At 44.8% G+C, this 60,948-nt stretch overlaps 2 protein-coding genes across 3 annotated transcripts in view; both read left to right on the top strand.

The window, feature by feature from the left end:
• The first annotated feature begins 18,029 nt into the window (after positions 1-18,029).
• Positions 18,030-28,659, top strand: LOC140720555 (uncharacterized). 2 transcript variants are annotated; one of them, XR_012097217.1, is made up of 2 exons: positions 18,030-19,810; positions 22,247-28,659. XR_012097217.1 is itself a non-coding variant. In XM_073035392.1 (2 exons), exon 1 carries the CDS (start codon positions 18,417-18,419, stop codon positions 19,689-19,691), a length of 1,275 nt encoding a protein of 424 aa, XP_072891493.1. In that variant the 5' UTR covers positions 18,030-18,416; the 3' UTR covers positions 19,692-19,715; positions 22,247-28,659. The 2 variants fall into 2 exon arrangements, 1 of the variants encoding a protein (XP_072891493.1); XM_073035392.1 differs by having other exon boundaries at positions 18,030-19,715.
• A 31,623-nt stretch (positions 28,660-60,282) lies between these two features.
• Positions 60,283-60,948, top strand: part of LOC140720579 (uncharacterized) — a gene marked incomplete at its 5' end in the record, with an annotated part of 1,593 nt that continues 927 nt past the window's right edge. The window contains one exon of the mRNA XM_073035414.1: positions 60,283-60,948. This exon is cut by the window's right edge and continues 927 nt beyond it. Coding sequence (XP_072891515.1) covers positions 60,283-60,948 — 666 coding nt within the window.

Genomic DNA, 60,948 nt, shown 5'->3' with positions numbered 1-60,948 from the left:
GGAGTTGTGGGGTGAGGCGGGGGTTGGGGGTATTGCGATTTCCACGCACTGCTCCCGATCATTGTGTCGAACTGTAAATCCGTCAGATCATGCCCTCCCATCCGTGTACTTAACCAAGTTTCTGTATGTACACCAAGTGAGTGTATATTGGACAGCGAAGGAGGCCATCATATCTTGCAGAGGGATTTGGATCAGCTGGATAAATAGCAAATGGACCTTCGGTAGGAACCAGGAGGCTAGGGTTTACAGATTAAAAGTAGGACACTGATGAGTGTGTACAACAATGGGTTCGGAGAATACAAGGTCACAATGCGTTGGAAATGGCGTCCTATGTGGAGAGGGTCGTAAGGAAATGTTTTGACGCATTGGACTTCATGTACTGGGTGCAGGAGATGGGATGTTATGTTGAAGTTGATGAGGCCTAATGTAGAGTATTGTCTGCAGTTTTGATCACTTAACTGCATGAAATATGTAAATAGGTTTGTAAGAATACTTTGAAAATTTACAAGGTTGATGCCGCGATTGGAGGACCTACGTTATAAGGAAAGATTGAATAGGTTAGGACTTTATTCCTTGGAATGTAGATTTCCGGGACATTTGATAGATATTATACAAATTATGAGGCTTACAGGTAGGGTTAATGGAGCGGAGGGATGGGAAGAGAGGGATAGACCGGGGGAAAGGGGAATGAAGGACAAAGGATGTGCAGAGGAGAGTATAGTGGTGGTTAGAGGGGTGCTGACGGAGCGGTGCAGAACTAGAGGCGAGAGTGTGGGCGGAGAGCGAGGGGGTTGAGAGAGTGCAGAGTGAGTGGAAAGACTGGTGGAGAGAGGGACAGAAATGTGAAGGGTAAGTGGAGATGGAGGACACAGGGGTGATGATGGTTTCACACATCTTTCCTCCTCTTCTCCACTTCGCTTTCCCCACTCTCTTCCCATCCGCTCTCCCGCTCTCCATGTCCCCTGTAGAAGATGGTCTTGATTGACGCTAACCAACTCGCACCTTTAAACCTCGCCTCCAGTTGGCACAGAAATCCATTGAAGACACCTTCCCCGGTCCACAGCCTGGAGAGGTCAGTGCATTTCATCACAGGTGGCCATTTTCAATCCGCGGCTCACTCCTTCGCTGATTGTCAATCAGGTCGTCATACCCTCCCTTCGGGCATTTTAACACAGGTGAAAATTTTCAGTGAATGCATCTCTCCCTCCCAGACAACATTCTGACAACAATTTTTTACTGAAGTTCTTCCCTCACTCCCTCCATGGTTCCCATTTTGGATCAGCCCATCACTCTTTCCCGTGTTAAATCATTTGGCCCTTTGGAATAAGCGACATTCCAAGAGGACATCGAAAGTTTCTTTCGAAACGTACAGTCGGAAGCAAAATGTGAGACCAGGTGTCGGACGCTGGGGAAAGACGCTGGAGAGATAGTAATGGGTGAAGGAAATGGCGGACGAACTGATTGAGTATTTTGCATCAGTCTTCACTGTGGACGACACGAGCAATATGGTGGGATTTCCCGGTGTCATGGTTCATGAAGTGTGTGAAGTTACCATCATTAGAGAGAAGGTTGTTGGGGAACTAAAAGGTCTGAAGGAAGATAAGTCACCTGGACCAGATGGTGAGATCCCAGGATTCTGAAAGAGGTGTCTGAAGAGATTGTGGAAGCATTAGTAATGATCATTCAAGAAGCACTAGGTTCTGGAAAGGTTCCGGAACACTGGAAGTTTGCATGTGTCACTCCACTCTTCCAGAATGGAAAGAGTCAGAAGAAAGGAAATTGTAGGCCAGTTAGGCTGACCTCGGGTTGGAAAGGTGTTGGAGTCTATTATTAAGTAGCTCTGAGGGTACTTGGAATCACGTGATAAGATAAGCCGTCGTCAGCATGGTTTCCTCAAAGGACAATCTCGACTGATAAATCTGTTGGAATTATCTGAAGACATAACAAGCAGGAGAGGCAAAGGTGAATCGATCGAAACTGTGTACTCGGATTTTCAGATGGCTTTTGACAAGATTCCATACATAAAACATAGAATAGTACAGCACATTACAGGCCTTTCGGCCCAGAATGTTGTGCTGACCCTCAAACCCTGCCTCCCATATAACCCCCACCTTAAATTCCTCCATATACCTGTCTAGTAGTCTCTTAAACTTCACTAGTGGATCTGCCTCCACCACTTACTCAGGCAGTGCATTCCACGCAGCAACCACTCTCTGAGTGAAAAACCTTCCTCTAATATCCCCCTTGAACTTCCCTCCCATTACCTTAAAGCCATGTCCTCTTGTACTGAGCAGTGGTGCCCAGGGGGAGAGGCGCTGGCTATCCACTCTATCTATTCCTCTTAATATCTTGTACACCTCTATCATGTCTCCTCTCATCCTCCTTCTCTCCAAAGAGTAAAGCCCTAGCTCCCTTAATCTCTGATCATCATCCATACTCTCTGAAACAGGCAGCATCCTGATAAATCTCCTCTGTACTCTTTCGAATGCTTCCACATCCTTCCTATAGTGAGGCTGCTTAACAAGTTACGAACTCGTGGTATTACAGGAAAGATTCTGGCATAGATAAATCAGTGGCAGATTGGTAGGCGGCAAAGAGCGGGAATAAATCGAGCCTATTCTGGTTAGCTGGCGATGGCCAGTGGTGTTCCACAGGGACAGGTGTTGGGACTGCTTTTTGCGTTGTATGCCAGAATTTGGATGATGTAACTGATTACCTTGTTGAAAAGTTTCAGGTGATATGAAGAAGGGTGGAGGGACAGGTAGTTTTGAGGAAGTTGAGGAGGTACGGGGGGACGGACAGCCAGATTAGGAGAGTGGACAAAAAATGGTAGTTGGAACACGGTGTCTGCAAATGTACTGTCAGGCACTTTGGTTGAAGAAGTGGAAAGATTGGGTATTTTCGAAATGGAGGGAAATTACGAAAAAACACGAGGGCGCCAATGCACTTGGGAGTCCTTGTGTAGGATTCCCTAAAGGTGAGTTTCCGGGTGAGTCCGTTGTGAGGAAGGCAGGTGCAATATTAGCATTCATTTCAAGAGGAATAGAATATAAAAGCAAAGATGTCCTGTTGAGACTTTGTAAAGCACTGGTGAGGCCACACTGTCAGCAGTTCAGGCCATTACCTTAGAAAAAGTGCTGTGAACCTGGAAGGAGTTCAGACGAAGTGGACGAAAACGATTCTGCGATTGAACGGCTTGTCATATGAAAAGTGTTTGACTCTGGGCCTGTATTCACTGGATTTCAGAAGGATAAGAGGTGACGTCATTGAAGCCTGACCGAAGAGTTTGACGGAGTGGATGTGGAGAGGATGTTTCCTCTGGTGGGAGAGTCTGAGACCAGAGGGCACAACCTCACAATGGAGAGGCGTCCTTCTGGAAGGCATTTATTTTGTCAGGAAGCGGTGAATGTGTAGAATTCTTTGTTACAGGCTACTGTGGAGGCCAAATCTTTATGTATATTTAAGGAAGAGTTTGATCGACTCTTGATTGGTCAGGGCATGAATGGATGCACGGAGAAGGCAGGAGACTGGGGCTCAGACGGAAACGGAATCAGTCATGATGAAATGGCGGCGCAGACTCGATGGATCTGATGGGCTGATGCTGCACCGATGTCTTATGGTCATTTTGTCTTATGGACTTTCAGGGAGACAAATTCCACAAATGATTCCGGTTGGATGGGGGCAACAACCCCTGCTTGTGAAATGAAACCCGCTGTTTACCGTGGAGGGGGTTTCTTGCGACAGCAGTTGTCCGGATGGTATGGCTATAATATGGCTTAATGTTTGTGTTAAATAATGAACGTGAATAGACTCCTTTAGTTCTAGAATCACTGAGAAAATAATTGACAACATTTGTTCCTGTTGAGCGGGAGTAAATTGTCGAATGTGTTTTCTCTAATTTCAGCAGAGATTCTAACTCCCAATCTTCCCGATTTATTAATCTAATACCAAATACACATGGACGGGAGGGATATGAAGGACTCTCCATATTCCAGTTCTAGCTCCAGAGGACCATAAGATCAGAAGACGAAATGTCAGAATTGGGCCATTCAGCCCATCGAGACTGCTCCGCCAGTTCATGGCTGATCCCGGATTCCACACAACCCCATACACCTGTATTCACACTATATCCTTTGATGCCCTGACCGTTCAGGAAACGATAGACTTGCGCTTGAGATGTAAGCAAGACTTGTCCTCCACCGCAGACTGTAGCAGAGCGTTCCACAGACTCTCATGCTCCATGATAGGTAATTGTAGTATGGCAAGCGGCTGCGGATTGTAACATTAACTCCGTGGTCACACTGGCGCTGCTCAGAATTCTGCATTCTGAGAGACATAACTACCTCTCAAAACTTCAGGAGCTTCACCGCACAGTCGGCGGTGACGTCACATGAAGCGGCTGCTGTGCAGAACGACTTTGAGGAACCTGCTTACAATCATGGGCACAGTATATCCCTCGGTGACTGACATAGGTAAACAGACAGGGCTCTCCATTACTTTAACTTCAGTAACACCTGCTCTCTATGCTCCGGCAAACATGGAACATTATTCACTGCATTACTAAAATGAATATTTTAAATATCTGGCAAATTGACTTATAAATAAATAACTTCAGACCGTCGTTATATCTGTTTCTGTGCTCCATATTCACTGTCCCTGACGACACTGAAACATTCTTTAATCTCACCGAAGAGCGCATCGCGGAAATTGCGAAACTTCGACGTTGAAGCGGTCGATTGAAGTGGAATATGGACAGAAACTTCACAGAAAGGCCCTGTCCTGTGTTCACATAATCTGTCGCATTGCGCTGTCTATAGTCAGCACTTAGAATTGATTGGGCAGAAATAGTTTCTGATTGAAACAATATCTGGCACCAATAGAATCTGCTGCTGAAACTAGGTTTTGTCTGAAATCGAGATGGTATGTTGTTTCTGTAATCGGTACTATTGAATGGAAACTAATGCAATGAGCTACCTGCACAATCACAGTTAATTTGCAGGTAGATCCCTGCGCTGTCGCGGTTGTAGCCATTGCTCACGGTCCATTTATATTTTTCCTGTCATTTTTCTACAGATGTACATCTACAACCTGGCCTCGGTTCCGTCACCCAGCTTACAGCATCGCGTCCTCTCTCCCTCATCCCCTCGGGCCGACTCCACAAAAGCCCGCCAAATCTAGCTTACAGATCCAGAAGAGAGAATAACATTAATCCCAATTGGTTAACAAATGAATGCAATTCTCGCTATCAGTAAATTTTAACCCAAACAAGCTTCCAGATAAAAGTCATGTCCTCATGACTTCTAAATAACTCCCCAACCATTCCTGCCAATACACATCCTAACCCAGGCACAAACAGTGACATTGCTCCCCAAACAGTAGACCTCACGCCCTGTTCCTCAGGCGCTATATAGGTCAACTTATCTGGGAGTTCCTTAACCCTCCGAGACCTCGTAACCCCTCCCCGAAACCATCCAGGCTCGGACACAACCGGGGATACCTCGGGTTCGCTTGCCAACTCCTCTCTCAATCTCTCACTCATGCCCCCACTGCAACTCTGAGCCCCCTGCTGTCCACGGCTAACCCTCCCCACTACACCTGACTCAGTGGTAGAAGGGCTAACGTTATCTTCCTCAATCGAGGAGAAGTTAGCAAAAGGCAGAATGTACCACACATCCAGAGCATCATCCTTCGAATCTGTATTCTTCCTCACTTCTGCGATCGGTAGCTGCTGTTTGATCTTCTCCAAACGGAAGCACGTGGCCTGCACTGCTCCCCCAGCCTCTTCAGCCTCCCGCAATCGAGACATCAGCTTCCTCTCTGGCTCCTCCAACTCCCGCCACAGTCTCAACAATTCTGTATTCACTGCACTTATCTCCAGCTTTTCCTTCCTGATGACTTCTTCAAGGTCAACCTTCAGGGTTTCCACTTCATTTGGACTGTCGATGGTCATCTTCAGGTTCCCTTCAAGCTTCCGCTTCCCTCTTCCAAGATCTGTCCGCAATTGCTTCACCTCCTCAAACTCCCCTCTCCGGGCTCTCGGTTTGCTGTTACTCTGAATCAGATAACTTTCTTGGTCTTCCAACTGATTCCGGATCACTTTCTCCGGTTTCTGCTGAGAATACGGCCTCTCCATCTCCACATCAAACTTGATTCCGTAGAGACAGTCACTCACGAGCTGCGACCTTCGCCAGACCTGACACGTGTCCAGAGAAAGCTTTAGCTCTTTAGTTCTCAGTCGCTCCTGCAACAGTCTCGCTTCAGATTCTCCCGAGGCAAATCCAAATACCAGGAGAACATCCACATACGCCAAAACTCCAAACACCTCCACATCCCCCATGGTATTCCACATGCCCCGCGGGAAGTTTGCAAGGGCTCCGGATATGCCCTCTGGCATCTTTCCGGACGGGAAGAATCCTAGGGGACCTATAAAGGCCGTCTTCTCCTTGTCGGCCTCACTAATCTGGATCTGGCAACATCCACTCCTCAGATCCAGCACCTTAAACCACTTCGCACCACTCAGACAGGCTATCGCCTCTTCGACCCTCAGGGCCCTATTCTGGTCACTATACTCCACACACACGCTGCCTACGTCTCCCACGGCTTCAGGGCCCAGTCGCCGCAACTGAGGACACTGAGGTGTCTTCAGCGGTCAACTCCCCTCCCTCGTGGTTTTTCGCAGCGTCCACTAAGAGGGTCTCACCCTGAGATACTTGCCCCAGGCCGTACCACCACCGGCTCTCGTTTGAATTCGGTACCGGCCCGTGGCTATTACACAAGTCCTCCCAAGCAGCTCGAAACTCTGGGTGCATCGACAATGCCTCCAAACAGCCCTCACCCCCCTCCTCCGGGCAGGCCCCCAGGCGCATCCACACCAGCAGGGTGTTGGTCCCCTCCAGAATCGAAACGCTGCCCGTCTCAACAATGTCCGGATACATCAGCATTAACGATTCACGAACCTCAGTCACCCCGCATTGGCCTCTAAGAACTCCATTTTCACTGACCAATAATCGTCGTTGGATAATCACCGGCACTGGTACCCCAAATCTCCAGTGCCCTCATCGTCGTCAAGGGTAAATGCTTCCAATACCGGTTGTAAAACGAACTGTAGAGCAACTTGACCTGCGCCCCGGTGTCGAGGATGGCTTTAACTTGGCTTCCATCCATCCGTAACGACACCTGAGTGCGTGGTCCCTCTAAGCCTTCAGGAATAGGGTCTGTTCCTTTCGGGAGTTCCTTGGTACATTGCTGGGAACGTGCTCCCCCAGAGACCCCAAGCCGTTCCCCCACTGGGCCTCTAAGTTTCTCGACAATCTAGGATCAACTGAACAATTGAGGGAGGAGCTGATCCCCTTGACAGATCCCCCTGGCACCGCAAGCAATTTATCTGCCCCCCCCCCCCCAGCCAAAGAAGGTACTCTGGAAACTTTCCACCAATCTCCCGCCACAGATATGGTAAGCCCCCCAGCTGTGGCATTTGAATTCTAGTCGAACCAAACGCATATCCCCCCGCTTTCCCATAACTGGCAGCTGTCACCTCCAGGTAATTGGAACAGACAGTTCTAACAACGTCACAAGCCCGCCTACTCAAAGTCTCAACCAATCCCTGTCGCTTTCCCTCAGCCAAGCACTGCCATTCGCCTAACATCTGAGAGGTCCGCTCCACCCACGCCTCCGCCCCTTTAGGGCTGGACATTATTCCAACAACCGGGCGGAGCCCACCATAGCTGAAACATCCCAACCTGTCACTCCTCACTCTCCAAACAGTATGGACAGCCCATGGTCCCACCACCATTTCGTCAGCGCTAGTCTGAACTCGAACAATGATCTCCAGGCTACAAAAAGCCACCCCACCCAACATGCACACAGTGATAACCAGCAATCGCACACCAGCAGAGGCACAACAGCATTCCATCCCCGCAACATGCATAAGTTGAAGAGGGGGATCACACAGCTCCCGCTTAATTTCAATCCCGGAGGAGCCCCCACAATGTAGTCCCCTGGCAGGCCTTAGGCTCGTTCAGTTCGCTTCCGTCTAGGGGGAGCAGCCTTCGGCCCCGCCAAACTGGGTAGCCAACCTGTGTGGATGCTGTGCGATGTCCCCACCCCGCCAAATAACAGACAGTACACCATATGCGATTAAATGATTACAGTTTATAGATATTACTATAACTAAGTGATTTATAACGATACAGTATACATGAAGGGAAAGAAAATAAAGAAAAGGCGCCAAACTTATCAAAGTCCAAACCACTTCGTGCACAACTGTTGGAGCTCAATTAACAAAATCTTCTGGTCACCATTTGATCCCCTCCGAACTCCTCGACTCGTAGCTCGGGACCACCCGAAGTGATCAACCAAGCACATCTGTCCTCGTCTCTTCGCCTCGCCAAACATCCTGGCCTCGGACCCCCACTCGGGGTCCGTTCCTCACCCAGTTTACAGCATCGCGTCCTCTCTCTCTCAGCCCCTCTCGCCGACTCCCCAAAAGCCCGCCAACAATAGCTTATAGACCCAGAAGAGAGAATAACATTAATTCCAATTGGTTAACAAATGAATACAATTCTCGTTATCAGTAAATTTAACCCAAACAAGCTTCCAGCACTCTTTTGCAACAAAGAAGCAATTCCTACTTTTAACAAAACAAAGAAGCCATTTTGATTAACATATAGAGTAACAAAAAAGAAAAGAAACCTCACAAAGAAGAAACCCCTTTCCCTTAATAAGAAACCCCCTCTACGCAACATTTCCATGGATGCTGCCCGACCTGCTGAGTTCCTCCAGTGTGTTGTACGTGTTGCCTTTACCAGCGTTTGAAAGCCGCCAATCCTTCAATGTGGGGGCGAAGATGCTGGAGAAGATAGCGCCTCACTCGCTACAAGGAGAGCCCGAACACGTGACAATGTCCGTGATCTGATTGGATACATCGCCATGACGTTCAGAGCACTGTGACGTCATTCACTGGCTCGCATTTTGGAAAGGATTCCATCGGTCATCGCAGATACACCAACAGCTTCGCACTGGGAAGCGGCCGTTCACCTGCTCCGTGTGTGCGAAGAGACTCATTCAGTTAACCCACCTTGTGATGCTCCGGTGAGTTCACAATAAATAGAGGCCACATTTCTGTCCGGAGTGAGCAAAGAGTTTTACTCAATCATCCCAGCTGCTGCAACACCAGCAACTTCACATCAGGGAGGAAGTTCAAATCAGCTCCGTGTTAAATGTTTAACCATCACGGTGACTGAAGGCAGCTGCAGGTTCATGAGGGACTGTTACTGTCAGATTCTGCAGTTCTTGCGGCTGCTCATCGCACCCAGGACTGAACCCTGGTCACTGAGCATTGGAGGAGTCTGTTCTGCTGATGTTAGCCTTAAACTAGACTGGTGTTTAATATTGTGGATCTGTGAAAGATAAATCAGTTCTGTTTCAAATCCCGTGTGTCATGTACTTACAGTCTCTACCACACTTACAATGTACACTAGAGAGGCCACTCGGCCCAGCTGGTCCGTGCCCATGTTTCTGTTCCATATCAGTATATGAAAATCTATCCCTGCCATTCCCCTCTCATCCTCCCTGAGATGACAGGTTGCAACTAGTCACCACTCCGTGGGATAGGAGATTCCCCTTGAATTTCATAGAATCACAGAAATCTACAACATATTACCGATGCTTTGGCCCACAATGTTGTACCAACCATGTAACTTACTCAAGAAACTGCTTAGAATTACCCTCCCGCAAAGCCCTCTATTTTCCTAAGCTCCATGTACCTATCTAAGAGTCTCTTAAAAGACCCTATTGTATCCGCCTCTACCACCGTCGCTGGCAGTGCATTCCACACACACACACACCACTCTTTGCTTAAAAAAAAAATAGCTCTGACATCTCCTCTGTACCTACTTCCTAGCAGCTTAAACCTATTCCCCCTCGTGTTAACCGTTTCAGCCCTGGGAAAAAGCTTCTGTCTATCCACACGACCAATGTCTCTCATCATCTTATACACCTGCATGAATTTCCTGCATGATTTTCTCCGGGCTGAATAAGACGATGAGCTCTCTGTGGTTGTGACGTTCTTCAGGGCTCCGGACGAAGTTGGTTAAACTCCTTCTTCCCCGCTCTTTTCAGCGTTTTGGGTCATTTTCACCAATTTTAACGGACTGTGTCTCAGACAGCTGGGTTGTTGCAATTGTTACGTACCAGTACATTAGATCACTAATGGAGTCTGGTTTCGATGTGAAAACGACTATCTTCATTAGTATTGTAACGGGGTCCTGAATTACCCCTATGAACTGTGTTTTTGAAAAGAGAGAGGGAGTTGTTGTTCAACACCGAACACCTTGTTGGAGAGGGGGGGGGGAGAGAGAGAGAGAGAGAGAGAGAGAGAGAGAGAGAGAGAGAGAGAGAGAGAGAGAGAGAGAGAGAGAGAGAGAGAGATGGTTTCTCTGCAAGCTTGTTTACATTTTTACAAGGACACTGTCAGCTTCTGTGTTACAGAGAGAGAAGGGAGGAACTGTTTGATGGACAGCTGGGGCTCAGCACGGTGAGATAAGTAGGAGGTCCGCTGATAGACCTCCAGACACATGGTTTTGGACACTGAATGAGCTTTGTTGTGTCCACAGAAAAAGGTGGGTTTTGGAAGATCGATCAGGAGCATCGATCAGTGGCTCTCGCAGTGTGAAAAGGCTGTGACCGGTGGGGAGTTATTCGTATGCCCATCCCTCGCCTGGGTTAATAACTCCACCACAGAAGAACGGTCCCGTTTGTAGTCTCACAGTCGGTGACTTCCAAAGGATTTCGGAGGAGGACGGGACTATCGACGGCGTCAGCTTACCTGAAGACTCAAACCTCTCCCTCTCTCTCTCTCCATCACTACTCGACTCAATCCCACGAACTGAACTGAACTTCACTCATCTCCGTAAGACGGTATCCATTCACCCCGAGGCGTGAAGAAGCTTGGCTTTCCTATTTCCACACACACACACACACACACACACACACACACACACACACACACACACACACACACACACACACACACACACACACACACACACACACACACAAAATTGCTAACCTGTTTGATATATCTGCATTTATCTTGCTGTATCGCGTAGTTACGAATAAATAGCATTAGTTTATAGCAATACCAGACTCCACGATGTTTTCTATTTCTGCTGGTTCTTTGACCCGTCACGGGGTACGTAACAGTATCTACTCCAAATATAAAAGATTAAACGAAATAAACAGAAGTTAACAGTGTATTGCCTATATATAGCTCCCAAACTATCAAGCTTGGGAAACAATGCTTAAAGTCTTCAGACGGTAAAGTGGAAAAGTTCAGTAATCCACGGAATAAGTGAGTGAGAGGAGAGATTTGTAAATCCACACGAACATGTAGAGAGAAGGCAATTACGAAGAATTCCACACACATTCCACGCTGGGTAAACGAAATAACTGTCGCCGAAGATCTTATCCGTCGATTAGTTCCGAAATCCACTTAGAAATATCACCAGGTGACGGTAACAGGAATATCGTCTTCAAGTGGTTACCACAGAACACCCCGATTCCAGGTAAGGGCCAACAAAAGTGATACCACAGGATACTCCAGCAAATCCACACACATGGATGATACGAAGTGACAGTCACACATCCGTTGTGCACTGCGTGCCGATGATCAGATCAACCCAACCTTTTGGGCATGGAAGAGTTGCAGCCTATAGCAGTCACACGCTGAAGTTCCAACAGCTTGTCTCCCTCTCCCGCTCCCGCTCCCTCAGGCTGCTGCAGCTTGTGTCTGACGTCACAGCGCCGCCTCACTCAGGCACTTAAAGCGACACTCACAGTAAACGAACCTGCGGTCTCGTAACACAAAGCACCTCTAAAGTCTGACAGCAGACTAGCGAGTGAATCTTCGATAGTGCAGAGTCAGAAACCGAAGATTTGCCAGCCTGGGTCAGGGGTTCCAGAGAGAGATGGGGTTCAGAGCAGGAGGACGAATAAGATAGATAGATAGATAGATAGATAGATAGATAGATAGATAGATAGATAGATAGATAGATAGATACTTTATTCATCCCCATGGGGAAATTCAACATTTTTTCCAATGTCCCATACACTTATTGTAGCAAAGCTAATTACATACAATACTTAACTATTTAAATACATTGAATGGTAACTTAAGCTCAGTCCTAACCCCGGCACTTTAACATATCCTACTCCTGGCGGTTGAATTGTAAAGCTGAATGGCATTGGGGAGTAGTGATCTCTTCATCCTCTCTGAGGAGCATTGCATCGATAGCAACCTGTGTAGACCAGCAGGATGTGGTCAAAAGTGAAAGATTAAAAGCATTTGGAAACTGGTTGATCGAAAAGAAGGTGGTTAATTTCTGCAAAACACAGGTGGAAATAAACAGATCAGGCAGAAATTTTGGAGAGGAATAAATAGAAAACGTTTAGGCAGAGCCCCTTCAGCATGCTTAGCCTGTGTACTTCGCTGCTTAGTTGTTCTCTGAATTGCAGAGTTCCTCCAGCGTTTTGTGTGTGTGCGTCTCTGTATTTCCAGTAACTGCAGAATCTCCTGTGTTTTATATCTGCATTTTACTTTGGCATTAGATACACGTTGATATTGAGTATGTTGCTTATGGGAGCCGCTTTCTGCGTTAAAACAGCTGCAGATTTTTCTATCCACACGGTTAAAAAAAAATGAGGTATGGACATTCAACTGGTGCTTGCAGAAATGTTTAATGGCACCGTGATTACCCATAGGGCCATGCGTTAAGAATTTCGCCGGCGCTGAAGCGCCGATGAAATGCGCAGGCGTCAGGCTGAGGACGTCCCCGAGTATCACGCATGCGCGCAGTACACAGAAGACTTTCAAAATGTCGGTTGCAGGTAAGAGCGATTCTCTGTGTTTTTATCTTAAACACCGACTTCGGGATAATTCCTTTGAATTTCTGACACCTTGACCAGCAATCCCGGGACAGTGCTGCCCTCTTCCCTCTCTCTCAGGCCCACGATCTGTACACGGGCCCCGGGGAGCTTCCGGTTGAATGGGAACCGAAGGATCTCTCAGACAGAGCTGAGCTCCAGCTATCTAAATGCAAGGATTAGGAACTCGGAGAAAGGGAACAAAATCTTTTACATCACCAGTTCAGAAAATCGGCATTAGTACTCTTTTCCATAGATGCTGCCTTGCCTGCTGAGCTCCTCCAGTATTTTGTGTGTGTTGCTTCCTCTACCTCCTCTTGCTCTGGACTTTTCTACCGGTGAGAACATGTTTTGTCCCATTCTCTCTGGGTACGTAATGATATCAAACACCTTTGCCCTGGGCAACAAGTAGCTTTCACATCCCAAATGTGCCAGACTCCAATGAGACAGATTACTGCCCTTCCCTTCATATTCATTGGCATTGCCATCACTGAGTTCACCACCGTTAGTCACCCGGGGGAGAGTTCAGAGGGAATATTTATGTAGAATACAGAAAGTAGTGATGTCTGTTTGCATTTGGGTGATGCAAAAGTTGCTGGAGAATTTGCAAGTGGGAAGAAGTGGAGTGATATTTGGAAATCTGACTTTTTAAAGCGTAATTTAGCAAGCAAACCACATATGGGCAATGTGCAAAAGCTCTGGTGAGAAAATCCTCCATTTCCTGTTACAGGCCTGCTACATAGGTTGTGTGAGAGTGCAGATGAACTCGATCAAACCCAGAGGAGATCAAAGTTCCTATTGACAGTGATTTGCTAGATGTTAAAATGAATACCTCTCTATATAAAATTCACTGTGCACATCTTGTCACTGGGTAAAAATTGGGTACAAGATTTATCTGCACACTGGTTATTACAAATTAGAGGGGAGATTATTACAAATTAGAGGGGTATTGGAGGGAAGGAGGGGAGACCTCCAGTGTCCCTGATGCCCTCACCTGCAAGATGTACATCCAGCTGCAGCTTGTAACCCTGCACTTCAATGAGCTGGAACCTGAAATGGGTGAATTCCAGATCATCCAGCAGTTGGAGGGGGTGATATATATGACATGAAGAGAGGTGAGTTACTCCCAAGGTGCAGGACACAGGAAACTGGGTGAGAGTCAGGAAGGGGAATGAGGTTAAATATCCATCGCAGAGTACTCTAGTGGCCATCCCCAACAACAGGTGGACCACTTTAGTAGCTGTTGGGGGGAATTACCTGGCAGAGGAAAGTCAAAAGGCTGATTAGGGATTCGTTAGTTAGAGGAACAGAACAAGAGGGGAGGAATATCCTAGTGGTAAGGCTTGCTAGTGGTAGTGAACAGGGGAGGGGGTGATGTGGTTAAAATAAGTTGTAGGGGAATGGGAGCCAGAATGACAGAACAGATAGTGGAGAGGGTGAATTGAATTGACTTTATTAAATATATATTTCATAAACATGAGGAGTAGATATATTTACCTTACATCATCTAAATGTGCAATGTGTAATTTATAGTAATTTATAATAGATAGTTTGCACATAGGACAGTCAATATAACATAGAAATGCCACTGTATCAGCATGAATTATTCAGTCTGATGGCCTGGTGGAAGATGATGTCCCGAGGCCTGTGGGCCCTTTTGCTGTGGTACCGTTTCCTGGATGGTAGCAGCAGGAACAGTTTGTGGTTCTGGTGAATTGGGCCTGTTTGTCCCCGATATTTGTTGGGCCCTTTTTACACACCTGTCCGTGTAAATGTACTGAATCGTGGAAAGTAGATTGTGCAATGTATAATTTCCTTGTTTATATTTAGAGACATTTTTTGGTGTATAAAATGATGAGGGGTATTGAGCGTGTGAGTGGCCAGAGTAGTGTTTTTTTATTTTCCCAGGGTTGAAATGGTTAATGCCGCTTTTCCACACTCCCATAGACCCTTTGTCCATCTCCTGAATAAATAGAGATGGAAAAATATTTAAGATCTCTCCCATCTGCTTTGTTTCCACACATGGATTGCCATTCCGGTCTTCCAGAGGACCAACTTTGTGCCTTGCAATCCTTTTGCTCTTAACCTATCACTAGAATCCCTGAGGATTATCCTTCACCTTTTCTGTGACAGCAACCTCATGCCATCTTTTAGCCATCCTGATTTATTTCTTATGTGTTCTCTTGCATTTCTTATACTCCATAAGAAACTGACTGCCTATCCCTGTTATGCAATTCCATTTTGTGCTTTACCAGGGTCTCAATATCTCTTGCAATCCAAGTTTCCCTACAGTTTCTATCTTTACCTTTTATTCTGACATACCCGCTTACTACTTTCAAAATTTTGCTTTGAAGTCCTCCCATTTACCAAGCACACCTTTGCCATAAAGCAGCCTGTCCCTATCCACAGTTGCCAGATTCCAGTGTTGATTCCAGGTGTTGATCCATGTCCTGAACGCATCCGCCTTTCCTACGCTGCTCCTTGTATTGAAATATACAGAGCTCAGCATATTCACTGCACCATGCTCAACTTTTTCATTCCTGACTTTGTCTGAGGCCTGAACAACATCTGTCTCCACAACCTCTCCACTATCTGTTCTGTTATTCAGGCTCCCATTCCCCCTGCAACTTTAGTTTAACCCTCCTTACCCCCACCTCCCACCATGCAGATCTATCACCCCTTTGGCTTTCCTCTCCCAGATCAATAAAAAGGAGGTGCATACCAGGTACAGGCAGATAGGAACAAATGGGGTCCTTATGAAATACAGGAAATTCAAGTGAACACTTATGAAAGAAATAAAGGCATGAGGTTGCCCCAGCAGACAAGGTGAAGGAGAATCCTCAGGGATTCTGCAGATATGTTAAGAGCAAAAAGATTGCAAAGGAAAAAAAAAATTCTCTGGAAGATCAGAATGGTAATCCATATGAAGGGATAACATAGACTTGTGGAGATTTTTTTTGCATCCGTATTTACTCAAGAGATGAACACAGAGTCTATAGAAGTGAGGCAAAGCCACATCAACTTCATGGACCCTGTACAGATTACAGAGGTGGAGGGGTTTGCTGTCTTGAGGCAAATTAATGTGGATCAATCCCCAGGGCCTGACAAATTGTTCACTAGGACCCTGCAGAAGACAAGTGCAGAAATTATTGGGGCCTTAGCACAGATATTTAAATCATCCTTAGTGACAGGTGAGGTACTGGAGGATTGGAGGTCAGACAACGTTGTTCTGCTGTTCTAGAAAGGCTGTAAAAATGAACTAGGAAATTATATGTTTGTGGGCTTGACATCAGAACTGGGAAAGTTTTTGGAATGTGTGTCCAGGAACCCGATATATACTGTAAGTATTTGGATAGGTGTGGACTGATAAAGGATAGACAGCATGGGTCTCGCCAATCTTATAGAGTCTCTCCAGGAAGTTATCAGGGAAGTGGATGAAGGCAAGGCAGTGGATGTTGTCTACATGGACTTTAGCAAGGCACTTGACAAAGTCTCTTATGGGAGGTTGGTCAAGAAGGTTCAGTCACTCAGCATTCAAGATGAGACAGTAAATCGGATGAGACACTGTCTTTGGGAGAAGCCAGAGCGTGGTAGCAGATGGTTGCCTCTCTGACTGGAAGCCTGTGACTAGTGGTTGCCACAGGGATCAGTGCTGGATCTGTTGTTGTTTGTCATCTATATCAGTGATCTGGATGATAGTGTGGTTAACTGGATCAGCAAATTTGTGGGTGACACCAAGACTGGTGGTGTAGTGGACAGTGAGGAAGACTATCATGGCTTGCAGTGCGATCTGGACCCACTGGGAGAATGGTTTGAAAAATGGAAAATGGAATTTAATGCAGACCAGTGTGAGTTGTTGCACTTTGGTATGACCTACCAAGGGAGGTCTTTCACAGTGACTGGTCGGGCACTTAGGAGTGTTGTAGAAGAAAGGGACCTGAGAATACAAGTTCTTAATTCACTGAAAGTGGTATCACAGTTAGATAGTGATGGAAGGAAAGGTTTTAGTTCATTGGCCTTCATGAACCATATACTGACAATAGATGGATGTTATGTTGACTTGTAGAAGACATTGGTGAGGCCTAATTTGGAGAATTATGTGCAGTCTTGGTCACCTGCCTACAGGAAAGCTGTAAAAGAAGTTCAGAGAGTTCAGAGAAAATTCACAAGGATTTTGCCAGGTTTGGAGGAGTTGGGTTAGAAGGAAAGATTGAACAAATCAGCACTTTATTCCTTAGAGTGTAGAAGATTGAGGGGTGATTTGATTGTGATAGAGAGGCACAGATAGTGTTAATGCAAGCTGGCTTTTTCCACGAAGATTGGGTGGGACGACAACCAGAGGCCATGGGTTAAGGGTGAAAGGTGAAATGTTAGCGGAACATGAGGGGAAAATTCTTCACACAGACGGTCATCTGGGTGTGGAATGAGCAGCCAGCTCAAGTGGTGCATGCGAGCTCGATTTCAACATTTAAGAGGTTTGTGTGGGTACCCGGATGGTAGAGGTGTGGGAGTGGGCTGTTTAAATAGTTCAGCACAAACCAGATGGCCCAAAGGGCCTGTGTCTGTGTTGAAATTTTCTTTGATCGTGACAAGAACCTGAAATAATACAAGAATTCACTCTATCCCCTTTTGACAGCTGTGTGAACCAACCTGTCATTTCAGCAGGAATTTTTTATATGGCGTTAAAACTGTGGCACTTTAAGTTAATAATACATAAAAGAAGATCCCAGCTGCACGTCAAGTAAGACAATTTGCATGAGATTGTTTCAGTTACTGTGTGGCCAGGCACCCATGCAGCTCAGCAGGAACAGGGAGTAATACCAATGGAGAGAGTCAGACTGAGCCAAGGCACAGATTGGAGATGACAGAAATGCCCCATTCTTATAGAGACAGGAAGAGCATCAGGGAATTGATGGTCATTCCAGATACCAGCACTCTGCCCAGTCAGGAGATGATTTCTCTGTCCAACTTTCGTTGAACCTCACTGTAACAGTGTGATACCAGATCAAACCTTGGCAACTCAAGTAATCTCATCTGAAATGTTGTCCTACACCCATTGATGGATTTTGTAAATCTTTTTACAGGTTAAAAATGAGAAGGAATTCGTCTCCAGGAAGCTCAAACACGGCACAGCAGTTTTGTTGTCTCTGTCTAGATATTTAAGAAGTGGAGCAAGGGATCCAATTGACCACCCTTCCTGCTCAGACAGTGGGGAGGGATTCACTCGGTCATTTGACCAACTGGCATGCCTGTAATTTACACAGGAGAAAGGCCTTTCACCTGCTCAAACAGTGGGAATGGATTCACTCAGTTATCACAATTGAAGGTACATCAGCAAGTTCACACTGGGCAAGGCCATTCATCTGTTCGGTGTGTGAGAAGGGGTTCAGTCGGTCTTCCCACCTGTGGACACACCAGTCAGTTCACACCACACCGGGCAGAGGCTGGTCATCTGTTGAATTTCTGGGAAAGGATTCACTCAGTCATCTGACCTAATGGCTCACCAGCGAGTTCACACTGGGGAGAAGCCATTCACCTGCTCAGTCTGTGGGAAGGGATTCACTCAGTCATCCCACCTACAGAGTCATCAGCGAATTCACACTGGGGAGAAGCCGTTCACCTGCTCAGTCTGTGGGAAGAGATTCACTCAGTCATCCAACCTACTGGTACATCAGCGAGTTCACACTGGAGAGAAGCCATTCACCTGCTCAGTCTGTGGGAAAGGATTCAATCTGTCATCTACCCTACAGAGTCATCAGCGAGTTCACTCTGGGGAGAAGCCGTTCACCTGCTCAGTCTGTGGGAAGGGATTCACTCAGTCATCCAACCTACTGGTACATCAGCGAGTTCACACTGGAGAGAAGCCGTTCACCTGCTCAGTCTGTGGGAAGGGATTCACTCTGTCATCTACCGTACTGGTACATCAGCGACTTCACACTGGGGAGAAGCCGTTCACCTGCTCAGAATGTGGAAAGAGATTCACTTATTCATCCCACCTACTGAGACATCAGCGAGTTCACACTGGGGAGAAGTCATTCACCTGCTCAGTCTGTGGGAAAGGATTCACTCGGTCATACCACCTACAGAATCATCAGCGAGTTCACACTGGGGAGCGGCCATTCACCTGCTCAGTCTGTGGGAAAGGATTCACTGTGTCATCTACCCTACTGATACATCAGCGAGTTCACACTGGAGAGAAGCCATTCACCTGCTCAGAATGTGGGAAGGGATTCACTTATTCATCCCACCTACTGAGACATCAGCAAGTTCACACTGGGGAGAAGTCATTCACCTGCTCAGTCTGTGGGAAAGGATTCACTCGGTCATCCTACCTACAGAGTCATCTGCGAGTTCACACTGGGGAGAAACCGTTCACCTGCTCAGTCTGTGGGAAGAGATTCACTCGGTCATCCCACCTACAGAGTCATCAGCGAATTCACACTGGGGAGAAGCCGTTCACCTGCTCAGAATGTGGGAAGGGATTCACTGTGTCATCTACCCTACTGGTACATCAGCGAGTTCACACTGGAGAGAAGCCGTTCACCTGCTCAGAATGTGGGAAGGGATTCACTCAGTCATCCCACCTACAGAGTCACCAGCAAGTTCACACTGGGGAGAGGCCGTTCACCTGCTCAGTCTGTGGGAAGGGATTCACTCAGTCATCCCACCTACAGAGACATCAGCGAGTTCACACTGGGGAGAGGCCATTCACCTGCTCAGTCTTTGGGAAGGGATTCATTCAGTCATCCAACCTCCAGAGTCATCTGTGAGTTCACACTGGGGAGAAGCCATTGGTGAGGCCTAATTTGAAGTATTGTGTGCCTGGAGGACTTGGGTTATAAGGAAAGATTGAACAGGAACTTTATTCCTTGGAATGTTACAGATTGAGGTGAGATTTGATTGTGATAGAGGGGCATCTATAGTGTAAACGCAAGCTGGCTTTCTCCACTGAGTTTGGGTGGAACGACAACCAGAGGCCATGGGTTAAGGGTGAAAGGTGAAATGTTAAGGGGAACATGAGGGGAAACTTCTTCACACAGACGGTCATCCGGGTGTGGAATGAGCAGCCAGCACAAGTGGTGCATGCAAGCTCGATTTCAACATTTCAGAGGTTTGTGTTGGTACCTGGATGGTAGAGGTGTGGGAGTGGGTAGTTTAAATAGTTCAGCACAAACCAGATGGCCCAAATAGCCTGTTTCTGTGTTCAACGTGAGTGAATCTGCAGATGCTGGAAATAAATAAAAAAAACACAAAATGCTGGCAGAACTCAGCAGGCCAGACAGCATATATGGGAGGAGGTAATAATGACATTTCGGGCCGAAACCCTTCATCAGGAGTGAAGTAACGTGGGATGGTCGGTGGGGGATAAGAAGTGGGGGGAGGGATGAAGTAGAGAGCTTGGAAGTGATAGGCTGGAGGGAAATGGGCTGGGGGAAGGTGGAGAATTATGGGAAATAAAAGAGAAAGAAAGGTAGGGCTGGGGGGAGAGATTATAGTGAGGGGGGAAAAGAGAGAGAAAGAGAACCAGACTAAAATAATAGATAGGGATGGGGGTAAGGGTGGGGGCAGGGATATCAACGGAGGTCAGTGATTTGGATGTTCATGCCGGCAGGTAGAAGATGTGTGGCCACAGGGAGATCCCGCCACTGCTGGAGGACCGAGCGCCTGTGTTCCGCGAAACGGTCTCCCAGTCTGCGGCGGGTCTCCCCAATGTATAAATGGCCACATTGGGAGCACCGGGATGGTGGTGAGGGAAGAAGTGTGGGGGCAGGTTTAGCACTTCTTCCGTTTGCAGGGGTCAGTGCCCGGAGGGAGGTCTGTGGGGAGGGATGGGGGAGATGAATGGACAAGGGAGTCGCGTAGGGACCGATCCCTGCGGAAAGCGGAGAGAGGGGGGGAAGGTGAAAATGTGGTTGGTGGTGGGATCACGTAGGAGGTGGCGGAAGTTGTGGAGGATTATACGTTGGATCTGTAGGCTGGTAGGGTGATGGGTGAGGACCAGGGGACTCTATCCCTGGTGGGCTGGCAGGGGGATGGGGTGAGGGCAGAGGTGCATGAAATACGGGAGACGCGATGGAGGGCAGAGTTGATAGTGAATGAAGGGAAGCCCCTTTCTTTAAAAAAGGAAGACATCTCCTCTGTCCTAGAATGAAAGGCCTCATCCTGAGAGCAGATGCGACGGAGGCGGAGGAATTGAGAGAAAGGGATAGCATTTTTGCTGGAGACAGGGTGGGAGGAGAAATAGTCTAGGTAGCTGTGGGAGTTAGTTGGTTTGTAGTAGACGTCGGTGGATAGGGTGTCTCCACAGATAGAAACAGAAAGTTTTCGAAAGGGGAGGGAGGTGTCAGAAATAGACCAGGTGAATTTGAGGGTGGGGTGAAAGTTGGAGACGAAGTTAATGAAGTCCAAGGCCCCAGACAGTCCTTTCAGGTGAGGCACCACTTCACCTGCGAGTCAACTGGCGTGATATACTGTATCCGGTGCTCCCGATGTGGCCATTTATACATTGGGGAGACCCGCCGCAGACTGGGAGACCGTTTCGCGGAACACCGGTGCTCGGTCCTCCAGCAGTGGCGGGATCTCCCTGTGGCCACACACTTCAATTCCACAGACCACTCCCACTCTGATATGTCTGTCCATGGCCTCCTCTACCGTGAAGATGAGGCCACACGCAGGTCGATGGAGCAATACCTTATCTCACGCCAAGGTAGCCTCCTTCCTGCCGGCATGAATGTCCAATTCACTGACCTCCATTGATACCCCTGCCCCACCCACCCTTACCCCCATCCCTATCTATTATTTTAGTCTGTTTCTGTGTTGTACATTTCTAGAAGAACCTGAAATATTACAAAAATTCACACTAAGCCCTTTTAACAGCTGTGCAGACCAACCAGTCATTTCAGCAGGAATTTTTTATATGGCGTTAAAACTGTGGCACTTTAAGTTAATAATACATAAAAGAAAATCCCAGCTGCACATCAAGAAATACTATTTGTGTGAGAGTGTTTCAGTTACTCTGGGGCGAGGAACCCATGCAGCTCAGCAAGAGAAGGGAATAATACCAATGGAGGGAGTCAAACTGAGCCAAGGAACAAATTGGAGATGGCAAAAATGCCCCATTCTTATGGAGACAGGAAGAGCATCAGGGAATTGATGGTCATTCCAGATACCAGCATTCTGCCCAGTCAGAAGATGATTTCTCTGACCAAGTTGGTTTGTACATCACTGTAACAGTGTGATACCAGATCAAACCTTGGCAACTCAAGTAATCTCATCTGAAATGTTGTCCTAAACCCATTGATGGATTTTGAAAATCTTTTTACAGGTGAAAAATAAGAAGGAATTTGTCTCCAGGAATCTCAAACTCAGCACGCCAGTTTTGCTGTTTCTGTCTAGATATTTAAGAAGTGGAGCAAGTGATTCAATCGATCTTCCTTCCTACTCAGACTGTGGGGAGGGATTCACTCGGTCATTTGACGAACTGGCACACCCGTCATTTTACACAGGAGAAAGGCCATTCACCTGCCCAAACAGTGGGAATGGATTCACTCGGTTATCACAATTGAAGGTACATCAGCAAGTTCACACTGGACAAGGCTATTCATCTGTTCTGTGTGTGAGAAGGGGTTCAGTCGGTCTTCCCACCTGTGGACACAGCAATCAGTTCACACCACACCGGGCAGAGGCTGGTCATCTGCTGAATTTCTGGGAAAGGATTCACTCTGTCATCTGACCTAATGGCTCACCAGCGAGTTCACACCGGGGAGCGGCCATTTACCTGCTCAGTCTGTGAGAAGAGATTCACTCACTCTTCCACCCTGTGGAAACACTAGCGAGCTCACACTGGGGAGAAGCCGTTCATCTGCTCGATCTGTGGGAAGAGATTCACTGAGTCATTCACCCTACTGGTACATCAGCGAGTTCACACTGGGGAGAAGCCATTCACCTGCTCAGACTGTGGGAAGAGATTCACTCAGTCATCCACCCTACAGAGACATTGGCAAGTTCACACTGGGGAGAAGCCGTTCATCTGCTGAGAATGTGGGAAGGGATTCACTCAGTCATCCCAACTACTGGCACACCAGTCAGTTCACAATGGGGAGTGGCCATTGTTATGAATCCCTATAGGTTTTGTTTGATATGGACTGTCATTTTAAGAGAGATTAAGAAGTTGAATCAGTCTGACTTGCAGCTTGTTTACATTGCTCGCAGACTGTTTATTTTTAACCGAGGACACAGACTCTCAGAGTCAGACGGAGATGAAGGAGGAAAAATGGAAGGATCAAAACCAGGGAACTAGTGGCCAAGGGTCACTGTTTGGAATTTTCCTATGCCCACAAGGGTGGGTTAATTATCGATTCAGCGTACATCGAATGTGTGGTTGTTACCTTCTTTGATCCGTAGGAGTGGATCTGATTTGGGTTATCCTGTGAAGACCACTGTTGTATTAACACTTGCCTGGGTGTGGTGTGGTAATTCACTTGACGATACCTCTTGTGACAAGTCACTTTCAGTGATAATTCGTATGTGGATTTGAAATGATGACAGATAAAATCTACAGCGACTGTTCTCTCATTTTACCACCATGGAACCTGTGGAATTCAACATAATTGCCTTCTCTCGACATTTACCCTGGATTACAAATATCTCTCTCATCACCTATTCTGTGGATGAACTGAACTTTCATACTTTACCATCTCAAGACCCCGAGCTCAATAGTTTGGGAGTTATATTCACACATGACACTATTAACTTTTGTTTATCTTCCTTAAGTTATTATATTATAAGTAGATTCTAATAAAGATAGTTTTAACATCAAAAACAGACTCCATTGCTGCTGGTTCGTTTCTAAAGCATTACAATTCAGAATAAAATTGGGGCCTGTGTCCGGAATATGAACAGATTTGGGGGTGTATTGATTAATTATCGATTTCATTTGGGAAATTACATTTGATTTATTTTTTTGTGGAAAATCAGCAGCAATGGATGCTGATAGATGTCTGGAAGCACCCAACCTCTGACGCACTAGAAGATGCCAGAAGGATTGAGTTGTTGAATACTGCCAGAAGGTTAAAACTTGCTAAGGGGAAATTGACAATGAGGAGGGCACAGATACAGAGGATAATTATGTATCTGAGGGTGTGTTTAAAGTGGAGGAGTTGGAGGAGTTTCCTGAAAGTAAACCGAGTGAGCTTGAGCTCCAGTACAAGTGAGAAAAATTAAAGATGGAGGCTGCGGAAAGGCAGAGGCAGTTTGAGGCTAGAGAGGCAGAAAAACAGAGGGAGGAAGCAGAAAGACAGAGGCTGTTCGAGCTGGAAAAGATAGAGAGATTGCAGCAAAGGGGTCTAGAGTTAGACTCTGGTGATAAGTTGATGCCAGTCGAAAAGTTACATTGGTCCCTCCATTGGACGAGGCAGAGGTTGATAAATACTTTCAGCATTTTGAGAAGTTTGCTCAGAGTTTAAAGTGGCCAAGAGAGGGTTGGTGTATTCTCTTACAAAGTGTAATTCAGGGGAACGCTTAGCAAGCCGATTCTGCTTTGACAGTTGCTGAAGCAGCTGATTATAGAACATAAAATAGTACAACACAGTACAGGCCCTTCGGCCTACAATGCTATGCCAAACCTTAAACCCTGCTTCCCATATATCCCCCCCCCACCTTAAATTTCTCCATATACCTGTCTAGTAGCCTTTTGAATTTCACTATATCTGCCTCCACCACAGACTCAGGCAGTGCATTCCACACACAAACCACTCTCTGAGTAAAAAAACCTTCCTCTAATATCCCCCTTGAACTTCCCACCCCTTACCTTAAAGCTGCGTCCTCTTGAATTGAGCAGTGGTGCCCTGGGGAAGTTGTGCTGGCTGTCCACTCCATCTATGCCTCTTAATATCTTGTATACCTCTATCATGTCTCCTTTCATCCTCCTCCTCTCCAGAGAGTAAAGTCCTAGCTCCCTTAATCTCTCATCATAACACATGCTGACTAAACCAGGCAGCATCCTGGTAAATCTCCTCTGTACCCTTTCGAATGTTTCGACATCCTTCCTATAGCGAGGCAACCAGAACTGGACACAATACTCCAAGTGTGGCCTAACCAGAGTTTTATAGAGCTGCATCATTACCTTGCGACTCTTAAACTCTATCCCTCGACATATGAAAGCTAACACCCCATAAGCTTTCTTAACTACCCTATCTACCTATGAGGCAACTTTCAGAGATCTGTGGACATGTACCCCCAGACCCCTCTGCTCCTCCACACTACCAAGTATCCTACCATTTACTTTGTACTCTGCCTTGGAGATTTCACCTTCCAAAGCCTCACACTTCTGAGGGTAGAAGCAAAAAGTAGTAAGGTGAAAAGTAAAAGTGGCAGGCAAGCAAATCCAGGGCAAAAATCAAAAAGGGCCAGTTTTCAACATAATTGTATAAGGGCTAAGAGTGTTTAAATACAAGGCTGAAGGCTTTGTGGGTCAATGCATGGAGCATTTGTAACAAGGTGAATCAATTGAATGTGCAAATAGTTATTAATGAATATGATATAGTTGGGATCAAAGAGACATGGCTCCCGGGTGACCAAGGATGGGAGTTTAACATCCAGGGATATTCAATATTCAGGAGGGATAGATAGGAAAGAAAAGGAGGTGGGGTAGCGTTGCTGGTTAGAGAGGGGATTAACACAATAGAAAGAAAGGACATTAGCCTGGAGGATGTGGAATCAATATGGGTAGAGCTGCGTAACACTAAGGGGTAGAAAACGCTGGTGGGAGTTGTGTTCATGCCACCTAACAGTAGTAGTGAGGTTTGGGATGGCATTAAACAGGAAATTAGAAATGCGTGCAAAACTTAACTTTTTTTTAAAGCTATTATTAATGCTTTTTGAGTTAGTGATTTAGATGCATATCATATTATTACTGAGTTAAGTATTGTATGTAATTAGTTTTTGCTACAACAAGTGTATGGGACATTGAAAAAAAGGTTGAATTTCCCCATGGGGATGAATAAAGTATCTATCTATCTATCTATCTATCTATCTGTTATAATGGGTGAGTTCAATCTACATATAGATTGGCTGCACCAAATTGGTAAGCGTGCTGAGGAAGAGGATTTCTTGGAATGTATGTGAGATGGTTTTCTGAACCAAAATGTTGAGGAACCAACTAGAGAGCAAGCCATTCTAGACTGAGTATCATTGAGCAATGAGGAAGGGTTAGTTAGCAATCTTGTCGTGTGCGGCCCCTTGGGTAAGAGTGACCATAATATAGTGGAATTCTTCATTAAGATGGAGAGTGACGTAGTTAATTCAGAAACAAAGGTTCTGAACTTAAAGAAGGGTAACTTTGAAGGTATGAGACAGGAATTAGCTAAGATAGACTGGCAAATGATACTTAAAGGGTTGACAGTGGATATGCAATCGCAAGCATTTAAAGATCGCATGGATGAACTATAACAAGTGTTCATCCCAGTTGGCAAAAAATAAACCAGGGAAGGTAGTGCACCTGTGGCTGACAAAGGAAATTAGGGATAGTATCAATTCCAAAGAAGAAACATACAAATTAGCCAGAAAAAGGTGGCACACCTGAGGACTGAAAGACATTCAGAGTCCAGCAGAGGAGGACAATGGGATTAATTAGGAAAGGGAAAAAAGATTATGAGAGAAAGCTGGCAGGGGACATAAAAACTGACTGTACAAGCTTTTATAGCCTTTTAAAGAAAATGATTGGTTAAGACAAATGTAGGTCCCTTACAGTCAGAAACAGGTGAATTGATCATGGGGAATATGGCAGACCAATTGAATAACTATTTCGGTCTGTCTTCACTAAGGAGGACATAAATAATCTTCCGGAAATAGTAAGGGACCGAGGGTCTAGTGAGATGGAGGAACTGAGGGAAATACATGTTAGTAGGGAAGTGGTGTTAGGTAAATTGAAGGGATCAAAGGCAGATAACTCCCCAGGGCCAGATGGCCTGCATCCCAGAGTACTTAAGGAAGTAGCCCAAGAAATAGTTGCATTAGTGATAATTTTTCAAAACTCTTTAGATTCTGGATTAATTCTTGAGGATTGAAGGGTGGCTAATGTAACCCCACTTTATAAAAAAGGAGGGAGAGAGAAACCGGGGAATTATAGACCGGTTAGCCTGACGTCGGTGGTAGGGAAAATGCTAGTCAGTTATCAAAGATGTGATAACAGCATATTTGGAAAGCGGTGAAATCATCGGACAAAGTCAGCATGGATTTGTGAAAGGAAAATCATGTCTGACAACTCTTTCAGAATTTTTTGAGGATGTATCAGTAGAACGGATGGGGAGAACCAGTGGATGTGGTATATTTGGATTTTCAAAAGGCTTTTGACAAGGTCTCATACAGGAGATTAGTGTGCAAACTTAAAGCACACGGTGTTGGGGGTATGGTATTGAAGTAGATAGAGAATTGTTTGGCAGACAGGAAGCAAAGAGTGGGAATAAATGGGACCATTTCAGAATGGCAGGCAGTGACTAGTGGGGTACTGCAAGGCTCAGTGCTGGGACCCCAGTTGTTTACAATATTTATCAATGATTTAGACAAGGGAATTAAATGCAGCATCTCCAAGTTTGCAGATGACATGAAGCTGGGTGGCAGTGTTAGCTGTGAGGAGGATGCAGGGTGACTTGGATAGGTTTGGTGAGTGGGAAGATTCATGGCAGATGCAATTTAATGTGGATAAATGTGAAGTTCTCCACTTTGGTGGCAAGAGCAGGAAAACAGATTATTATCTAAATTGTGGCCAATTAACAAAAGGGGAGGTGCAATGAGACCTGGGTGTCATTGTACACCAGTCATTGAAAGTGGGCATGCAGGTACAGCAGGCGGTGAAAAAGGCAAATGGTATGTTGGCATTCATAGCATGAGGATTCAAGTACAGGAGCAGGAAGGTTCTCCTGCAGTTGCCTTGGTGAGAACACACCTGGAGTATTTTGTGCAGTTTTGGTCCCCTTAATCTGAGGAAAGACATTCTTGCCATAGAGGGAGTACAAAGAAGGTTCATCAGATTGATTCCTGGGATGGCGGGACTTTCATATGAGGAAAGACTGGGCTTATACTCACTGGAATTTAGAAGATTGAGGGGGAATCTTATTGAAACGTGTAAAATTCTAAAGGGATCGGACAGGCTAGATGCAGGAAGATTGTTCCCGATGTAGGAGAAGTCCAGAACGAGGGGTCACAGTTTAAGGATAAAGGGGAAGCATTTTGGGACCGAGATGAGGAAAATCTTCTTCACACAGAGAGTGGTGAATCTGTGGAGTTCATTCCCATAGGAAACAGTTGAGGCCAGTTCATTGCCTATATTTAAGAAGGAGTTAGATATAGCCCTTGTGGCTAAAGGGACCGGGGGTACGGAGAGAAAGCAGGTACAGGGTTCTGAGTTGGATGATTAGCCATGATCATACTGAATAGTGGTGCGTCCTTGAAGGGCCGAATGGCCTACTACTGCACCTATATTCTATGTTTCTATCATCCGAACATCAACTCCCTAATCATTCTGCATCACTTATTAATTCCTTTTTAATTGATTATGGCATAATTACATTTGGAGGGATATGCATCCTAGTGATAGTGAATACTCTTTTTTCCTCACATGTTCATAATAAATATTCGAAAATCGACTATTTTATAGTCGACCTCCGATTTCTATTTAATGTTCAGAAATGTGAATATGATAGATAGATAGATAGATAGATACTTTATTCATCCCCATGGGGAAATTCAACATTTTTTTCCAATGTCCCATACACTTGTTGTAGCAAAACTAATTACATACAATACTTAACTCAGTAAAAATATGATATGCATCTAAATCACTCTCTCAAAAAGCATTAATAATAACTTTTAAAAAGTTCTTAAGTCCTGGCGGTTGAATTGTAAAGCCTAATGGCATTGGGGAGTATTGACCTCTTCATCCTGTCTGAGGAGCATTGCATCGATAGTAACCTGTCGCTGAAACTGCTTCTCTGTCTCTGGATGGTGCTATGTAGAGGATGTTCAGGGTTTTCCATAATTGACCGTGGCCTACTCAGCGCCCTTCGCTCAGCTACCGATGTTAAACTCTCCAGTACTTTGCCCACGACAGAGCCCGCCTTCCTTACCAGCTTATTAAGACGTGAGGCGTCCCTCTTCTTAATGCTTCCTCCCCAACACGCCACCACAAAGAAGAGGGCGCTCTCCACAACTGACCTATAGAACATCTTCAGCATCTCACTACAGACATTGAATGACGCCAACCTTCTAAGGAAGTACAGTCGACTCTGTGCCTTCCTGCACAAGGCATCTGTGTTGGCAGTCCAGTCTAGCTTCTCGTCTAACTGTACTCCCAGATACTTGTAGGTCTTAACCTGCTCCACACATTCTCCATTAATGATCACTGGCTCCATATGAGGCCTAGATCTCCTAAAGTCCACCACCATCTCCTTGGTCTTGGTGATATTGAGACGCAGGTAGTTTGAGTTACACCATATCACAAAGTCCTGTATCAGTTTCCTATACTCCTCCTCCTGTCCATTCCTGACACACCCCACTATGGCCGAGTCATCAGCGAACTTCTGCACATGGCAGGACTCCGAGTTATATTGGAAGTCTGATGTGTACAGGGTGAACAGGACCGGAGAGAGTACGGTTCCCTGCGGCGCTCCTGTGCTACTGACCATCGTGTCAGACCTACAGTCTCCCAACCGCACATACTGAGGTCTATCTGTCAAGTAGTCCACTATCCAATCCACCATGTGAGAGTCTATTCCCATCTCCGTTAGTTTGTGCCTTAAGATCTTGGGCTGGATGGTGTTAAAGGCACTAGAGAAGTCAAGGAATGTAATCCTCACAGCACAACTGACCCCATCTAAGTGAGAGAGTGATTTGTGCAGCAAATACGTGATAGCATCCTCCACTCCCACCTTCTCCTTATACGCAAACTGAAGCGGATCCCGGGCGTGCCTGGTTTGTGGCCTCAGATTCTGTATTATCAGCCGCTCCATGGTCTTCATCACGTGCGACGACAAGGCAACAGGTCTGAAGTCATTCAACTCCTTTGGTTGTGGTTTCTTCGGTACCGGGACAATACAGGATGTTTTCCACTGTCTGGGTACTCTTCTCTGATCTAGGCTCATGTTGAAGATGCGCTGTAGTGGTTCTCCCAGCTCAGTCGCACAGGCCCTCAGTAATCGTGGGGAAACTCCATCCGGTCCAGCCGCCTTGCTGGTACAGATCTCCCTCAGTTGACCTTCCACCTGTGCAGCCGTAATCCTGGGCGTGGGCAAGGTCTCCTGTGAGGGAAGTAAGCCTGGTGTGGAGTTCTGTGGTGAGGATGAGATTGTGCTGTCGAACCTATTGAAGAAGTTGTTCAGCTGGTTCGCTTTCTCCACATCTCCACTTATGTTTACCCCCCGCTTTGCACCGCGTCCGGTGATGATCTTCATCCCATCCCACACCTCCTTCATGCTTTTTTTCTGCAGCTTTTGTTCTAGCTTCCTCCTATACTGCTCCTTTGCCCCCCTTATCTGTACTCTGAGTTCCTTCTGAACTCTTTTAAGCTCCAACCGATCACTATCTTTAAAGGCCCTCTTCTTCTGGTTTAGGAGGCCTTTGATGTGACTAGTGATCCAGGGCTTATTATTGGGATAGCAGCGAACAGTTCTAACAGGAACAACGGCATCCACACAAAAATTAATATAGTCCGTTGTGCATTCAGTGACCTCCTCAACGCCCCCACAGAGCCCCCCTTGCAGTACATCCCAGTTAGTAGTACCGAAGCAGTCTCACAGGGCCTGTTCAGCTTCAGGAGTCCACTTTCTAAAAGAGCGTGTGGTAGTGGGATGCCTCATCACAATTGATTTATATCTGGGCTGTAACAAAACCAGGTTGTGATCAGCTTTCCCCAGTGCAGGCAGCGGGGATGCACTATATGCATCCTCTACGCTTACACCAAAAGATTCTTGCTATTTTCTCGGGCTTATCGTTAAGAGTTTATTGTGAATTTTTGAAGATATGCAATCAGAAATGGCTCTTAGATCCAAAGGACGAGAACCGGGGCGTAACCCGAACGGCAATGGAAAGAAGCAAGCTCAACCGCAACGCACTGAGTTAACTTATGAACTGTTTATGGAGGTTTTGGATTAAAAAAATTCGATGAACTACAAGTTCTTAAACAAGATATAAAGGCTTTTCAAGATTATATGGTTAAGACGGATTCAGTAATTAACCAGCAGCAAGTTCTTATCGCGTCTCTGCAAGAAGAAGCTCGGAAACGAGATTTGACAATCGAAAAATTGCAACAGGATTTAATTTCGACCAATAAACTGGTGGAAACACTTAAAGCCAAGATTGTCGACTTGGAGAATCGGTCCAGAAGACAGAACCTACGTCTACTTGGTCTCCCAGACGGCATAGAGAAAGGCGATCCTTCGAAATATTTTGCTCAACCTTTAAAAGATGCGTTTCCGTCGGTTTTTCCAGAGAACCCCCCCCCCCCCATTACTTGACCGAGCACATGGAATTTGCAGTCGTTCATCGAGTGCTTCAGCTAAACCCCCGTTGGTAATTGTCCGGTTTCACTATGTACACGACAAAGAACAACTTATTCGTGAGGCTCGGAGGGCTGGGATGATTACATTTCAAAATTACTACTTCCGTTTGGTGGAAGATTTTAGTCCTGAACTTATGAAAAAAAGGCTTCTTTTTAAACCTCTGATGTCTGAATGTTATGAGAAAAAACTAAAACCTGTGTCTCTTATACCCTGCGAAGCTTAGAATATCTCCGTCGAATGCTCCACGCCAGGTTTTTCTTTCTACATTTGAAGCGAGAAAGTATCTGGAGGAGAACTTCCCTACTGCTATAGACACTAATCCCTAATAAATGAGTGATTCTGATCGTGTAAGATGGTTTTCGATTCCTCAAACCAGGGTTAGTCTCTGGTTATTGGTGTAGGTTTATCCTATACTTCATATTTAAGTTAAAGTGTGTTTTCGTTATATTAACCGTTCTGTCTTATACACTTTAACCACTATACTATATTTTTGACTATTATTTTTGTTCCCTTGAAGGTATATTTTTAACCTTTCGAAGGGAATTTTTTTTATTATCAAGATGGTGGTTTTTTGCAAAAATATTCTTGGTTTTGTTTAAGATGGCGTTATTGTTTCTTCTTTCGTCTTCTTCCTATAATGCATCGCTTATCATAGTTTAAATACTTCTTGATTTGTTTGGGTTATATCCCGATTTATAAACTTTTAGTGATTGTATTCTTTTTTTTACAAATAAGCATATTAAGAAGAGTAGATTTTAGTATCGTAATCATAATTTTTAAAGTTGGGGTGGTTTTTTTTACATATCCTTTAAATACGGAGTGGTCTGCCGCTGACATGGGGGTAGAATTAGTCTAATTTTTTCCTTTTTCTAGCCATATTTTGGCTTTGTTTCTTTTTCTTGTGGGGGTGGGGGTTGGTCTGTTTTCCTTTTTTATTTTTCTTTTATCAGTTTGTTTCAGTTTTTTCATTCGGGCTGTTTTTGAACTACAAATATGTCTACGATGTCGTCACTTCCGGGTCCGCTCTTTATTTTTGTTACTCTTCCGGGTGCATGAGTTTATAATTTGGTTAACCCTTTCTATACCAAAGGGTTGACTTTAGAAGCATGGCTCAAACCATTAACTTTGTGTCTTGGAATACTAATGGTTTAAACCATCCGATTAAACGAAAAAAGATTTTCAAAGTATTCCAAAGACTTAATGCTCATATCATTTTTGTACAAGAAACTCATGTGAGGAAGGAGGACAAATATCGCTTTTTTAGGCCTTGGCGGGGTCAACAGCATCATTCGAATTCGAATGCCAAAGTTAAGGGAGTTTCAATTTTTATTGACTCCTCTATTGCATTTGTTCAACATGATATCCTTTTGGATCCGAATGGTAGATTTTTGTTAATTACGGGTTTACTTTGTAATAAAAAGGTTGCTATGGTTAATGTTTATGCTCCAAATGTGGATTGTCCTGATTTTTTTAAGTCCTTATTTACTTCTTTACCTAATTTAAATGAATATAAGTTAATAATGGGTGGTGACTTTAATTGTTGTTTGAATCCTTTGATGCACAAATCTATATCTATTCAGACTTTACCCAATAAGTCGGCCACTTGTATTAACTCCTTTTTGACTGATAATGGAGTTTTTGATATTTGGAGATTTCGCCATCCTAATGACAAAGAGTTTTCTTTTTTCTCATATGTTTATCATTCCTATTCGAGAATTGATTATTTTTTTATTGACTCTTGTTTTATTCCATCGGTAATTGGTTGTAATTATGATATTAGAGCTATTTCTGACCATGCTCCATTAAAACTTTCTATTAATTTTACGGATACACCTTCTAGTGCTAGACAATGGCGATTTGACTCTACCTTATTGCAAGATCCGGACTTTATTAAATTTATGAAGGAGCAGATCGATTTCTTCTTTTCAACTAATTCCACAGAAGATATCTCTTGCGGAACCCTTTGGGACACTTTTAAAGTGTATATACGTGGACAGATTATCTCTTACTCCGTTGGTCTGAGAAAACGCATTAAGAAGGAAACTCTTTTATTGGTTGATAAAATTAAAGAGATTGACAAGAAATATTCGACCACTCCTAGTAGGGAGCTTTACAAACAAAGGGTTGAACTTCAAATGGAACATAGTTTAGATAGATAGATAGATAGATAGATAGATAGATAGATAGATACTTTATTCATCCCCATGGGGAAATTCAACTTTTTTTTCCAATGTCCCATACACTTGTTGTAGCAGAACTAATTACACAGAATACTTAACTCAGTAAAAAAAATATGATATGCATCTAAATCACCATCTCAAAAAGCATTAATAATAGCTTTTTAAAAGTTCTTAAGTCCTGGTGGTAGAATTGTAAAGCCTAATGGCATTGGGGAGTATTGACCTCTTCATCCTGTCTGAGGAGCATTGCATCGTAGTAACCTGTCGCTGAAACTGCTTCTCTGTCTCTGGATGGTGCTATGTAGAGGATGTTCAGGGTTTTCCATAATTGACCGTAGCCTACTCAGCGCCCTTCGCTCAGCTACCGATGTTAAACTCTCCAGTACTTTGCCCACGACAGAACCCGCCTTCCTTACCAGCTTATTAAGACGTGAGGCGTCCCTCTTCTTAATGCTTCCTCCCCAACACGCCACCACAATGAAGAGGGCGCTCTCCACAACTGACCTATAGAACATCTTCAGCATCTCACTACAGACATTGAATGACGCCAACCTTCTTAGGAAGTACAGTCGACTCTGTGCCTTCCTGCACAAGGCATCTGTGTTGGCAGTCCAGTCTAGCTTCTCGTCTAACTGTACTCCCAGATACTTGTAGGTCTTAACCTGCTCCACACATTCTCCATTAATGATCACTGGCTCCATATGAGGCCTAGATCTCCTAAAGTCCACCACCATCTCCTTGGTCTTGGTGATATTGAGACGCAGGTAGTTTGAGTTGCACCATATCACAAAGTCCTTACATCTCCGATTGAAAATCAATTAATGAAAACCAGAGCTGATTTTTATACACATAGTGATAAATCGGGAAAACTGTTAGCTAGTCAGCTGAAGAATGTTTGGGTTAAACGTCAAATCACTAAGGTTCGTCAGCAGAATGGGGATTTGACAGTTAACTATGATGATATAAATAAGTCTTTTCAAGACTTTTATACCTCCCTGTATCAATCTGAATTCCCTCAGGATCATAATACCATGTGTGATTTTCTTGGGAAATTGAATTTTCCAAAATTATCATCCGATGAACTTTCAGTATTAGATACTCCGATCACCGATGCAGAAATTAAAGGGGTTATTTCCTCAATGAATTCTGGGAAAGCACCAGGTCCAGATGGGTATACAGCAGAATTTTTTAAATGTTTTTCTGCTACTCTCTCTCCTTGGTTATGCAAGGTTTTTGAAGAAGCAATTAGATTGGGGAATTTGCCACAATCTTTTTATAGAGCTTCCATTTCCTTAATACTGAAGAAAGATAAAGACCCTACTGACTGCATCTTATAGACCAATATCTTTATTGAATGTGGACTCCCAGATCTTTTCCAAGCTACTGGCTTCCAGGCTGGAGAAGGTATTACCCCAAATTATTTCGGAAGATCAAACCGGTTTTATTAAAAATCGCTGTTCTTTTTTCAATGTTAGGAGATTACTGAATATTGTTTATACTCCTTCACATAGCACTTCAGAATGTGTTATTTCATTAGATGCGGAGAAAGCATTTGATATAGTTGAATGGCCTTACTTATTTTATATGCTGGAGAAGTTTAATTTTAGTCCGACCTTTATTTCTTGGATTAAACTGATTTATCAAACTCCAGTAGCCTCGGTGTTTAGTAATAATCAAAGATCTCCCTTCTTTCGTTTATTTCGGGGCACTAGACAAGGTTGTCCTCTTAGCCCATTACTATTTAACATTGCTTTAGAACCTTTGGCAATTGCCATCAGAGAATCACAGGATATTTTGGGTATTAACCATGGAACAGATATTCATAAGGTATCTTTGTACGCAGATGATTTATTATTATTCATTTCTAACCCTGAGAAATCTATTCCAGCAGTTTTATCATTGTTGGCTCAATTTAGTGAGTTTTCTGGGTATAAGTTAAATCTTAATAAGAGTGAATTGTTTCCTTTGAATAGACAGGTCCCAAGCTATGGTAATTTACCTTTTAAATTAGTTAATGACTCTTTTATTTACTTAGGGATTAAAATTACAAAAAATCATAAAGAATTATTTAGGTTTAATTTTCTACCCTTAATTGATCAGATTAAAGGCTTGTTTACTAAGTGGTCACCATTATCTTTATCTCTGATAGGTAGGATGAATGCTATTAAGATGGTTATTTTACCTAAGTTTTTATATATTTTTCAAGCGGTACCAATTTTTATTCCAAAATCCTTTTTTACTAATGTTGATTCAAAAATTTCCTCATATATATGGCAGAATAAAAATCCCAGGTTAGGTAAAACATACTTACAGAAGACAAAGAAGGAAAGTGGGTTGGCATTACCCAATTTCAGGTTTTATTATTGGGCAGTTAATATTAGATATTTGTTATGTTGGTTGAAAGAATGGGATGGTCCTTTTGGCCCTCATTGGGTGAGTTTGGAAATTAAATCGGTACCAGGTTATGCTTTGGGTTCTATTTTAGGGACTTCTCTCCCTTTTGCTCTTTCTAAATTGCCGAAACGAATTGACAACCCGATAGTTAAATATACCTTACGTATATGGTTTCAATTTCGGAAATTTTTCAGGTTGACTCAATTCGTTTTAAATATTCCTATTGTATCTAATTGTTTTTTCCACCCCTCAATTATAGATCAAGCTTTTTTGGCTTGGAAAACTAAGGGTTTATTAAGATTTTCTGATTTCTTTTCGGACAATTGTTTTATGTCTTTTGAGCAATAATCTAATAAATATAATTTGCCTAGATTTCATTTTTTTAGATACTTACAGGTTAGGCATTTTTTTAAGTACGGTACTTCCTACGTTTCCAAATTTGGTGTCTTCAGATATTTTGGAGAGTTTGTTTGAATTAAACCCTTTTCAAAAAGGGCTTATATCAAAACTTTATAATATAATTATGAAGATACCTTCAGTGCATTCTGTGCGTGTTGCTTTGACTTCCAGCATCTGCAGATTTTCTCGTGTTTCTTTTTCCACCGAGGTTGGGCGAGACTACAGTCAGTGGTCATGGGTGACGGATAGAAGTTGAAAAGCTGAAGAGGAAAGTGAAGGGAAACTTTTTCACTCACTGGATGGTGAGAGTGTGGAACGAGCTGCTACCGCAGTTGTTGCATGCGAGCCCGTTTTCAATGTTTCAGAGAAGGTTGGATAGGTACCTGGATGGCAGAGGCATGGACAGCTGTGGTCCGAGGCAGGTCGATGCGAATAGGCGGATTTTTTCACAGAATAGATGGGCCGAACAGACTGTTTCTGGGTTGTACTTCTATGTCTCTGTGAATCTGTGTCTCGTTACCGGAAATCAAACCCAATCCAACTTCCATTAGTTCCCACTCTGTCCGCCCTCTGAGCGAAGAAGTTTCCCCTTATTTTCATATCAAATATTTCACCTTCCACGTCACACTTAACCCATGACCTCTAGGTCCAGTCACACACAGCCTAAGTTGATAAAGCCTGCTTGAATTAACCCGATCTATACCCTTCAGAATTGTGTGTACCTCTTCACTGTTCCTTACGCCACAACGGGGGTTTCCTACGCCCAGTATAGGTCTCCGTATCCCATGCTGCAAACCGTTTCCTTGAAGCTAACTGTTTTCCAATCTCTCACCCTCTCTCTCTCCCCAGCGTTCTCTTCCTCTCTCCCTTCCTGTTTCAGCTACTCCCCCTCTTGCTTTCTGTCACCAATTCCGGGTGTTCCTCACTCTCCATCTATATGTGTGTGTGTGTCTCTCTCTCTCCTCCCTTTCTCTCTCCCTCCCCCACTCTCTCCATTCACCACAGTCCGTCTTCTCCACTCACTCTCTCTGCCGTAGACCATAGCCTATCAGTTTGCGAATGTCATCAGCGCTTTTGTCTGCACTCCCTTAAATATTTTGAAATTGGAAATGATTCCCTTCCTGACTCCCATTTTTCCTACCACACAACTCCCTGGCTGGTTCTAATTTTCAATAAATCAGTCATTCCCACCCTGACCGCCGGGTTAACTGCGGTGAAGATAGTCAGCTTCTCCGTCTCTCCCTCCCCGACGGCCATTCCAATAACAGCGAGGACGCCCATCTCAAGTTCATGCGTCACTCCCTCAATAGCGCCTATTTCCAAACAACCTCTAACTCCCGACATGGGCAAAATTTCTGGCCATTTAGAATGGGCATCTGTTAAGAAAAATAAATTTCTCAAATCTTTCGGACGCCGTGAGACTCAACAACCCGCTGGTTAACCGAGGGTGAAGATTTTTCTGTGGCAAGAATTGCCCGGATGGAAATACAAAAATCAGTTAATGCTGGAGTCAATAAATGAATAGTCATAAACATCCCTGAATTGTACATGGGCAGATCGGATTTTGATTGTTTCCAGTAGAAAGGATGAAATTGCGTGCCCCGGATCCTAGAGTCATATAAAACGACAGCACAGAAACAGTCCCTTAAGCCCATCTAGTCAATACCAAAACCGGTTAAACTGCCTACCCCCACCAACATACACCGGGATTATAACCCTCCATATCCCTACTACCCATGTATTGATATAAACTTCAACTGAACATTGAAATCAAGCTCGCCCGCACCACTTGTACTGCAGGCTCATTCCATACTGTTACAACGCTCTGAATGAAGACGAATTGCCTAGAGGTAAACCTAGGTAATTTCTAAAGTAAGTACACGTTCGGCACAGCATTGTGGGCCGAAGGGCCTGTATTGTGCTGTAGGTTATCTATGTTTCTATATTTCCCTCCACTTTCCCCATAAACTTCTCACATTTCACCCTGATTGTAACCCTACCCAACCTAAATAGAAAAATCCTGCTTGCATTTACCACATCTATGCCCCTTGCAATTGTGTTTAACTTTATCAAATCCCCTCTCAATCTTCCATTCTCTAAGGAATCCAGTCTTACCCTCCTCAATCTTTCCTTATTACAGAGGTCCCCCAGACCTGGCAACATGCTGGTATTTTTTCTGTGCTCCTTCAACCTTGTTTACACCTTTCCTGTAGGTAGGTGACCAAAACTGCTCACAGTTCTCCTAATTAGACTTCACCACCGTATTATACAACTTCAACATAACAGCCTGGCTCCTGTACTCAATACATCGACGTATGAATGGCAACGTGGCAAAAGCTTTCTTGAGGACCCTATCTACCTGTGGCACAACTTTTACTGGATTATGTAGCTGTGTCCCTAGATCTCTTTGTTTATTCACAGTCCTCAGTGCCCCAATGTTCACTGTGTGAGACATAGCTTGGTAGGTCTGAGAGAAGTGCGAAGCCTTGCTCTGTTCTGCATTAATTTCCATCGGCCATTTTTCAGCCCACTTTACAACTGATGCAGATCCTTCTGCAAGCCATGATACCGTCCTCACTGTGCACTACAGCCCCAAAGGTGGTGCCATCCACAAATCTGCTCATCAGTGAACCACATTATCCTCCAGATCATTGATATAGATGACAAACAACAAAGGGACAAGCACCGATCTCTATCTGAGGCTGTGTCCTCTTGTCCTAGACTCTTCCACGTCCTTTCCAGATCTACTCGGTCTAGCCCTTTCAGCTTTGAAAGGATTCAATGAGATTCCCCCTCATCCTTCTGAATTCCAGCGCGTGCTGACCCAGAGTCATCAAACTTTCCTTGTGATAACACTTTCTTTCCCAGAATCATCCCTGTGAACCTCCTCGGGACTCTGTCCAATACCAGCACATGCTTTCTAAGCTGAGGGGCCGAAACTGTTCACAAAACTCAAGGTGAGGCCTCACCCGGGCCTTGTTAAACCTCAGCATCACATCTTAGTTCTTGTATTCTAGACCTCTTGAAATGAATGCTGACATGACATTTGCCTTCCTCACCACCGACTCGACCTTTAAATTAAACTTCTGGTATGTTCTGCACAAGGAGTCCCAAGTCCCTCTGCATTTCAGATTCCTGGATTTTCTCCCCGTTATACAAAAATAGTCCACACATTTATTTCTACTACTGAAGTGCATGACCATGCATTTTCGAATATTTTCATGCGAATTCTCCTAATCTGTCTAAGTCATTCTGCATCTGTCCTGTTTCCTGAACTCTACCTGCCTCTCCAACAATCTTCCTATCATCTGCAAACTTGGCGATAAACACATCTGTTCAATCATCTAAATTTTTAACATACAGCAGGAAAAGAAATGCTTCCAACACCAACTGCTGCGGAACACCACTAGATAGATAGATAGATAGATAGATAGATAGATAGATAGATAGATAGATACTTTATTCATCCCCATGGGGAAATTCAACATTTTTCCAATGTCCCATACACTTGTTGTAGCAAAAACTCATTACATACAATACTTAACTCAGTAATAATATGATATGCATCTAAATCACTAATTCAAAAAGCATTAATAATAGCTTTAAAAAAAAAGTTCTTAAGTCCTGGCAGTTGAATTGTAAAGCCTAATGGCATTGGGGAGTATTGACCTCTTCATCCTGTCTGAGGAGCATTGCATCGACAGTAACCTGTCGCTGAAACTGCTTCTCTGTCTCTGGATGGTGCTATGTAGAGGATGTTCAGGGTTTTCCATAATTGACCGTAGCCTACTCAGCGCCCTTCGCTCAGCTACCGATGTTAAACTCTCCAGTACTTTGCCCACGACAGAGCCCGCCTTCCTTATCAGCTTATTAAGACGTGAGGCGTCCTTCTTCTTAATGCTTCCTCCCCAACACGCCACCACAAAGAAGAGGGCGCTCTCAACAACTGACCTATAGAACATCATCAGCATCTCACTGCAGACATTGAATGACGCCAACCTTCTAAGGAAGTACAGTCGACTCTGTGCCTTCCTGCACAAGGCATCTGTGTTGGCAGTCCAGTCTAGCTTCTCGTCCAACTGTACTCCCAGATACTTGTAGGTCTTAACCTGCTCCACACATTCTCCATTAATGATCACTGGCTCCATATGAGGCCTAGATCTCCTAAAGTCCACCACCATCTCCTTGGTCTTGGTGACATTGAGACGCAGGTAGTTTGAGTTGCACCATATCACAAAGTCCTGTATCAGTTTCCTATACTCCTCCTCCTGTCCATTCCTGACACACCCCACTATGGCCGTGTCATCAGCGAACTTCTGCACATGGCAGGACTCCGAGTTATATTGGAAGTCAGATGTGTACAGGGTGAACAGGACCGGAGAGAGTACGGTTCCCTGTGGCGCTCCTGTGCTGCTGACCACTGTGTCAGACCTACAGTCTCCCAACCGCACATACTGAGGTCTATCTGTCAAGTAGTCCACTATCCAATCCACCATGTGAGAGTCTACTCCCATCTCCGTTAGTTTGTGCTTTAAGATCTTGGGCTGGATGGTGTTAAAGGCACTAGAGAAGTCAAGGAATGTAATCCTCACAGCACAACTGACCCCCTCTAGGTGAGAGAGTGATTTGTGCAGCAAATACGTGATAGCATCCTCCACTCCCACCTTCTCCTTATACGCAAACTGAAGCGGATCCCGGGCGTGCCTGGTTTGTGGCCTCAGATTCTGTATTATCAGCCGCTCCATGGTCTTCATCACGTGCGACGTCAAGGCAACAGGTCTGAAGTCATTCAACTCCTTTGGTTGTGGTTTCTTCGGTACCGGGACAATACAAGATGTTTTCCACTGTCTGGGTACTCTTCTCTGATCTAGACTCATGTTGAAGATGCGCTGTAGTGGTTCTCCCAGTTCAGTTGCACAGGCCCTCAGTAATCGTGGGGAAACTCCATCCGGTCCAGCCGCCTTGCTGGTACAGATCTTCCTCAGTTGACCTTCCACCTGTGCAGCCGTAAACCTGGGCGTGGGCCAGGTCTCCTGTGAGTGGATATTTTCCTGTGAGGGAAGTAAGCCTGGTGTGGAGTTCTGCAGTGAGGTGAGATTATGCCACTAGTCACTGGCAGCCAACCAATCCTCTATCTTCCCACTATTTTTTGCTTTGTTGTATGCCCTTTCTTTTGCTTTTACAATAGCTTTGACTTCCCTTGTCAGCCCCGGTTGTTCTATTTTGCCATATCTGTATTTCTTCATTTTTGGAATACACATGTCCTGTGGTTTCCTCATTTTTTTTCCCCAGAAAGTCACGCCATTGCTACTCTGCTGACATCCTCGCCAGCAGCTCCTTTCAATTTACTTTGGTCAACTCCTCTCTTCTCACACAGTAATTTCCCTCACTCCACTGAAATACCGCTATATCAGACTACTCCAGATTATCATTTTGATCTTCCAGAGGTCCAACTTTATTCAGTGCAAACCTTTTGCTCTGATTATGTTTGTGGAATCCTCAATAATTCTCTTCACCTTGTCTATCAGAGGAACTTCATGCCTTCTTTTAGCCGCCCGGATTTCTTTCCTGAGCGTTCTCTTGCATGTATTAGACTCCATAAGGACCTCATTTGATCCTACTTGCCATTCTCTGCCATTCACCTCCTTTCTTCTTTTAAACGGCGCCTCAATAATTCTTGCATATCAGCGTTCCTAGACTTGCTATTCTTACCTTTAGTTCTGCGTGGCACTTGCAAGCTTGTAGTCTCAAAATTTTGTTTTTGAAGGCCTCACACCTTCCAAGTTCATTTTTGCCACAAAGCAGCAGCCTGTCTCAATCCACACTTGCCAGATCCACTCCGATACCATCAAAATTGCACTTTCTCCAATTCAGAATCTCAACGCACGGATCAGGCCTAAGTTTTGCATATTTAAGTGCATATTATTGGCATCGTTGTCACTGGATGCAAAATGTTCCTATGCACAAACTTGTGTCCCCTGCCCTGCCTCATTCCTTCATAACAGATTCAATACTGTATACTCGCTTGTTGGGACCTTTGGTACTGATGAAGGAAAAGTTGTTCGACACATTTGACAAACTCTATCCTCCCTTGTCCATTTGCATATAGGTCAAACTCAAGGCCCGCGGTGGAATTATCTTTGGCCCGCGAGATAATATCTAGTTACTATTAAAGCTGGCCCCAGTAATCGAAGAGCCTATGGCGTATGATATGGCTAATGCTGAGTTTAATCAGGTACCAGGTTTTCAGGGTTTTTAGTGTTTATTCGGCAGTCTTCTTCATAAGAAACGGAATTTGTAAAGTGAAACACTTTGTAGTTATAGCAGAGACTGAGACACATGAGAGCAGGCTGAAAAAACGGAGGCAACGAAAGCTGCGTTCGCACGCGTCCGACTGATCCGGCCAGCATGAAGCTGCATTTTGCTCAATCCGGCCCGTGACCTAAAATGAGTTTGACACCCTTGTTTTATTCGAACTCCAGAGCCTTGCTTTAAAGCCTCCCTCATCCCGCCCTCCCCGGGCGCGGATGCTCCAAGAGACACGTACTCACAAACCCCCGCAGGCTTTTCTCCCTTTGTTGCGGACCTAGCCTTTGTGCCTGCACGCTGGCTAATTGTGAGCCGGTTCGAGTGTGCTAGGAAATGGGTCGCCACAGTCCCGTTAAAGTGGCCATACCTTTCTTATTTCCCAGTTCCACACAGGACGCCTCACTAGTCCTGTTTGCAGTCTGTCCTGACGGAGCACTGCCGTGACATTTTCTCTGGCCCTGCGCCGGACAGTCCCGTTCACACATAGGGTGGAGCCTCAACCCAGCAGGATCAAACTCACAGCCTGAGACTGGCCGAATAAAACGGAGAATCTCCGCTCCGCTGGTTGCGTCAGAGGAATAAGGAGGAAAAGTGAGATCTGCACGGAAATCCAGACAGAAACTACATGCGACCGCGAGGGAAGGTTCACAAAGTCTCTGTAGTTCTGTCTGTGTTTGCTGCATTTGTCCTGGTTCCCTCTCCTCCCGCTGACCGACCTGTACCTGACCGGCGAGCAGGTGAGGGATCAGAACTGCGGACAGCCTCATTAACCTCGGCTCATCCGGATCTGTAATCAGCGACTGACACTGTATAACAGCATCGGCAGCAGCAGTACAGACTGAATTCTCGGTGCATGGTCGGCATGTTTGTCATCTGGGACCGCCACTGAACCACGTCCGGTATCAACATCAGAGGTAAATGTTGTCTCCGATTCTGCAAATCAGTGAGCGTTTACAGCGGGGCTCGGCTTTTGTCGGGGTCGGGAGGGAATACAAGGGGAGAAGGGAGACGGTCAAGTTAACAAATTAATTGTTGACCAGATCCGTTACAAGAAACGACGACGTTCCCTTCTGTCATACACATTTTCTACGGTGGTTTCTACTGAGTCAGTGCAGATGAACCTTGCCCACGGAGAATGACATCTAAAATGTCCCACAGGTCCCTTCTTCGATTTCTCTCACTCTCTGCCTCTCCCCCTCTCCCCCTCTCTCCCTCTCTCCCTCTCTCCCCCTCCCTCCCCCTCTCTCTCTCACTCTGTCACGCAGAGAGACACACACGCACTCACACAAAATAAAAACTAACTACTCAGAATAACAGAGCGACCGTGAGATTTTACTGTTTTACTGTTTTACTACTCGGCAGTCGCTCTGGAGAATGTCAAAGATCAATTTATTTAAATAAATTGCAAAAAAATGATATTAAAACTATAAATGTAGAGAGTTTGGAGTAAAATTAAATATTGGAATCTCACAAAGTCTGGTAGCAATTATAACCAGTAGTCATTCAGATTGCAGACACTGGGGAACTTTCTTTTATATATCAACGGGTGTTTATTGTTTTATTTTCCTGTAACAGAAATACTTAAATACAACATTAATCCACCTTTGTGCACAGTTGAAGAGGAGTGTCGAACTGGTCTGTTTGGTTTTAGCAGAGAATCCGCCCTGCGGACAGGCAGCAGCTTGTACAGGGAAAATCGCGCTGTGAGTCTCACTGAACAGCAACACCGGCCCCTCCCCCGCAGCTTCTAAATATCTGTCGCTGGACTGGTTGGACTGAAGTTAGCAGAAAACGACTTGAAAATATACCGACACGGAGATAGAACATTCTTGGTGAATTGAGGTGAGACTAACTCAGCTTCTGATTTTTTTTTCCGGATCTTTATTTCCAATCAGCACGTTGTCTGTGTTTTGGGTCAGTGATCAAGAAGTCATCAGTTCTATAGTAACCCTCCTCTGGCGGTGGTGGTGTCAGTGATCCTGCGGTTTACCGTCCGCACGGGTGAGATTTTACACAGTTTATGCCCAGCTTAAAAACAGTTCTCGAACCAGAGGTTACGGTTTCAAAGCCAGCGTGTGAAAAGCTGTTTTGCCAACACGGGTTCCGTTTCCAAACTTGTCGTTTCAGATGAATGTGTGTTCTTTCCTGTTTGTGACTGTGTTTATTCTGGGTGTTTCGAGCTGATCTCCTCAGCGTCATGTAGAAGCAAAGACTTTGATTTTGCTTTAGGCCTCGATACATAGAGAACAGTTGGAGGTGGGGATGGGGAAACAGTTACACAAAGCGGCAGGTGGTATTACAAAACGAAAACCATGATTTCACTGTGTGCGCAGAAAGCCCGATGGGCTGAGTGGCCAATTTCTGCGTGGTATGTTGACAACAAAAGCTCTGACTACAGTCATTGTAAATCAATTTAATGCAAACGGCCCATAACACATGTAAATTACCTGTCGCCGAACTAAAGCCGCAATTAAATCATCCAGGGCGTTGACATAGATGATAAGCAACAATAGATCCAGCACCGGTCCCTGGGCCATCCAACTACCCACTGGTCTCCAGTCACAGAGGGTTCAACCATCTTTCATCATTTGCTGGCTTCTCCCGTGAAGCCGATGGCCAAACCAATGTATCACCACATCCAGCATCTCCAAGCCCCTGAACTTCAGACCATAAGGCAGAGGAGCAGGATCAGACGATTCAGCCCATCGAGTCCACTCTGCTAGTCCATGATAGCTGATCCCAGATCCCACTCAACCACACACACCTGCCTTCTTGCCAATTCCTTTAATACCCAGACCGATCAGGAAACGATCAACTTCCACCTTAAATATCTGCATGAACTTGGCCTCATCTGCAGTCCATGGCAGAGTATTCCACAGATTTACTGCTCTCTGGCAATGAAAAAAACTCTTCCTTACCTCTGTTCTAAAGGGTTGCCCCTCAATTTTAAGGCTGTGCCCTCTAGTTCAGAATACCACCACCATCAGAGAAATCCTATCCTAACTAACCTTTCAACTTTCAGTAGGTTTCATTTGGATCCCCAGACATTCTTCCAAATTCCAGTGAGTACAGGCCCAAAGCCGTCAAATGCTCCTCTTATGTTAACACCTTCATTCCCGGAATCATATGCGTGAACTTCCTCTGGACTCTCCAATAACAACACATCCATGCTGAGATATGTCCAGAACTGTTGGCAATTACTCCAAATGTGACCTGACTAGTCTCTTATAAAGACTCAGCATAATCTCCTTGCTTTTATATTCTATTCCTCTTCAAATAACTGCCAACATTGTTTTTACCTTTTCCCAAAGACGCAACCTGTAAATTAACCTTCTGGGAGTCTTGCACGTGGACGCCTAAATCCCCCTACACCTCTGATGTTTGAAACTTCTCCCTATTTAGATAATAGTCTGCGCTATTGTTTCTTTTACCAAAAACGCATTGTCATACATTTCCCAACAGTTTATTCCATCTGCCACTTTTTCGCCCATCCTTCCAATTTGTCTAATTCCTGCTGCAATCACATTGCTTCCTCGGCACCACCTTCCCCTCCGGCTATATTCCTATCATCCATAAACACTGCCACAAAGCCATCAATTCCATTCTCTGAATCATTAACAAACAATGTGAAAAGCAGCGATCCCGTTACTGACCCCTGAGGAACACCGGTAATCATGGGCAGGCAGCCAGAAAAGCCCCTTTTATTCCCACATGTTGTCTCTTGCCTGGCAGGCATTCCACTCTCCATGACAGTATCTTCTCTATAACTCAATCGGATTTTATCCTGATTTTAACATGTCTTGTTTGTGGCACCTTATCAAACGCCTTCCGAAAATCCAAGTAAATTATATCCATTGTCTAAGCCCTTCTGGTATCCAAAGGAAAACTTTCATATTGTTTTCTTTACTACTCTGAAAGCATCATAACTGAGGCCGGCCGAACAGTGCTACAGAGATGTGACTGTAAGACCGGGTCTAGATGCTCATTATTACAGATTACACAGTGTTGTGAAAGAACAGCAGCTCAAAGGGGAAAAATCTGCGTAGATGTTAACTAAGGAATCCGAATGTTCTCAATTCAAGATATAGAGGTAGTATTAATGCACAATAAGTGTGATTTTATATACTTAACAGCAGTGAAAAGGGGGATCCGGAGATAGTAAACAATAGAGATCCAGCAGATGTGGAAAAAAGAGATTCGCACGCGAAATGCTGGAGGAAGTCCGCAGGCCTGGCATAATCGATGGAGAGGAATCTCTCGACCTGAAACGTCGTCTGTCCATTCTCTGTAGATGCTGTGTGACCTATGATTTCTGCCAGCATTTTGTGGTTGTTATGGGTACAGTGTCATAGACCCCAGAATAAGATCTGTCAATTGGGTGAAGGTAAGTATCTTTTGAAGTTTTGCAGCTACGTATTGAGAGACGACCCAATTGACAAGGCTATCGCAATATGTCACAATATTTTTAGAGTGTACATTATAGCCCTCTGCGGGAAAATTTTATTTTTGGTTTTCTCCTTTTGTGCAACAAATACGGATTCATAAGAAACATTGTGAGTGGCTCCATGCCGTTGGAAGCGGGATCAGGCTCCGCTGAATGGGGCTGAGTCACGGGGCCTCCGGTTATCTCCAGCCCGATCATGGCATTAGGTAGCACTGGAGACACAGCACGTTTGTAAGGATTTGCGGTGATGCTATGGCCCGACTATTGCCATGCTGCTTATTAAGTCCCCCGATTTGATCCTGGTCTTGTCACAGGACAATTTACAATGGCCAAATAACCTGCCTACTGTGTGGGGACGGAGGCATCCGGATCACCCGGAGGAAACCCATGCGATCACAGTGAGAACCTGCAAACTCTTACTGGCAGCGGCGGGAATTGCATCCAGGTCGTTCAAACTGTAAAGGCTTAGGCCATTGTATAAGTCGTTGGTGAGACTGTGTTTGGAGTACAAAGTATGGTTCTGGCCGCTATATGTTTGAAAAGGCTTGGTTAAAGTGGAAAGAGTGCAGGGATTTGTGAGTCTGTTGTCAGGGTCAGAGATCTCCGTTCTGGGGAGAGAATGTCCACTCTATGTTTTTACTCCCTGGAATGTCGGAGACTGAGCAGCAATCTTACAGAAGTGTTTTAAATTATGAAGGGCAGAGTAACTGACACGCTCTGGTTTATTGTGTAATTCAGGTCATCGCCAGCAGGTGGTGCTTTCTTCTACCCGGAGGGCAGACAAGAAGACAACAATCGACCAACAACAGTCAGAGTCATAATAGACACAGGTATGTTCACTGGGCTCTTTCTCACTAAAACTCTATCATCACAATACACGTGTACATAGAACATAGAATAGCACAGCACATTGCAGGCCCTTCGGCCCACAATGTTGTGCCGACCCTCAAACCCTGCCTCCCATATAACCCCCCACCTTAAATTCCTTAAACACCTTAAATCTAGTAGTCTCTTAAACTTCACTAGTGTATCTGCCTCCACCACTGACTCAGGCAGTGCATTCCACTCACCAACCACTCTCTGAGTGAAAAACCTTCCTCTAATATCCCCCTTGAATTTCCCTACCCTTATCTTAAGGCCATGTCCTCTTGTACTGAGCAGTAGTGCCCTGGGGAAGAGGTGCTGGCTGTCCACTCTGTCTATTCCTCTTAATATCTTGTACACCTCTATCATATCTCCTCTCATCCTCCTTCTCTGCAAAGAGTAAAGCCCTAGCTGCCTTCATCTCTGATCATAATCCATACTCTCTAAACCAGGCAGCATCCTGGTAAATCTCCTCTGTACCCTTTCCAATGCTTCCAGATCCTTCCTATAGTGAGGCGACCAGAACTGGACACAGTACTCCAAGTGTGGCCTAACCTGAGCTTTACAGAGCTGCATCATTACATCACATTTCTTAAAGTCTATCCCTCGATTTAACAGCACCTCTTTCACCTCAGACGGTTGAAGAGGTTTGGAATGGTTCCCAAAATCCCAAGAACTTTCTACAGGGGCACACTTGAGAACATCCTGAGAGTCTGAGGGAACTGTACTTCCCTCAGTTGCAGGACTCTGCAGAGAGTGGTGTGGAAAGCTCAGTTCATCTGTAGATGTGAACTTCCCACTACCCAGGGTATTTACATTATTGTGTAAAAAGGACCCGTAGGATCATTGTGGAGCTCAGTCACCCCATCCACAGACTGTTGCCGCTGCTACCATCCGGGAAATGATACATCAGTGTAAAAGCCATGACCAACAGGATCCGGGACAGCTTCTTTCACCAGGCCATTGGACTGATTAATTCATGGTGATACAATTGAATGTCCTGTTGTACATATTAATTATTATAAATTACTATCAATTGCACATTTAGACGGAGAGATAACGTAAAGATTTTGTACTCTTTAAGTATATGAAGGATGTAAGTCATAAAATCAATTCAATTCAATTCAATTCACCCTCTTCACTATCTGTTCTGTCATTCTGGCTCCAATCCTCCCTGCAACTTTAGTTTACCCACCCACCCCACAGGGAAGCACAAGCAAACCTTATCACTAGGATAGTAGTCACCTTCTAGTTCTGTTCCACTAACTAACAAATCCCCTATCACCCCCTTTGACTTTCCTCTGCCAGGTAATTCCCACCAACAGTTTCTAAAGTAGTCCACCTATTCTCGTGGGGGATGGCCACAATAGTACTCTGTGATGGCTATTTAACCTCATTCCCCTTCCTGACTCTCACCCAGTTTCCTGTGTCCTGCACCTTGGGTGGAACTCACCTCTCTTCATGTCATACCTACCACCCCATTCAACTGCTGGATGATCCAGAATTCATCCATTTCAAGTTGCAACTCCTTAAAGTGCTGGATTACAAGCTGCAGCTGGATGCACATCTTGTAGGTGAGGACACCAGGGACACTGAAGGTCTCCCCATCTACCCATTAATGTCCCCTCCAATTTCAAATATGTGCGCAAATACCTTCTGCTGTGCAATGTTTACCCAGTGACAGCAATATGGTGTGCACTGAATTTTATATTTTGAGGTATTCATTTCAACAGCTAGCAAATCACTGTCAATAAGAACGTTGATCTCCTCTGGGATTGATCGAGTTCATCTGCACTCTCAGACAACCTATATAGCAGGCCTGTTGCAGGTAATGAAGGATTTTCTTACCAGAACTTTTGCATACTGTCCATATCTGATTGGCTTGCTAAATGATGCTTTGAAAAGTCAGATTTCTAAGTATTACTCAATTTCTTCCCACTTGCAAATTCTTCAGCAACTTTTGCATCACCACAATACACACAGGTAACACCAGCTTCTGTGTTGTATATAATTATTCCCCTTGAACCCTCCCCCAGGGGACTGAAGGTGGTGAACTGATTGATGGCAATGCCAATGAATATGAAGGGAAGGGCAGTAGTCTGTCTCATTGGGGTCTGGCACATTTGTGATATGAAAGCTACTTGTTGCCAGGGCAAAGGTGTTTGATATCATTGTGTAGCCAGAGAGAATGGGTTGAAGCATGTTCTCACTGGTAGAAAATTCCAGAACAAGAGGTTCCAGAACAACAAGAAACACACACAAAATGCTGGATGAACTCAGCAGGCCGGGCAGTATCTATGGAAAAGAATATTATTGTTGAGTTCCTCCAGCATTTGTGTTTCTTGGATCTCCAACATAGAAACCACCCCCCCTGGAAAACACCTACAGCATAATACAGGCCTGGTGCACAATGCTCTGCTGAACCTTACTTATTTTAGAGATTACCTAGAGTTCCCCATAACCTCCTATATTTCTACGTGCCATGTTTTTATCCAGGAGCCTCTTAAAAGACCATATCGTATCCGCCTTCATCACAGTCGCCGGCAGTCCATTCCACACACTCGCCACTCTGCATAAAAAAAGCTCCCCCCTCATTGTGATATCACGTGTCAGAAAGGGATGGTACAGAGTACCGAGCATGCGCAGAAATGAAGAATGATCGAGAAGCATGGCAGTGTAAAACGTGGTTTTGTTGCTGTTAAATAAAAGGTCAATTCTTCCAGAATATGGTTGTTATGAGTAACCCACGGTACGTATAAAGAACACAACACCCCTGACAGCTCCTTCCAACAGGCTTCCAAGCACCTTAAAACTGTGCCCTCCCTACAGGTCTTCTCTTGTTTGTGATTGGAGGTAGAAAAAAAGGTGATTTTCTCAACTGGTGATGTAAAAGATTTTGTTCCCTTTCTCTGAGTTCCTAATCCTTGCATTTAGATAGCTGGAGCTCAGCTCTGTCTGAGAGATCCATCGGTTCCCATTCCCTCATCAACTGGAAGCTCCCCAGGGTCCGTGTACGGATCATGGGACTGAGAGAGAGGGAAGAGAGCAGGACTGTGCTGGAATTGCGGACTACGGTCCGAAGCTCAGAGAAATTTCCCTAAAATGGTGTTGCAAACTCCACGTGGCTAACACTCTTACCGGATGCTGATACTTCCGTTTGTGCACTGCGCGCATGCGTGATGTTCGGGTACATTAACAATGCTGACGCCTGCGCATTACATCGGTGCTTCGGCGACCACAAAATTTTTGACGCATGGATTTATAGGTAATCACGGTGCCATTGAAAGTTTCTGCAGTACCAGTTGCATGTCCACAGCTCAGTTTTGTCTGGTTTGGCGGTTCCCATAAACAAAAACGTCAATACTAACAGGAAATCCGTGTATCTAATGCCAAAGTAGAATCCTCTTGCAAATTCAGATATGAAACAGAAGAGATTCTGCAGTTGCTGGAGATAGAGAGATGCACAGACACAATGCTGGAGGAACTCTGCAGTTCAGGCAGCAACTAAGCAGAGGAGCACACAGTCTAGGCATGCTGAAGGGGCTCGGTATAAACGTAATCTATTTATTCCTCTCCACATTTGCGTTCTGAACTGTTGATTTCCTCCAGTACTTTGCAGAAATTAACCACCTTTTTTCAATCAAACATTTTCACAATGTTTCTGATCTTTCATTTGCAGCCACATCCTGCTGGTGTGATTCCTCTTCCTCCTACTCATCATAAACTCCAGGCCTCATTTGTTTCTGGAGCCCCCAAGCACTGACTCAGGCTGGCAACTCTGGTTTCTGACTCTTCTCCATCGAAGATTGACTCGCTAGTCTGCTGTCAGGCTTTAGAGGTGCATTGCAACAACCCAGCTGTCTGAGGCACAGTCCTTTGAAATTAGTGAAGTGACCCAAACCGTTCAAAAGAGCAGGGAGGAAGTAGTTTAACCACCTTAGCCCGGAGCACTGAAGAACTTGAGAACCAGTTTGGCCATCATCTTATTCAGCCTGGAGAAAAACATGCAAGTGTATAAGATGATGAGAGGCATTGGTCGTGTGGATAGTCAGAGGCTTTTCCCCAGGGCTGCAACGGCTAACACGAGGGAGCATAGGTTTAAGTTTAAGTTGCGTGGAAGTTGGTACAGAGATGATGACAGCACTAGTGTGGTGGGTTTTTTTTCTTACACAAAGTGCCTGCTGATATGGAATATATTGTTTATGGGAGCCGCCACACAAAAAAAAACAAGTATTATCATGGAACCGGTGTTTGCAGAAACTTTCAATGGCACAGTAATTACCCATAAATCTGTGCGTTAAAAATTTCGCTTTCACTGAAGGACCGATTGAATGCGCAGGCGTCAGCGTTGTTCACTTACCCGGATATCACGCATGCGCGCAGTGCACAAACGGAAGGATCAGCATAAGGTAAGAGTGTTTGCCACGTGAAGTCTGCAACACCGATTTAGGGAAATTTCTCTGAGCTTCGGACACTGTGACCCGCAATCCCGGCACAGTCCTGCTCTCTTCCCTCTCTCTCAGCCCCGGGGAGATTCCAGCCGATGAGGGAATGGGAACCGATGGATCTCTCAGACAGAGCTGAGCTCCAGCTATCTAAGTGCAAGGATTAGGAACTTGGAGAACGGGAACAAAACCTTTTACAGCAGCAGTTGAGAAAATCACCTTTGTTCTACCTCCACTCATAAAAAAAGAGAAAATCTATGGAAAGGGCACAGTTTTAGGGTGCTTGGAAGCCGGTTGGAAGGAGATGTCAGGGGTGTTGTGTGCTTTATACGTACAGTGGGTTACTCATAACAAATAATATTCTAGAAGAGTTGACCTTCTATTTAACAGAAACAAAACCACGTTTTACGCTACCATGCTTTTCGATCATTTTTCATTACTGTGCATGCTCGGAACTCTGAAACATTACGTTCTGACACGTGATATCACTACTGCAATAATATTCTTTTCCATAGATGCTGCCAGGCCTGCTGAGTTCCTCCAGCATTTTGTGTGTGTGCCTTGTTCTACCACCTCTTGTTCTGGAATTTTCTACCGGTGAGAACATGCTTCAACCCATTCTCTCTGGTTACATAATGATATCAAACACCTTTGTCCTGGCCAACAACTAGCTTTCAGATCACAAATGTGCCAGACTCCAATGAGACAGTCTACTGCCCTTCCCTTCATATTCATTGGGATTACCATCACTGAGTTCATCACCGTCAGTCCCCTGGGGGAGGGTTTAGGGGGAATATATATGTACAATACAGAAAGTGGAGTCCCCTGTGTGTATTGTGATGATGCAAAAGTTGCTGGAGAATTTGCAAGTGGGAAGAAGTCCAGTAATCTTTGGAAATGTGAGTTTTTAAATCATCATTTAGCAAACAAATCAGATATGGATAGTATGCAAAAGCTCTGATGAGAACATCGTTCATTACCAGCTACAGGCTGTGTGACAGTGCAGATGAACTTGATCGAACTGAGAGGAGATCAAAGTTCTTACTGACAGTGATCTGCTAATTGTTGAATGAATACCTCAAAATGTAAAATTCAGTGCACACCATATTGTTGTCATTGGCTAAATATTGCGCAGCACAAGGTTTTTGTGAACATATTTTAAATCAGAGGGGACATTGGTGGGAAGGTGTGGAGACTGCAGTGTCCCTGATGCCCTCACCAACAAGATGTGCATCCAGCTGCAGCTTGTAACCCTGCACGTTAAGGAGCTGGAACTTGAAATGGATGAATTCCAGATCATTTGGCAGTCGGATGGGGTGATGGATATGAAATGAAGAGATGTGAGTTCCACCCAGGGTGCAGGACACCGGAAACTGGGTGAGAGTCAGGAAGGTGAATGAGGTTAAATAGCCATCGCCGAGTACTGTTGTGGCCATCCCCCACAAGAATAGGTGGACTACTTTAGAAACGGCAGTGGGGGGGGGATTACCTGATGGGGGAAAGTCAAAGGGGAGATGGGGGATTTGTTAGTTAGGAGAACAGAACTAGAAAGGGCCTAATATCCTAGTGGTAAGGCTTGCTAGTGCTCCCCTGTGGGGTGGGTGGTTAAACTAAAGTTGCAGGGAGGATTGGAGCCAGAATGACAGAACAGATAGTGGAGAGGTTGAATTGAATTGACTTTATTATGTACATCCTTCATACTCTTTTTCTACATGTATCTGGGAGTACAGTTAGACGAGAAGCTAGACTGGACTGCCAACACAGATACCTTGTGCAGGAAGGCACAGAGTCGACTGTACTTCCTAAGAAGGTTGGCGTCATTCAATGTCTGTAGTGAGATGCTGAAGATGTTCTATAGGTCAGTTGTGGAGAGCGCCCTCTTCTTTGTGGTGGCGTGTTGGGGAGGAAGCATTAAGAAGAGGGACGCCTCAAGTCTTAATAAGCTGGTAAGGAAGGCGGACTCTGTCGTGGGCAAAGTACTGGAGAGTTTAACATCGGTAGCTGAGCGAAGGGCGCTGAGTAGGCTACAGTCAATTATGGATAACTCTGAACATCCTCTACATAGCACCATCCAGAGACAGAGAAGCAGTTTCAGCGACAGGTTACTATCGATGCAATGCTCCTCAGACAGGATGAAGAGGTCAATACTCCCCAATGCCATTAGGCTTTACAATTCTACTGCCAGGACTTAAGAACTTTTTAAAAGCTATTATTAATGCTTTTTGAGATAGTGATTTAGATGCATATCATATTTTTTACTGAGTTAAGTATTGTATGTAATTAGTTTTGCTACAACAAGTGTATGGGACATTGGAAAAAAGTTGAATTTCCCCATGGGGATGAATAAAGTATCTATCTATCTATCTAAAGAGTAGAGATCTTTAAGTTATGTCTCCATCTAAATGTGCAATTTCTAGCTATTTATAACAATATGTACAACAGGGCATTCAAGATAACAGAAATACAATTGTATCTGCATGAATGAATCAGTCTGATAGCCTGGTGGAAGAGGCTGTCCCGGATCCTGGTGTCCTGGCTTTTATGCTGTGGTACTGTTTCCCGGATGGCAGCTGCTGCAACAGTCTGTGGTTGGGGTGACTGACCTCCCCAATGATCCTGCAGGTCCTTTTTACACAATAATGTAAATATCCTGGATAGTGGGAAGTTCACATATACAGATGGGCTGGACTGTCCACACCACTCTCTGCAGAGAACTGCAACTGGGGAAGTACAGTTCCCATACCAGGCAGTGATGCAAACTCTCAGGATGTTCTCAAGTTGCCCCTGTAGAAAGTTCTTGGGATTTGGGGAACCATTCCAAACTTCTTCAACTGTCTGAGGTGAAAGAGGCGCTATTGTGCCTTTTTCACCAGACAGCCGGTATGTACAGACCTGGTGAGATCCTCGGTAAGGTGTATGCTGAGGAACTTAAAGCTGTTCACCCTCTGAACAGCAGATCCATTGATGTTAGAAGGGTTTATCCTGTATCCATTCTTTCTGTCGTCCACAACCTGCTCCTTTGTTTTTGTGACAATGTTGTTTTCTAGGTTGGGCATGGTGATATGAATGTGCTGAGCTGTGTATATCACAATGCAAGAAGCATTGTAGGAAAGCCAGATTAACCCAGGGCATGGAATTATGATGTTATAGCCATTACAGGGAGCAGAGTACACCCAACTATCTGAGGGATTTAGAGGAACAAATTTGTAGAGAGATCACAGACTATACCAAGAAACATGAAACTATGTCAAGAAACAAAGGTTGAGATTGTAAACGATTTTAACTTCCCATATATTGACTGGGACTCCCATACTGTAAAAGGACTAGATGGGGTAAAGTTTGTCAAATGTGCCCTTAATCAGTACATGGAATTCCTGATGTGGAAGTGTGCAATAAGCTGTTAGGAAACGATCCAGGGCTAGTGACTGTAATTAGTGTATGGGAACACTTTGTATCCAGAGGTCATAATGCTATTAGATTCCAAATAAATATGGAAAAAGAGAGGTCTGGAACACAGGTTGAGATTCTAAGTTGGAGAAAGGTCAATTTTGAAGGTATCAGAAAGGATTTCACAAGTGTGATTTGGGACAGAATGTTTTTTGGCAAAGGAGTACTTAGTCAGTGGGACGCCTTCAGAAGTGAAATTTTAAGGGTGTGGTGTTTGTGTGTGTCTGTCAAAATAAAAATTGAGATGCAAATGGGTCAGGGAACCTTTGTTTTCAAGAGGAATCGAGGTCCCATATATTTTGTTCCTCTAAATGCCTCAGGCTGTTGGGTGCAACCAAGATGCATTAATGGCTACAATATCATCATTCCATGCCCTGAGCATATCTGACCTTTTTTTTTAGTTGTCATCTGTTGGCTTCTAAAAGCTTGCCAATAGTTTTTGCTCTGTTGTTTGCCCTTTCTTTGGCTTTTATGTTGGGTTTGGCTTGTCATTTTGCCACAGTTGTGTCCTCCTGCCTTCCCAATGCTTCCACTACTTGGGGATGTATCCATCACTCAGCTCCCAAATTGCTCCAGAAACTCCAGCCATTGCTGCTCCATTGTCACTGCTGCCAGTATCCCTTCCAATCAAGTCTGGCCAGCTTCTCTGTCATTGAAACATGGAGAAGTTCAGTACAGAAACATGCCATTTGGCCCATCTTCTCAATGCTGGAAAAACATTCAAGCTGTGGAACGCAATGACCTGCACCAGGACCATAGCACTCCATACACCTACCATCCAGATACCCATCCAAACTTCTCTTAAATTGTGAAATCGAGCTACCATACACCACTTGTGCTGGCATCTCATTCCACACCCTCATGGCCAATAATTTGTTCCCCATAAGTTTTCACGTCCCCACTTACCCATCACCTCTGGTTGTTGTCACACTTAAAATCAGTTGAAAAAGCCTGCTTGCATTTACCCATTTTGTACCGTTATATTTTTTGTACACAGAAACATAGAAAACCTACAACACAATACAGACCTTTTGGCTCAAATATATCCTTACCTTAGATCTACCTAGGCTTAACCCTAGCCCTCTAACTTTCTAAACTCCATGTATCCATCCAGGAGTCTCTTAAAGACCCTTTCATTTCCGCCTCCACCATGGCCGCTGCCAGCCCATTCCATGCACTCACCACTCTCTGTGTGAGAAAAAAAAACTATCTTCTATACCTCAAACAAATCCTCAAAGCAATGTATTATTTCCTTGTTTATGTTCAGAGCCTTTTTTTACGTGTATCAGATGATGAGGGGCATTGATTGTGTGGATAGCCAGAGGTTTTTTTTTCCCAGGGCAGAAATGGCTAATATGGGGGCATACAGTCTTTTAAGGTGCTTGGAAATGGATAGCGAGGGGATGTCAGGGGTAAGTTTTTTACACAGAGAGTGCTGGATGTGCGTAATGCACTGCCAGCAGCCGTGTTCGAGGCAGATACAATAGGGTCTTTTAACAGCCTCTTAGATAGGTACACAGAAAAATAGAGGGCTGTGTGCTGGGGAAGTTCCAGGCAGTTTCTAGAGTAGGTTACATGGTCGGCACAGGACTGTGGGCCAAAGTGCCTGTAATGTGCTGTAGGTATCACTGTTATATGTTAAGGAGCAAAACAACTTTGGTTAACTTCACATTATTCAGGCTCCCGTTCCCCCTGCAACTTTCGATTAACCCCTCTACCCCCCCCCCCACCATGCAGCTCTATCACCCCTTTGGCTTTCCTCTCCCAGATCAATAAAAAGGAGGTGCATACCAGGTGCAGGCAGATAGGAACAAATGGGGTCCTTATGAAATACAGGAAATTCAAGTGAACACTTATGAAGAAATAAGAGAAGGCATGAGTTTGCCCCAGCAGACAAGGTGAAGGAGAATCTTCAGGGATTCTGCAGATATGTTAAGAGTGAAAAGATTGCAAGGGATGAAATTAATCCTTTGCAAGATCAGAATGGTAATCCATATGAGGAGGCAACATAGATGGGGGAGATTTTTTTTTGCTTCCTATTATTGCAGTAGATGAACACAGTCTGTAGAAGTGAGGCAATGCAGCATCAGATTCATGGATCCTGTACAGATTACAGAGGTGGAGGTGTTTTTACATTTGTGAGATTGACAACAGTAGTGGAAAAGTTACTGGAATGTGTGTGCAGGAACCTGATATATAAGTATTTGGATAGATGTGGACTGATTAAGGATAGACAGCATGGCTTTGTGCATGGTAGGTCATGTCTAACCAATCTTAGAGAGTCTCTCGAGGAAGTTATCAGGAGAGTGGATGAAGGCAAGGCAGTAGGTGCTGTCTACATGGACTTTAGCAAGGCACTTGACAAAGTCTCATATGGGAGGTTGGTCAAGAAGGTTCAGTCACTCAGCATTCTAGATGAGACAGTAAATTGGATGAGACACTGTCTTTGGGAGAAGCCATAGTGTGGTAGCAGATGGTTGCCTCTCTGACTGGAGGCCTGTGACTAGTGGTTGCCACAGAGATCAGTGCAGGATCTGTTGTTGTTTGTCATCTATATCAGTAATGTGGATGATAGTGTGGTTAACTGGATCAGCAAATTTGTGGGCAGCACCAAGATTGGTGGTCTAATGGACAGCGAGGAAGACTATCATGGCTTGCAGTGAGATCTGGACCAGCGGGAAAAATGGTTTGAGAAATGGAAGGTAGAACTTAAAGCAGAAACGTGTGAGGGGTTGCAGTTTGGTAGGACCTACCAGGGTAGATCTTACACAGTGACTGGTCGGACATGGAGGAGTGTTGTAGAGTAAAGGAATCTGGACATACAGGTCTATATTTCACTGAAAGTGGTGTCACAGTTTGATAGGGACGGAAAGAAAGATCTTGACATATTGGCCTTCTTGAACCAAAGTTCTGAGTACAGGAGATGGATGTTATGTTGACTTTGTACAAGACATTGGTGAGGCCTAATATGGAATACTAAGTGCAGTTTTGGTCACCAACCTACAGGAAAGATGTAAGGACTTTGAAAGAGTTCAGAGAAAATTCACAAGGATGTTGCCAGGTCTGGAGTACTTGGGTTATAAGGAAAGATTGAACAGGTCAGGACTTTATTCCTTTGACTGTAGGAGATTGAGGGGAGATTTGATTGTGATAGAGCGGCATAGATAGTGTAAATGCAAGCTGGCTTTCTCCACTGAGCTGGGGATGGGACTACAACCAGAGGCCATGGGTTAAGGGTGAAAGGTGAAATGTTAAGGGAAACATGAGGGGAATCTTCTTCACACAGACAGTCATCCGGGTGTGGAATGAGCAGCCAGCACAAGTGGTGCATGTGAGCTCGATTTCAACATTTAAGAAGCTTGTATAGGTACCTGGAAGATAGGGGTATGGGAGTGGGCAGTTTAAATAGATCACCACAAACCAGATGGCCCAAAGGGTCTGTTTCTGTGTTGTAATTCTCTATAACTGTGACAAGAACCTGAAATAATACAAAAATTTACTCTGTCCTTTTAACAGCTGTGCGGACCAGCAATTCACATCAACAGGATTTTTTTTATATGGTGTTAGAATTGTGGCACTTTAAGTTAATAAGACATAAAAGAAAATCCCAGCTGCACATCAAGAAAGACAATTTGCGTGAGACTGTTTCAGTTACTGCGTGGCCAGGCACCCATGCATCTCAGGAGGAACAGGGAATAATACCAATGGAGAGAGTCAAACTGAGCCAGGTCACAGATTGGAGATGGCAGAAATGCCCCATTCTTATAGAGACAGGTAGAGCATCAGAGAATTGATGGTCATTCCAGATACCAGCACTCTGCCCAGTCAGGAGATGATTTCTCTCTCCAAGTTGGGTTGTACCTCACTGTAACAGTGTGTTACCAGATCAAACCTTGGCAGCTCAAGTAATCTCATCTGAAATGTTGCCCTACACCCATTGATGAATTATGTAAATCTTTTACAGGATACAAATGAGAAGGAATCTGTCGCCGGGAATCTCAAACGCGGCACACCAGTTTTGCTGTCTCTGTCTAGATATTTAAGAAGTGTGGCAAGGGATTCAATCATCCATCCTTCCTGCTCAGACTGTGGAGAGGGATTACGTTGGTCATTTGACCAACTGGCACACTCGTCATTTTAGACAGGAGAAAGGTCGTTCACCTGCTCAGACAGTGGGGGTGGATTCACTCGGTTATCTCAACTGAAGATACATCAGTCAAATTCACACTGGGCAAGGCCATTCACCTGTTCTGTGTGTGAGAAAGGATTCAGTCAGTCTTCCCACCTGTGGACACACCAGTCAGAGGCTAGTCATCTGCTGAATTTGTGGGGAACGATTCACTCGGCCATCTGACATAATGGCTCACCTGCGAGTTCACACCGGGGAGCAGCCGTTCACCTGCTTGGACTGTGGGAAGGGATTCACTTGCTCATCTAAATTAAAAGTACATCAGGGAGTTCACACTGGGGAGAGGCAGTTTACCTGCTCAGACTGTGGGAAGGGATTCACTCGGTCATCCGTCCTACTGGTACACAAGTCAGTTCACACTGGGGAGAAGCCATTCACCTGCTCAGACTGTGGGAAGGGATTCACTCACTCTTCCACACTATGGAGACACCAGCGAGTTCACACTGGGGAGAAGCCGTTCACCTGCTCAGTCTGTGGGAAGAGATTCACTCAGTCATCCATACTACAGATTCATCAGCGAATTCACACTGGAGAGAGGCCATTCACCTGCTCAGAGTGTGGGAAGGGATTCATTCGGTCACACCATCTGCAGAGACACCAGCAAGTTCACACTGGGGAGAAGCCATTCACCTGCTCAGACTGTGGGAAGGGATTCACTGAGTCATCCACTCTATTGGTACATCAGCGTGTTCACACTGGGGAGAAGCTGTTCACCTGCTCAGACTGTGGGAAGGGATACACTCAGTCATCCCACCTACATAGACATCAGCGAGTTCACACTGGGGAGAAGCCATTCCTCTGC

Source organism: Hemitrygon akajei, unplaced genomic scaffold, assembly GCF_048418815.1.
Source record: "Hemitrygon akajei unplaced genomic scaffold, sHemAka1.3 Scf000045, whole genome shotgun sequence".
NCBI classification, from domain to species: domain Eukaryota; kingdom Metazoa; phylum Chordata; class Chondrichthyes; order Myliobatiformes; family Dasyatidae; genus Hemitrygon; species Hemitrygon akajei.
Note: the sequence above shows the minus strand (reverse complement) of the source record. Positions and strands in the feature narration are given on the sequence as shown.

What these genes read in the sequence shown, in the direction of transcription:
- LOC140720555 (XM_073035392.1), top strand. Translation starts at nt 18,417, where the DNA reads ATGGCTCACCAGCGAGTTCACACTGGGGAGAAGCCATTCACCTGCTCA.